The 72,089-nt window shown below is 45.7% G+C and overlaps 1 protein-coding gene across 4 annotated transcripts; it reads left to right on the top strand.

The window, feature by feature from the left end:
* The first annotated feature begins 17,698 nt into the window (after positions 1-17,698).
* Positions 17,699-71,245, top strand: IL4R (interleukin 4 receptor). 4 transcript variants are annotated; one of them, XM_073648109.1, is made up of 11 exons: positions 17,707-17,915; positions 24,999-25,128; positions 29,008-29,120; positions 41,505-41,643; positions 41,725-41,897; positions 53,988-54,133; positions 60,937-61,084; positions 63,484-63,583; positions 66,526-66,589; positions 68,018-68,064; positions 68,150-71,245. In XM_073648109.1, exons 3-11 carry the CDS (start codon positions 29,030-29,032, stop codon positions 69,684-69,686), a joined length of 2,445 nt encoding a protein of 814 aa, XP_073504210.1. In that variant the 5' UTR covers positions 17,707-17,915; positions 24,999-25,128; positions 29,008-29,029; the 3' UTR covers positions 69,687-71,245. The 4 variants fall into 4 exon arrangements, with proteins under 4 accessions (XP_073504212.1, XP_073504211.1, XP_073504210.1 ...); XM_073648111.1 differs by lacking the exon at positions 41,505-41,643 and having other exon boundaries at positions 17,699-17,915; XM_073648108.1 differs by lacking the exon at positions 24,999-25,128.
* The last annotated feature ends 844 nt before the right edge of the window (positions 71,246-72,089 follow it).

Genomic DNA, 72,089 nt, shown 5'->3' with positions numbered 1-72,089 from the left:
GAGAGAGGGGTTGACAGCCTGCATGGGGCATTATAGAGAGAGGGGGTGACATCCTGCATGGGGCATTATAGAGAGAGGGGGGGTGACATCCTGCATGGGGCTTTATAAAGAGGGGGGGTACATCCTGTATGGGGCATTATAAAGAGGAGGGGTGACAGTCTACATGGGGCATTATAAGGGGGGGAACAGCCTGCATGGGGCATTATAAGGGAGGGGGGGGACAGCCTGCATAGTGCTTTATGTGGGGGGAACAGCCTGCATGGAGCATTATTAGGGGGGGGGACAGCCTGTATGGGGCATTATGTGGGGGGTAACAGCCTGCATGGAGCATTATAAGGGGGGGGACAGCCTGTATGGGGCATTATGTGGGGGGTAACAGCCTGCATGGAGCATTATATGGGGGCCAGTATCCTGTATGGAGCGTTATAAGGGGACTAGTATCCTGTATGGAGCGTTATATGGGGGTCAGTATCCTGTATGGAGCTTTATAAGGGGACTAGTATCCTGTATGGAGCGTTATATGGGGGCCAGTATTCCGTATGGAGCCTTATATGGAGGCCAGTATTCCGTATGGAGCGTTATATGGGGGCCAGTATTCCGTATGGAGCCTTATATGGGGGCCAGTATTCCGTATAGAGCCTTATATGGGGGCCAGTATTCCGTATGGAGCCTTATATGGGGGCCAGTATTCCGTATGGAGCCTTATATGGGGGCCAGTATTCTGTGCGGAGCGATTCGCCTGTTTCTGAGCTATTGTGGAATTTACTATAGATATCGCTCATGTAATGTAAGAAGTGAAATCTTTGGCATTGTACTATATATATATATTTCTCTGTGGTATCTGTGCATCATGAATCGTGGTATGTGTTAAAGGGGCCCACTGAGACTCTTTCGCCCGGTGCCCAGAAAAACCTGGAGCCGGCCCTGAAGGTAAGCATTTATTATTTTATTATTTCAAAACATTATCTGAGTTATTTACATTTTTTTAGAAGCTGGACTACCCCTTTAAGTGTATCTACACCAGCTGTTTTTTTCCAGCCTGTGTTTCTGATCAATTAGTGAAGGCATTCTGGGGTTGCGGGAGTGTTTGGATCCAGAGGGAATGTCAGCAAGTCACTATGCATTGATCAGGGTATTTACAGTATACTCTGCGGTATTAAACTGAATATGAAGGTAAGCCTGGTAACAACTGGTGAACATTTATACCAAATAGGAAAGAGGATGGGTGACATACAAGGAGAGGTTTGTTATGTTTCTGGAGAACTTGTGCATGTGTGAGAAGCATGGATATCATCTGCACTAGAGAGCTTACAAACATTTGTTTGGAGAGTCCGGAGGTCATCTATAGAGCTCAACATCAAGTTGCAAAAAACTGTATATTAAAGGCAAACTAAGCCAAAAACCTCCAGATCTACTGTACATTAGAAGGCTGTTATGTATACAATGCCAAGAAAGTCCTGTATCACTATCAGGCAGTCTGATAGACAAATCTGACCAAAATGCTAATTACCAAAATATGCCTACTCTACAATTTAGTAGAGATGGCATATTGGTGTAGGATTGTTTTTAGGTTTTCGTTCCTTATTTCAAGTCTGGGTTAATGGTGATGCTACAGTATACTAAGACATGTGAGGCAGTTATCAACTCCAGCTTTTGTGGCAACCAGTTGTTGAGGGCTCTAATCCACTCCATCATGACAAAATGAAGACGCGGTGTACTGAATTTTGGTCTTGAGGAAATTGTGGCTCTGATCTTAACCCCATCCAATACCTTTGGGATGAATTGAACAAGTCAGGCTTTCTTGACTATTATCATCAGGCTTGTATTTGTCACTAAACACTTAAGATCCGGCACCTATGGCGGCAGAGTTTGAGGGGCGGCACCCAAGGTCAATTTTTTTAAATGTTTTAATAGAGATTCTGTCCCTTCTGTGGAGGTGCTTGGATGGTGAGTGAGGGAGATATGCACACTGGCTGCACACACTGTCTAGGTAGCAGCTGCAGCCGGAAGCTGGAGAGAGCAAAAGAGGAGCATTGCTCTGATTGGTGGACCTGTAGTCCATGTGCTTCGACTCCACCAATCACAGCAAAGAACAGTTACAGCTCAGAAACACAAGCACTTTGCGGTGCTGTCTTCATTATATATCATATGATGAGATGGGAAGGATAGAGGAAATTGACGAGCCCCCTGGGCCGTGGGGTACTCGGTGCCGGACCGGTCGTTGTTAGGGGAGATGTCACAGAGGCGGTGACCCGGTCCGTGACCCAGGGCGGTCAATAATAGGGGAATTTGGGAAAGGGGATTATAGTTTTAATATAATGTTCGTGACACCACCTGTGGTATGCGGCTATATGGAGCCGCCGCTGCGGTGCAGATCCTCTGGATCCGATGATGACGCAGCAAAGTTGGTTCAGCTCTCCACAGGCAGAGCTTAGCTCCAGGGCAGGAAGTGGTGATTTTATAGATGTTGCTGTGCGGTGTAGTGCAGGGGGTGATGGCGCAGCAGTAATAATTCACACAGACAGTGGGGTGCAGTCTTCTGCATTTACTCACAGTTCTCACTTTGCTCCTGGTTACAACTGCAGATCATAACTTCCCATGTCATCCTGTGCTTACTCAGGGAGGGGTTCAGCCAACCCTCAGGTACCTCCGGAGTACGTATCAGGACCCCCTTCTGTGTATTCTTCCTGGCCATCTCCCTGCACCTCACACCCAGTGTCTCAATCCAGTGACCGCGGACCTTGTCGGGCGATGTCGTCTCTGTCCCCTGGGTCCTCTATGGCCACCTTCTCGGTGAAATAGATGTGGCTTGTGGCTGCAGCACCTGAAATGCTGCACCCTCCGGTTACCTAGTTGAATATTGCAATTGCTCACTAGTTAGGGGCCGGTCCCCTCTGCGACCCGATCCCTCCACCGCCTGGTAGATTCGGGCATACGGGTGGCCTCCAGCACTGCCCCTGGGATCCTTGCTTCACTCCTGGAGCCTTGTCTCTGCTCTCATTCCTTCCTTCTCTCCTTCTCCTGGGCCTCCTCACTCAGGCCTCCGCTTCCCTGAGCAGAGCTCCTGCTCCCAACTCTTCCTCTGACTGGAACCCACTAGAATGTTCCACCCTCTCTGTTATATTGCTTCTTACTGAGCTACCCTGAACTTCTTCCTCCACCCACACCCACTACATGGTTCCCCCTACTTTGGTTCCCCCCACTCCAGCCAGGGACAGGGCTCAGCAGAGGAGCAGAGTATCTTGACCCTCCTGCTGGTCTGGAGTAGTGTAGTGTTGGATGCAGGTGTTAGGGTCCCGGGCAGTACTCCTTCCTTACCTGAGAGTGAGATACCACACCTCTGGGTGAGATGCAGTACCTCTGTGGCAACTGAACCCACAGGGGCGCCACAAAAGCACTCCTCCATTCTGGTGCCCCACTGTATGAGCAAGCCCTTGTAGGTTCTCTTCCGGTGCTGCACTCTATGTTATGATTACCAGGTGGGAGGTGGGGTTGAAAGCTCCTCCTGTGCTGCCCGTGTACGTTAGGTTGGGTTTACACAAGCGTATTCACAGTCCATATATGGACCGCAATCCCTGGTCTGGCTACAAGTCTCTGTACCTGAAACCACAGCCTCATGTGTGTCTATGAGGCTGTAAGTTTTAGTCTGGAGATCCGTTACCAAACCAGCCATGGACTGTGAGCATAGGCGGATTATAATGAGGGCAATCCGGGCGACCGCCCGGGGCCCCGAGCCTGCAGGGGGCCCGCGGCTCCAGACGGGGTGTCTAAATCCAGATTGCCCTCATTATATGTGCGGGCCGCCGCGGCACATAGCGGTAGCAGTGGCGGGAGGGGGGGGCCGGACCGCACCCCCAGCAGCGGCCACCGCTACTTCTTCATCGGCCGGGCCAGCACTGCAGCAGTTAACTTCCCTGTGCTGGCCCGGCCGCGTCACTGCTAGGAGACACGGCCCTGTGCTCGGCTGTGTCTCCTAGCTGTGAAGTCACGCAGTGCGCCCCAGCCTGCAGTGCTGCACCGGAGAAGAGAGAGAGCAGGCAGGAGGAATGGAGCTTGGGGATGGTGAGTGTGTGTGTATGTGTGTGTGTGTGGGCAGATGTGTGTGTGGGCAGGTGTGTGTGTGTCTGTGTGGGCAGGTGTGTGTGTGTGTGGGCAGGTGTCTGTGTGGGCAGGTGTGTGTGTGTGTGTATATATGTGTGTGTGTGTATGTGTGTGTGTGTGTATGTGTGCGTGTGTGGGCAGATGTGTGTATGTGTGGGCAGGTGTGTGTGTGTGTGTGTGTGTGTGTGCAGGTGTGTGTGTGTGTCTGTGTGGGCAGGTGTGTGTGTGTCTGTGTGGGCAGGTGTGTGTGTGTCTGTGTGGGCAGGTGTGTGTGTGTGTATGTGTGTGTGTGTGGGCAGGTTAGAAAGTCTTGCCCTGTTGAACACTACACCTGACTTGAGGCCACCACCTCTTGGTTGTCCAATGTTCTTGCTTCTCTAGGGCTCTTCGCAGATATTCATTATACCAGCTCCCCAGAATACCAAAGCTAGGGTGGGTGACCGCGAGCCCTGGTGGTGGTCATAACTGCGGCCACCCAGGGGCAATACTCCATAACAACAATCCCCTGAGGTGGTGTAGGATGTAAGGACCTATTCACACTACATTCAGCGCTGCATTCAGGTCTTTACACAAGGCTTACAACTGAATCCCTGAAATTCAGGATTGTGCTGTCTGAAATGAGACATCTGAAAGCAGAGCAAATGGAGCCTAAAGATTCAGACTTTAGCCTCGGTTTGCCTTTGTTCAAATCAATGGCTATGTCAAGGCCCATCTGAATGCCATTTTTCAGGGATTTAGATAGAAGCCTGGAAAGAGGAGATGAATGCATTGCAAAATTCAGTGTGAATAGGCCCTTATATCTGGAGTCTTGATATTGATGCTACATGCATTTTACTTGTTTTTAACTTAAAAAAAAAATACACACACACAAATTATACACACACACACACTATACATACACACACACTATACATACACACACATTATACACACACACACACTATACATACACACACACACAGATGTGTGTGTGGGCAGGTGTGTGTGTGTGTGGGCAGGTGTGTGTGTGTGGGGGCAGGTGTGTGTGGGCAGGTGTGTGTGTGTGATGTCTGTCTGTTTGTGTGTGTGTGTGTGGGCAGATGTCATTGTGTGATGTCTGTTTGTATGTATTTTTGTGTTTCAAATGTGTTTATGCGTGTCTGTATATGTTTGTGTGTGTGTATGACTGCATGCGGCCTCCTTCTGTGTATAGATGGCTACGTGCGGCCCCCCACTGTGTATAGATGGCTACGTGCGGCCCCCCCGCTGTGTATAGACGGCGCCGTGCGGCCCCCCGCTGTGTATAGATGGCTACGTGCGCCCCCCGCTTTGTATAGATGGCTACGTGCGCCCCCCCGCTGAGCATAGATGTCGCCGTGCGGCCCCCTGCTGTGTATAGATGGCTACGTGCGGCCTCCCGCTGAGTATAGATGGCTACGTGCGGCCTCCCGCTGAGTATAGATGGCGCTGTGCGGCCTCCTGCTGTCTCTGGGGGGAGCGCTGTGCGGCATCTATACTCAGCAGGAGGCCGCACGTAGCCATCAATACACGTATACTCAGCAGGAGGCCGCACGTAGCCATCTATACGGTGCCATCTATACACAGCGGGAGGCCGCACGGCACCATCTATACACAGCGGGAGGCCGCACGGCGCCATCTATACACAGCGGTAGTCTCAGTGCTTTGCAAGAGCAGTCAATAAATTCTGCTTGATTAATTCTGAGCACCATAAAGTCTGGTTCGCTTCTAACCTGCTGTCTTCAGTTTCAGCTTGCTGAATTCTATCTCATTTACTGTCATTCGAGACGATGCCTTTGCTGGTCTCTTTCACCTTGAATACCTGTAAGTGCTCCACTTAATGTCATATTTTTGATTCTGTTCTTCATCTTTGGCATGTGCAATTGTATGAGCAAGTATTCATATGAATTTATGACCTACTTAAACCTTCGAGGACCTTCAATTTTATTCAATCAAATTTTTTTCCAGTTTAAAACTATGGGACATATATGTGCCTTGGTCCTCAAAGGGTTTTTAAAGGGGCTGCAAACATAAATACGAAAAAAATAATTCAATTAGTGCTTTTTGTGTTCATTTAATTTTTATTTGAAGTCCATTTTTTTTATATACCTTGAAATTAAGCCCTACCCCATGGAATGAAGCCCTACCTACATGACATCTGAGAGCTACATGGATCCCGCTTGTGAGGTGCCTGTCCGTCACTACTATTCAGTTTTAGGGTCCACTCACTAAGCCATATATTCTCTCATGCAAGAGAATAGGGCCAATTATGCTAATGACACTCGGCTCAAACTCTGTCAGAGCTTCAACTGAGTGTGATCCGATTCTCTCGCAGCACAGATATGGAGAAGATGGAGAACTTAATTTCTCCATCTTCTCCATAGTCTCTGTGAGTGTTCATCGGACTGCACTTGGATGACATCCGAGTGCAGTCCAATGTTTTACGTGCAGCCATAGACTTGTATGGGTGCACATGGTCTGAATATCGAATGAGAATATTTTCTCATGCCAATAATCGCAGATCTGCACTGTCCCATAGTATAACATAGGGCCGAGTCCTATCCGATAAAACATCACATAGCATTTGGCCGTGTTATACGACAGTGTGAGCGAGCCCTTAGAGTCAAGGAATATTTACATGCAGATGATGATATTACTCTCCAAGTGTATATTTTTTTAGGCGAGTTCATAGTAAATGCTTTGCCTTTTTGACATGTGATCAACTAAAGAACAAGAAAGATTTAGGACCTCCCCTATAGAGAAACGGAAAATAGTTTGGAGGACTTGCATGTCCTTTTTTATTTATTATGAGAAAATCATAAAAGATCCCGTTTTTTAACCATGCTGTGACTTTCTGCTGAGGGAGAGGGAGAGAGCTGCCCTATTCAGAGTCTGTAATAAGACCTTCTGACAAAAGTGTTGAAGATACAGTCTAATGTGAATTAACAATGGAAAAAAGTTAATTTCACAAAAGGCTTGTATTTTTTTTAATACAAACTTTTTTGTCTTTACAGCTCCTTTAAAGGGAATCTGTCATCAGTTTTTTGCCACCTAATCTGAGAGCAGCATAATGTAGGGTTAGAGGCACTGATTCCAGTAATGTGTCACTTACTGGGCTGCTTAGTGTTGTTTTGATAAAATCATTGATTTGTCAGAAGGTAATTATCACTAGATGACTAGTAAGTTCTGTAGGACCCCACCCCCATCACTGATCAGTAGATTTCTGTGTACACTGAGCATGGGCAGAAAGCTGCCAATCAGTGGTGTGGGCGGGGCTATACAGAGCGCAGCATTCAGAGAGCTGCTAGATCTGCAGCAGATAAAACGGTGATTTTCTCAAAATGACAACAAGCAGCTGAAAAAGTGACACATCGCTGGAATCAGGGTATCTGCCCCAATATTGTGCTGCTCTCAGATGAGGCAGCACAATTAATATTGTGCCAAATTAATTTCCCGTGAACTATCACATGATCTATCACAGGGGATCATGTGACATGTCACGTGATAAATCAGGTGTGTGGGGGGGGGGGGGGGCGCGCCTTCTAAACTGCCCGGGGCCCTTGCTACTCTTAATCCACCCCTGACTGTGAGAATCGCTAGTCTGAACTAAGTCTTAAATTGAGACAAGCAGATGAGGAGGAGGGTTGGGTGTGAATCATGTGCATGCCGCCATGATGCTGTGGTGAGATGCAATATGACTGTATATTCCTATGTGACTGACTATATATAGCAATGTAACTGCATATAGCATTATTACTGTATATACCTATGAGACTGTATATAGCAGTGTGACTATATACACCTATGTGACTGACAACGTTGTTTTTGATAAATATTTGCGGTGTGAGTGACAGGTGTGGTGTAACCAGTATATTCAGTGTATAAGTGAAATTTTCACTTTGTGTGTCCGATGTGTTAGTGATGTGCACATCCTGTGTCACATCATTATATGATTGCTTTTTATCCATCCCCACCCCCATCGCCCCAGGCTGGGTAAATACATGTTTGCTGTACAAATTGTGATTTTATACTACTCATTATATATGTTGATGCCTAGGAATGTAAATCATTTCTGGTGTGAATTTTTGCATTGACTGTCCAGCAAGATGTGTGCACTTGGGTGTATTGCATAGCGAATGCTATTTTTCCACATATGCTTAAAACATATATTTAATATTGTGAACTGTGTTATACTTTTACATATATGAAATGTTTAAAGTCCCCCATACACATTACAATTAAGTTGTCTTAAACTGACATTATCTACTAGGTATTTGGGCCTCTCGACTCTTCTCCGACAGAGGAGTCTGGAGGAGGAGGAAAGAGGAGTCTGGAGGAAGGCAACAGAGGAGTCTGTAGGAGGGAGATAGATACATTTGGAGGAGGAGGAGGAGAGAGGCATCCGGAGGAAGACCGATAAGTCTGGAGGAGGAGGGTAATGGAGCCTGGAGAAGGACAGTGGAGTCTGGATGAAGAGGACAGAGGAGTCTGGAGGAGAAGGAAGACAGTTCAGTCTGGAGGGGAAGGACAAAGGAGTCCGAAAGAGGAGGACAGAGGAGTCTGCATGAATAAAGCGGAAGTTTTATTCTGGAGGGAGACAACAGAGGAATCTGGGGGAGGAGGTGGGGGAGAGAGGCATCCGGAGGAGGACAGATAAGTCTGGAGGAGGACAGTGGAGTCTGGATGAAGAGGACAGAGGAGTCTGGAGAAGGAAGACAGTTCAGTCTGGAGGAGAAGGACAAAGGCGTCTGAAAGAGGAACACAGAGGAGTTTGGATGAATAAAACAAGTCTGGAGGGAGACGACAGAAGAGTCTGGAGGAGAAGGACAGATAAGTTTGAAGGAGGAGGAGAGAGGAGTCTGGTGAAGGAAAACAGAGGCATATGAAGGATGACAGATGATACTGGAGGAAGAGCACAGAGGAATCTGGATCAGTAAGACAGAGGAGACTGGGTGATTTAGAGGAGTCTGGAAGAAGAGGACAGAGGAGTCTGGAAGAGGAGGAAGACAGAAGAGTATAGAGGAGGACAGAGGAGTCTAGAAGAGGAAGAGAGAAGAGCTTGGAGCAGGAGGACAGATACGTTTGGAGGAGGTGACAGAGGAGACTGGAGAAGGAGGACAGAGGAGCCTGGAGGAGAAAGACAGAGGAGTCTGGAGGAGGAAAGATAAGTTTGGAGGAGGACAAAGGAGCCTGGAGGAGAAGGAAAGAGGAGTCTGGATGAAGAGGACAGAGGAGTCTGGAGAAGAAGACAGAGGAGTCTGGAGGAGGACTGATAAGTTTGAATGAGGACAGAATAGTCTGGATGAGAAGGAGGACAGAATTGTCTGGAGGAGAAGGAAGATAGAGTAGTCTGGAAGAGACGGAAGACACAGAAGTCTGGAGGAGCAGAAAGACAGAGGATTCTGGATGATTAAGATAGAGGAGTCTGGAGGAGGAGGACAGAGGAGTCTGGAGGAGGACAGAGAAGTCTAGAGGAGGAAGAGAGAGGAGTCTGGAGCAGGAGGACAGATAAGTTTGAAGGACAAAGGAGTCTGGATGAAGAGGACAGAGGCGTCCGGAGAGGAAGACAGAGGAGTCTGGAGGAGGACAGATAAGTTTGGAGGAGGACAGAGTAGTCTGGAGGAGAAGGAAGGCAGAGTAGTCTGGAGAAGGAAAACAGGAGGGTCTGGAGGAGCAGAAAGACAGAGGAGTCTTGAAGAGGAGGAGGACAGATGAGTCTGGATGCGTAAGACAGAGGAGTCTGGAGGAGGAGGAGGACAGCAATCTAGTGTGTATGGGGGTCTTAATAATGAGATACATTTTTACATTTTTCTATAGATTACCGTATTTTTCGGACTATAAGACGCGCCAGAACATAAGATGCACCTAGGTTTTAGAGGAGGAAAATAGGGGAAAAAAATGTGGTCATGATTCACTGTTATGGGGGAGGGGGTCTGCTGCTGACACTGGTATTGGGGTAATGTCCCACAATTCTGTTAATATCCTCCATCCTGGTATGTATGGCCCCTCCTTCCTGGTATACGTGGCCCCCATCCCATCCTGGTATACCTAGCCCTAATCCCCATCCTGGTATGCATGGTACCCCTTGATCCCCCATCCTGGTATGTATGGCACCCCTTGATCCCCCATCCTGGTATTCATGGCACCCCCTGATCCCCATCTTAGTATTCATGGTACCCCTTGATCTCCCATCCTGGTATACATGGCACCCCTTGATCCCCATCCTGGTATTCATGGCACCCCTTGATCTCCCCTATCCTGGTATTCATGGCACCCCTTTATCCCCCATCCTGGTATTCATGGCATCCCTTGATTCCCCCATCCTGGTATGCATGGCACCCCTTGATCCCCATCCTGGTATTCATGGCACCCCTTGATCTCCTCCATCCTGGTATTCATGGTACCCCTTTATCCCCCATCCTGGTATTCATGGCACCCCTTGATTCCCCCATCCTGGTATTCATGGCACCCCTTGATCCCTCATCCTGGTATGCATGGCACCCCTCTGAGCCCCCATCCTGGTATGCATGGCACCCTCTGAGCCCCCATCCTGGTATGCATGGCACCCCTCTGAGCCCCCATCCTGGTATGCATGGCACCCTCTGAGCCCCCATCCTAGTATGTATGGCACCCTCTGAGCCCCCATCCTGGTATGCATGGCACCCCTTGAGCCCCCATCCTGGTATGCATGGCACCCTCTGAGCCCCCATCCTGGTATGTATGGCACCCCTCTGAGCCCCTATCCTGGTATGCATGGCACCCTCTGAGCCCCCATCCTGGTATGCATGGCACCCCTCTGAGCCCCCATCCTGGTATGCATGGCACCCTCTGAGCCCCCATCCTGGTATGTATGGCACCCTCTGAGCCCCCATCCTGGTATGTATGGCACCCCTCTGAGCCCCCATCCTGGTATGTATGACACCCCTTGAGCCCCCATCATGGTATGCATGGCACCCCTTGAGCCCCCATCCTGGTATGCATGGCACCCTTTGAGCCCCCATCCTGGTATGCATGGCACCCATTAAGCGCCCATCCTGGTATGCATGGCACACTCTGAGCTTCCATTCCGCTGCCCACAAAAAAAAACAAAAAAACAATCATACTCACCTCCTCTCTCCTGGGCTGTCCCGCTCTGCTGCTGACACTCTCACTGTGTGATGCGCCCCTGCCATGCGCCCTCACACAGTGTGAGACGCTGTGCTGGAATAGTCACTGCTCCCCACGCCGGGACTCTGCGTGGGGAGCAGTGACCATTCAGTCTGTTCAATAGCCGGCGCACTGTACCGCAGCGTGGCTCCTGCTGCGCTCTGCAGTCAGTGTGCCTCCTATTAAAGACCATGGATATTCACTACAACCCATGGGAACTCCTTCAAGATTGTTGGAAGACCATTTCCGGTGACTACCTCTTAAAGCTCATCAAGAGAATGGCAAGAGTGCGCAAAGCAGTCATCAAAGCAAAAGGTGGCTACTTTGAAGAACCTAGAATATAAGACATATTTTCAGTTGTTTCACACTTTTTTGTTAAGTATATAATTCCACATGTGTTAATTCATAGTTTTGATGCCTTCAATGTGAATGTATCATTTTTATAGTCATGAAAATACAGAAAAATCTTTAAATGAGAAGGTGTGTCCAAACTTTTGGTCTGTACTGTGTATTGTTCTTATCTTTGGTCTTACAGTTGTTTGGATTTTGGGCATGATATAGAGATTTTTTCTGAATATGAATAACTGGTTCATTGATAACAGGCATTTGTTTTTCTTTTCAATGCGGCATGCAGGTTCGTATGGACAGCTGTAATTTGGGTGTGGCATATTTTAGTAGTTAGAAATAACAGCCATTCCTCCCACCAACCCAAGAATAGGCTCCTCACACCAGCTCAGGGGTATGCTATGGGGACACCTTGTGCTCCTACATAGGTTAACCTATTCCTGGTCTGGTGGGAAGAATGGCTGTTATTTGTTGAACTAATGAAAAATGGACATCATGTGTGGACTTGTGGCTTAGATTTATAGATGATGTGTTGTTATTGTGGACAGGGACAACAGAACCGTTTGACAAATTCATCTTGATTTTAAATATGAATGATATCGGCTTAATATTGACCTCTGCAATTGACAGGCATGAAGTCTCATTTTTTGATATACAGTTGAAACCAGAAGTTTACATACACTATACACATACAGTATGCATGTTTTTCTCAATATCTGACATGAAATCATAATAAAACTTTCCCATTTTACAGTGGGTACGGAAAGTATTCAGACCCATTTAAATTTTTCACTCTTTGTTTCATTGCAGCCATTTGGTAAATTCTAAACAGTTCATTTTTTTTCTCACAAAAGTACACTCTGCACCCCATCTTGACTAAAAAAAACAGAAATGTAGAAAATTTTGAGCACTGACCTAAACCCAATTGAGCATCTCTGGAGAGACCTGAAAATGGCTGTCCAACAACGTTCACCATCCAACCTGACGGAACTGGAGAGGATCTGCAAGGAAGAATGTCAGAGGATCCCCAAATCCAGGTGTGAAAAACTTGTTGCATCATTCCCAAGAAGACTCATGGCTGTACTAGCTCAAAAGGGTGCGAATACTCAATACTGAGCAAAGGGTCTGAATACTTATGACCCTGTGATATTTCAGTTTTTCTTTTTTTAATACATTTTCAAAAATTTCTACATTTCTGTTTTTTTCAATCAAGATGGGGTGCAGAATGTACTTTAATGAGGAAAAAAATGAATTTTTTTGAATTTACCAAATGGCTGCAATGAAACAAAGAGTGAAAAATTTAAAGGGGTCTGAATACTTTCCGCACCCACTGTAGGTCAATTAGGATTACCATAATTTTTAATATTTGCCAAATGCCAGAATAATAATTAGTAGCAATAGGTTTCCTAAAGATCATCATAGATAGATAACCAGTTACGCTGATAGAGATACATACAGTTGAGACCCATATGCCTGTTTTTCTCAATATCTGACATGAGATCAGAATAAACCTTTCCCGTTTTAGGTCAATTAGGATTACCATAATTTTTAATATTTGCCAAATGCCAGAATAATGAGAGAGAGAAAGAATGTTATAAGGCATTTTTATTACTTACTGCAAAGTCAAAAGTTTACATACATTTCATTAGTATTTGTTACCATTGCCCTTAAACTGAATGACTTGGGTCAAACGTTTGGGATATCCTTCCACAAAGTTCTCACAATAGTTGGTTGGAGTTTACATACACTAAGATTACTATGCCTTTAAACAATTCTGGACTGCCCATACGATGATGTCATGTGTTTGGAAGCTGTGGATGTATTTTAATGCACACCTGAAACACACTGCTTCTTTGTGTAGCATCATGGGAAAGGTTAAAGAAATCAGCCAAGATATCTGGAAGAGAATTGTGGACTTGCACAAGTCTGATTCATCCTTGAGTCCAATATCAAGATACCTGAAGGTGCCTAGTTCATGTGTATAAACAAATATACGCAAGTACAAACAGGATGGAAATGTCCAGCCATCATACCGCTCAGGAAGGAGACAGGTTCTGTGTCCCAGAGATGAACGTGCTTTGGGCCGACATGTGCATATCAACCCAAGGACAAAAGCAAAAGACCTTGTGAAGATGATGACTCCGGTTGGAAGAAACGCGTCGAGACTATAGGGAAAGCACAGGGCTATAGAGTGCAGTGGCTAGATGTGGACTGTCCTTGTAAGGGCAGGAGCAAGGGGTTGCTAGGGGCAGTATAGATCCTTTAGGAAATAACAGGGGCAGATTTATACGCCTCATCCCTGCAAATGGATCTGCCTCCCCTACTTGGAGAACTCCTCCCGGTACTGTAGATGCTCTACAAACTCTTGGGTGAGAACGTTCCTTTTTTTTAATAGCTATCTAGCACTGTTTGTTTCTGTTTAAATCTGTGAGTATTCTGGCTTTGTGTGTCCACTGACAACATTGATACTGGTTTACGCCTCTTGATTGCTATTTTTCTCTTGTCCATCCTATCTTGGCGGGACACTGTAGCAGGCCATGTCCTGGTAGGGATAGATTATCCCCGACCGACCATGGCTTGTCTTAAGAGATCTAGGTCCCTGACCTGACATGGTTTGTTTCTGTTTGGGGTATATACCGTGGTTATCTCCCTTTTAATTCTTAAAACATTTTAACTAAGTCTATTAAAGGTTAAGTATTAATTGTCTAGTTTACCCTTGCTGTACAGATAGATACCAGTCCTGCAGAACCTATAAAAGATTATGGTAAAGTTATAGATGGTGACTTACAGCTGACGTTCTTTCTGCTGGAGTCATTCACTTTTCCATTCTTTTACATCCGGCCCAGACTGACATGGCAACTTCTTACAGCCATGACTCAACTGCAAAGCTTACAACACAGACATATATGACTTCTTACATTTCAGGCACTGTCTCCATCTATCCCCAACCTACACAAGCTCCTCATCCTGCTGATACACCAATGCTGATCTGAGGCTGCCATATGGGTCCCTATTAGTGCACTTACTGTGTGGTACTGTGTGCCCTCTAATTTTCCTCATACTGGAGCCCTAGATTCCCCATTCATTGCACTTGTAAAGTATGATGTCAACAAAAGTGCCCCACAAACACTAAGATACCCCTACAGTATAATGTGCCTACATAGAATATCATGGCCGCACACTTCTCCACACTGTATAATGGCCCCCACACAGCATGATGGATCCACACAAACCTTCACACTGTATAATTGCTTGCATACAGTTTAAAGGCTTCCCCATAGCTCTCCGTGCAGCATAATGCACCTTCCTAACCCTCTGTACAGAATAATGCACCCCCATAGCCCATACAGCATAATGCACCCCCATAGCTCATACAGCATAATGCACCCCCATAGCCCATACAGCATAATGTACCCCCATAGCCCATACAGCATAATGCACCCCCATATCTCATACAGCATAATGCACCCCCATAGCCCATACAGCATAATGCACCCCCTTAGCCCATACATCATAATGCACCCCCTTAGTTAATACAGTATACTGCACCCCATAGTCCATACAGTATAATGCACCCTGTAACCCATATAGTATAACGCACCCCATAGCCCATACAGCATAATGCACACCCATAACCCATACAGTATAATGCACCCCATAGTCCATACAGTATAATGCACCCTATAACCCCATACAGTATAACGCACCCCATAGCCCATACAGCATAATGCACCCCCATAACCCATACAGTATAATGCACTTCATAGTCCATACAGTATAATGCACCCCATAGCCCATACAGCATAATGCACCCCCATAACCCATACAGTATAATGCACCCCATAGCCCATACAGCATAATGCACCCCCATAACCCATACAGTATAATGCACCCCATAGTCCATACAGTATAATGCACCCCATAGCCCATATAGTATAATGCATCCCATAGCACATACAGTATAATTTACCCCCATAGCCCATACTGCATAATGCACCCCATAGTCGTCAATACAGGTTTATTGCGACCACAATGTTCTAAAAAAAATAATAAAATACAATACTTACCTCTCCTCCTCGTTCCCCGCTGCTCCGATCTCCGCAGCTTGTCTTCTGAAGTGTCGCACATCTCAGCGTAGAGGACGCCATGTAGTGACGTAATCACGTTGATACATCAGACGCCGAGGGAGAATGATGGGGTAGGAAGCTGACACTCCCTCCTCCATCATTGCTTTCAACTGTATCAGCAAATGCCAATACAGTTGAACTTGCAGGAGGGGCTCAGTGCCAGTGCTGGCACTGGGACCACAGCTCACGGGCCCAATAGTGGCAGTGCAGGGAGATTGTGTCTCCCTGCTCTGCCACAGAGTATAACTGTATCAGCGCATGCTGATACAGTTAAAAGCAGCGTAGCTCCGGGTGAGTGCCTCTGCCCCCTGGTATCTATGCTACTGACTGGTGCTATTTGCTGTTATTTAAGTAGTGCTAAGGAATTATTTACAGTAGGGATCATATTGATAATGTCTGTAAAGCGCTGTGGAATTAACAGCACCATATAAGTGAGTATAATAATAATATCTCCGGTGCTTCTCGGCGCTTAGTTACCATGGTCACAGTCGTGCCACCGATGATGTATCAACATGTGATCTAGGAGTGTCGAGGATGACTGGTCCGATGAACCCTGATCTCAACATCATAGAGTCTGTGTGGGATTATATGAAAAGATTTGCCCAAGCAACATCCACAGAAGATCTGTAGTTAGTTCTTCAAGATATTTGGAGCAATCTCCCGCCAAATCCCTTCAAACCTGTATACTAGTGGTGGTCACACCAAATATTGATTCCATGTAGATTTCTCTTTCGTTCATTCACTTTGAATTTTGTTATTGTTAAAAATAAACTATTAGCACTTCTATTTTTCAAAGAATTCTTACTTTGCAACATTTTTTTCTACACCTACCTAAAACTTTTGCAGTACTGTATATTAAAGTAATGATAGTGTTACACATCTGCCTTAGGTCGGTAGGGCATCATCACCTTCTCCTATGGCTGCTGCTCTCTGCCGTGCTCCACACAGGGTTTTGCAAGTGCTCTAGCGTGCTCCCATGTGATTATCTGCCTAGGCTCCAAGACACACACCTGTCTCTTGGAACTAAAACTCTTAGTTTTAGCCTACAGCCTCCAGTAATTCTAGTACTTGCCCCATTCCTGCTTTCCAATGTCCTGTCTGCCTCCGGCCTCTAGTGATTCTAGTACTTGCTCCATTCCTGCTTTCCGATGTCCTGTCTGCCTGCGGCCTCCAGTAATTCTAGTACTTGCTCCATTTCTGCTTTCCGATGTCCTGTCTGCCTGCGGCCTCCAGTGATTCTAGCACTTGCTCCATTCCTGCTTTCTGGTGTCCTGTCTGCCTGCGGCCTCCAGTGATTCTAGTACTTGCTCCATTCCTGCTTTCCGGTGTCCTGTCTGCCTGCGGCCTCCAGTGATTCTAGTACTTGCTCCATTCCTGCTTTCCGATGTCCTGTCTGCCTGCGGCCTCCAGTAATTCTAGTACTTGCTCCATTCCTGCTTTCCGATGTCCTGTCTGCCTGCGGCCTCCAGTGATTCTAGTACTTGCTCCATTCCTGCTTTCCGATGTCCTGTCTGCCTCCGGCCTCCAGTGATTCTAGTCCTTGTTTCCCTCATCCCTTACCTACCTGCTGCATCAATGCCTAGGATCCGTGTACTAACTCGGACCTGGGCTTAGAGGATCCATCTCACAAGGTGAGACCATAACAGATAGCACAATAAGGCAGTCAAAGTCACCTCTTAAGAATCTCTACTAACTAAATATCTCATAGTCTACCAGGATGAATTTCAAATATGGAGTAAAGAAACTCGTAGATTGGGATCTGTTCCAATAATCATGCCATATTTTATCTTCTGAAAATTCACTTTTATAGCTTTCGTCACTCTCTACAATCCTTCAGAATGTATTTTCGGGATACGTGCAGCTTTTCTGTGCACTTAAACTTGAAGCCACAGGAAGGTTTCAAGTGCTAGAGTTTCATGCAGCTTTCCAAGCTGGAGGAGAAGACAGTTTTAATTTGCATTCAGTCCCTGCCCACAAAGCCCATGTCAGAGCTGGGAAACTATGCACTTTCAAAGTACAGGCGTAGAACAAGAAGTGAGTTCAGTAGGCTGGACTATCCTGCCTTTGAGCTGAAGAGGAAATACGTGTGATGTGACGATAAGAACCGCAGAAGAGACATTCTGGGCCATGTAACTATGAGAAGGAAAAATGTACGCTCACCTCAATCTCTTCAGACAGGTGACTCATGGAAAACGTAAGGTAAGTTTCCCGAATCCTATAGCCATTTATCTATAGGGATCTTACAGCTGGTCAGGACTGCGAAGGGATTCTTGATGGACACATTCAACTAGTGCTGGCCATATGCTAAAGATTAGGCTGGGCCAGACTGTAGTCAGTCAATCCTGCATTGGATTGTTAGTACAGACAATTCGACCATCGGCTACACTGGCAGATCGGGGACATTAAGTGGGCAAATGATCACCATAATCATAAAATCTTGCCATACATGTTTAGTTTCAGCTGACAACAGACAAAAAAGTAGCAGATATCAATCGTTGGCTGAAGTAGTCATGGTTCATTTCGGCGACTTTCATCTTATGTGTATGACAAACTTTAGACAATTGATCTCGAGACATCCAATTTAGGCGAAATTAATATAAATCTAACAATTATCATGGTAGAACTTTACAATTATACGTTCCTCCTCGTAGGTGGTAAGATTTTTGGTCTTCTTGGCAAAGTTTAGTATCATATAAACGCGTGTCCACCATTAGAAAAAGTTTCACCTACCTAGCATCGACGAGGCTTTACTGAAGAAGATTTAGGATCGTCTTTCAAGGGTGATGGTGGCTGTCTTTTTTAAGCTTATAAACCTTGAAATATGATTTATATGTCCTACTGTTGGCATTCTAGATAGTTTTATTGATCAGGACGGTAAACTGCAGAGAAAGCTACCGCTAAGACAGGAGTGAGAGGTAACTGATAGAAGAAGGTCTACCTACTTAGCTTCAGCAAAGCTTTGTTGAAGAAGACTTTAGGATCGACTTATCGGGGTAGCTAGCAATAATTATGGGTCATGGTGGCTCTTTTGTAGACTTATAAATATTAGAAATATAGTCGAGCTGTTCAATTGTTGGCATGCTAGATAATTTTAATGCTAGATACCTGTAGCTCAAGACCAATCTGGACAGTAAACCATAGAGAGAGACACCGCACAAACAGGGGTGAGACGTAACCATATAATCTGCCGTGTCATTTAGTTATGTTACAATTACGTCTCATATTTCTTTTGATTTCTTTATAGTTTTACAAGTATAAAGTTGATTTTGCCACCTGTACAATGCATGGTGGTACCACATTTTTCTATACGTGGTGGTACCTAAGGGTACGTTCACATGTAAAAATTTTAAGTCTTCACCGCAGGTTTATTTTTCCGCAGCATTTGGAAAAATCTCACATACTTTACTACTATTGTAATATATTATAGATTCCCTGCTTGCAAATATGGCATTGAAAATCCACAGCATATCCTAAATCACATTATATTAACCTGAAAAAGATAGCAAAAGTTAACCCCCAATCTTACCAGTTGTGGCTGTCTGATGAGGATAACCCATGTCCTTATGCCCTACCAGACCCCAAATTTCCTCCATACTACACTGTATACTGTATATGTGCTATATCTGTATATTGCTGCAGTTGGCTCACACGTGTTCCTCCAGAACCTGGCTTGCTGCATATTTAGCTTCCTATTCTGGTTTACAGAGCAGTGAAATGTAGAAGTGACAGTGACGAAAATCTGATAAGAATCTGTAGATTTCCAACAATAACAAAAAGGAACAAATGAAATCATGTTGATCGTTATCACAATCCTGTGACACTGACATGTCACACAGAGAAGGGGCAGTTTCATCACAGTTTAGCCGCTTATCACACCTTTATCTGCAGCATCAGACTTGCTGCCTGATTTCCCAGGCACGTCTGTACAAACGACAGTATTTGCAATATTATATACTGTGCATTAACATATACAGTCATAGCCGAAAGTGTTGGCACCCTTGAAATTGTTCCAGAAAATGAAGTATTTCTCCCAGAAAACTATTGCCATTACACATTGTTATACACATGTTTATTTCCTTTGTGTGTATTGGAACAACACAAAAAAACAGAGAAAAAAAGGAAAATTGGACATAATTTCACACAAAATCCCCAAAATGGGCCGGACAAAATTGTTGGCCTCAACTTAATATTTAGTTGGACACCTTTTGGAATAAATAACTGCAATCAATCGCTTCCTATAACCATCAACAGCTTCTTACACCTCTCAAGTGGAATTTTGGACCACTCTCCTTTTGAAAACTGCTCCAGATCTCATATTTGTTTCCATCCATTTCTGGATGCTTCTTGAAGTATATTTGGGGTCACTGTCCTGCTGGAAGACCCATGACCTAGGACGCAAACCCAGCTTTCTGACACTGGGAACTACATTGCCACCCAAAATCCTTTGGTAATCTTCAGATTTTATGATGCCTTGCACACAGTCAAGGCACCCAGTTCCAGAGGCAGCAAAACAACCCCAAAACATCTTCGAACTTCCACCATATTTGACTGTAGGTTCTATGTTCTTTTCTTTGTAGGCCTGTGTAATTGCAATAATTTTCTGGGAGAAATACTTTATTTCCTGGAACAATTTCAAGAGTGCCAACACTTTTGACCTTGACTGTATATATATTTATACATAAGTATATATGCTAGATTATGTGCCATTGTGCATGTATCACACCCATCAGAATGCAAAAGTTGCTTTACTGTCATAGAAGCTGATAAGCTCAATTTTGCCATCTTAAATTGTAGAATCTTGGCTGTTCCAATACAAATAGACATGGGAACCAAGGTAGTCATACAACTGTCGCACAACTTTTCCCATGCTCTGCCCTTAAAAAACAGAGTAAAAATGTTGCATTAAGTGTCCTGTTTGCAACCAAAGATATAAATCAGTATGGACACAAGAAATATCTTGTATCAGTGGTCAAGTATCAGAGTCAGCTGTTAGGATCATGTTGTGCTCAAACGCTATTAACTTGGAGATATAGGATTAATCTGCAGGTTAATAGTGTTACAATGCTGTTCAGCCTTATTACAAGCATGGCTATCTTGAGAAAATGAACTGTATTTCTCCCAGTAGCCCCTGGCTTTCAGTCTGAGTCACCATTAACTATGCTATGAGCGGTGGTTGTAAGTACGCCCAGGCACTTTGATTGACAGCTAGCTTTGTACAAATGCACTGCTTATAGCCACCGTTCTCTGTGTACTAACCGGCGACTGTAGCCACTCCATGCAGGGCTCTATGACTGAAAGCCGGTGGCTGCCGGGAGGAGTAAAGTAAATTTTCTCCCCGTGGCTGCACTTTCATTACGGTGGCCGGACAGCATTGTAATGTATATATTAAGTACGTAATGTATAGAGATGTTGAAGAGCTGAATTGGCATAACACAATGAACATATAATATTTCCTCAATAGTTTTCCAAAGGACTGCAGGTGATTTAACGCAACAATGCAACCCTAATTCTGTCAGGGAGACAAGCCACCACCAGAGGCCTCGGCTGAGCGTTAGAGTGTATGGAGGAGTTGGGAAAGATACAGTGCCTACAAGTAGTATTCAACCCCCTGCAGATTTAGCTGGTTTGATAAGATGCAAATAAGTTAGAGCCTTCAAACTGCAAACGAGAGTAGGTTTTATGAACAGAAGCATAAATCTTACAAACCAAAAAGTTATGTTGCTCAGTTGAATTTTATTAAATTTTAAACATAAAAGTGTGGGTCAATTATTATACAACCCCTATGTTTAATATTTTGTGGAATAACCCTTGTTTGCAATTACAGCTAATAATCGTCTTTTCTAAGACCTGATCAGGCCGGCATAGGTCTGTGGAGTTATCTTGGCCCACTCCTCCATGCAGATCTTCTCCAAGTTATCTAGGTTCTTTGGGTGTCTCATGTGGACTTTATTCTTGAGCTCCTTCCACAAGTTTTCAATTGGGTTAAGGTCAGGAGATTGACTAGGCCACTCCAACACCTTGACTTTTTCCCTCTTGAACCAGGCCTTGGTTTTCTTGGCTGTGTGCTTTGGGTCGTTGTCTTGTTGGAAGATGAAATTACGACCCATCTTAAGATCCTTGATGGAGGAGCGGAGGTTATTGGCCAAAATCTCCAGGTAGGCTGTGCTATCCATCTTCCCATGGATGCGGACCAGATGGCCAGGCCCCTTGGCTGAGAAACAGCCCCACAGCATGATGCTGCCACCACCATGCTTGACTGTAGGGATGGTATTCTTGGGGTCGTATGCAGTGCCATCCAGTCTCCAAACGTCACGTGTGTGGTTGGCACCAAAGATCTCAATCTTGGTCTCATCAGACCATAGAACCTTGAACCAGTCTGTCTCAGAGTCCTCCAAGTGATCATGAGCAAACTGTAGACGAGCCTTGACATGACGCTTTGAAAGTAAAGGTACCATACAGGCTCGTCTGGAACGGAGACCATTGCGGTGGAGTACGTTACTTATGGTATTGACTGAAACCAATGTCCCTACTGCCATGAGATCTTCCCGGAGCTCCTTCCTTGTTGTCCTTGGGTTAGCCTTGACTCTTCGGACAAGCCTGGCCTCGGCACGGGAGGACACTTTCAAAGGCTGTCCAGGCCGTGGAAGGCTAACAGTAGTTCCATAAGCCTTCCACTTACGGATGATGCTCCCAACAGTGGAGACAGGTAGGCCCAACTCCTTGGAAAGGGTTTTGTACCCCTTGCCAGCCTTGTGACCCTCCACGATCTTGTCTCTGATGGCCTTGGAATGCTCCTTTGTCTTTCCCATGTTGACCATGTCTGAGTGCTGTTCACAAGTTTGGGGAGGGTCTTAAATAGTCAGAAAAGGCTGGCAAAAGAGATCTTTAACCCACACATGTGAAGCTCATTATTCTTGGTGCCTGAACTACTTCTTAATACTTTAGGGGGACCAAACAGAATTCTTGTGGTTTGAGGGGTTGAATAATAAATGACACTCTGAATTAACTTTTAACGTTTTAAAAAAAAATAAAAAATTTGCTGCAGTGCATTTCCCACTTCCAGGCTGATCTACAGTACAAATGTCACAATGCCAAGTTAATTCCGCATGTGTCAACCAGCTAAATCTGCAGGGGGTTGAATACTACTTGTAGGCACTGTAGCTGCCTAATGTGTATGACCAGCTTTATGTCATCAGACACAGAATCTTACAGGAATCGCGCAGGTAGGAAGCCAGCATATTGAGTATTGGGACAGCCCATGCAGAGCCATGCCTCCAAAACCACACTTACTAGGAAAATCTCCTTGGTTGAAAATACTCCTCATAAATGCTAGGTGGAGTATTTTGATCCTGCTGGAAAATATTTAGTGCAACCTCTGGCGACTTGTAATTTAGTTCTTAAATTAAAATGATTTTTATTTTCCTAAATACTTTTTTTTTAACCCTAAGAGGTTATAAAATATGGATTAAAATATGGATTAAGTACAACTATCAGAATTAGGGTTCATCGTCAAGGCCAGCCAGGTATCAAGTCATTGTCAGAGTCAGGTATCAAGGTTGGGTACCAGAGTCAGGTGTCAGCTATCGGAAAAGGGTACCAATCTCAGTAAAACATAAAAGTCAAGTATCTAGGTCCAGTATTGGTAATGAGTCAGAGTCTGGCAATATAGGTCTTTTGGTTCTGATGTATGACTCTGATATTTGAGGATACCCCAATATGGACAATGGATGTCAAGGAGACGTGTGCTATTAAAAATATTTCATTTTCAGGGTTAGGTAAAAAGGTTGGACCACCGCAGTCAGAATCTAGTTTCAGTGGCAACTATCAGAAACAAGGTCAGTGACAGGCATGTAAGTCAAATATTATTGTCAGGGGTTAGGTAAAAGGTTGGGTACCAAAGTCAGGGTCTGGTTTCAAAGACAAAAATCAGAGCCAGGGTTCATTATCGGGGCAGGTATTAAAGTCAAGTCTCATTGTAAGGGTCATGTATCCAGGTTGGGAACCTAAGTCAGAGTCTGGTTTCAGAAGCAAATATCGGTGTCAGGGTTCATTATCAAGGTCAAGTATTAAGGTTGGGTACCAGAGACAGTGTCTGGTTTCAGAGACAAATATTAGAGTCCAGATTCAGGGTCAGGTAGCCAAGTTAGGTACCAAAGTCAAGGTCTGGTATCAGAGGCAAATATTGGAGTAAGGTTTCATTATCAAGTATCAAAGTCAAGTGTCAGGGTCAGGTATCAAGTCTGGCTACCAGAGTCAATTGTCAGGGTATGGCAACAGAGAAACAGAGAAAGGTACCAGTCTTAGGGTTCAGGTATCAAAGTGAAGTATCAGGGTCCAGTTTTGGAGATGAGTATCAGAGTCTGGCAACACAGGTCTTGTGGTTCTGATGTATGACTCTGATATTTCAGGACTCACCATTACGGACACTGGATATGTGTACTATTATTCTAAGGTTGTTTCTAGCATGATACAAAGAAGTTAAGACTTTTCCTTAGATTTTTATGGATAGAATAGTTTTTATCGTAAGTGTCAATCAAAGAAACAGGATGTAGTACACATAAGATCAGGATGAAACAGCAGGAGCATGTCGGTGCAAGACCTTACAAAAACAATTCTGGGCATTAGTAAAGTGAATGCCACATGTGACACATCACTGCAAAAGCCCATACTTACCAATACATGGTTAAAATGCCATCTGGTCAATCCCTTCTTTAAATATGGACCTGCTGATGATCTGCTGTTTCCAAGGGAAGCTAGACATTTCGCAAGCAAAAAATCCCTTTGTATGACTTCAATATTCCCTGAAATGTGGGTGTTCCATGCTTTTTCTTCCTTTTTTGGCCATAATAAACAGATTTGACTAAAAATGCATCTTGTTATTTGAAGCCTGGAATATTTGTTGACTGTCGCCCTTATGTAATTTATACCAGAACATTTTTTATATCACCAAAAAGTTTCATAAAGTGGACCATCGATGGAGTATGTATACAAAAAGACAGTTTTGGGGGTGTTTCAATGTTGAGAGGTGTATTATTTTATTTTTTTTTCCCCAAAAATGGTAGTGTAAAACTTATAAAAAGACATACAGGTGCCAGAAGTGTAATTTTGAGACTTGGGTGGGGCCATAAACCCTTAGTAGTTACATCCCTGATGTCTAATGTTTTTGCTATAATAGTGAAGGTTTGACTTCGGTAATCCAAAAGAGACTACCCTACTTTCAAAAAAAGTTGTGACACTGTGTAAATTGTAAAGGAAATCACTTATAGCCATATTTTTTCACAGAACAACGTAGAAGAAAGATCAGAATTTGAACGCTAGACAAATTTCTATTTGAAAAAGTTAACTCATTTAGAAATTGAGGGCAGCAACACATCTGAAAAAGTTGGGACAAGGTTAACAAAAGGCCTGAAAAGTAAGTGGTACTAATGAAAAACAGGTGGAGGGTCAATTTTCAGCTAAGTTACACGACTTTGTATAAAAAGAGCATGTTAGGGAGGCAGAGTCTCCCAGAAGCAAAGATGGTCAGAGGTCACCAATCTGTGAATACCTGCGTCTAAATATTGTAGAAAAATTTTAAGAAAAATGTTCTTCAACATAAAATTGCAAAAATTTGACTATCTGACCATTTACCAGACATAATATAATTAAATGATTCTAAGATTCTCAGTGTATAGAGGAGAGGACCATTCAACTTGTTACCAGCGAACAGGTCAAAAGAGATTTCCAAATCATTGCACTCTTGCTTTCTTTACATTTTACAATTTTTGGGAATTTTTTTTGCTGTATATTCAGGGGGCTGAGAATAGAGCAATTCCATAATACACTATTATTGCATTTGATCTTCCTGTGCTTGCCATGAATGATAAACGGCATTGTGTCAAGGGTCGAATGCCCTGATCATTCATCTGTAACATTCTCCCAACTATCATGTGACATTTTTTTTCATTGGTGTTTTTTGGGTCTCCTCAATCATCTAAAACCTGGGTGTTACTGCATCCCCTCCTCCTAATTTAGCTATGTCCCTGCCAGCAGTTTGTTCCATAGAACAATTCTTTTTCTATATGTTTCCAAAATGATTGTACTCGTCTAGGGTTAAAGTCAATACAATAACAAGGAACTAAAAGCAATGAGAAACAGATGGTCCTATGATGTGTACAAGTCAACACAGAAATTAATTCCGCAGAACTCAAAGAGGAATTAGGTGTGTGCAACCAGGAAGGGAAGGAAGTTTCCTATATTTATTATTTTTGCAGGGCTTCAAAAAATATTAAAAAGATTACAATGTAATTCTGGGCATAAAAAAAATATTGTTAATATTGCAGGGCTTAAGTATACTAATAAATCGCAACATTTTTAAGATATAAAAAAAAACACAGAAATTGCTAATGCATTTTGAAAAAAATAAACAAATACAAAATTATCTTAAATATTTTTCTGTTCACACAGCCATCTAACGGTTTATTTTTTTGTTAGATGAGTTTCAGGACAGACTGACATCATTAAAAAATATTTTTTAATTCCAAGTAATATAAAAAAAAAAAATAATTTTTTAAGGTTTTGTTTTACAGCTCTCATTGTGCTGTGAAAATGACCTGGCAGCATGATTCTTCGGGTCAGTACAATTACAGCAATAGCGAGCTTATATAGTTTCCTTAATTATTTTAGTAGCTTAAAAAAATTCAGGACCCATAACAGAATTTTTCTTTTGTTGATAGAGGATTATATGAAGCTTGTTTTTTGCATGTCGAGTTGTAGTTTTTATTTGTTCCAGTTTGGGGTAAATATCACATTTTGATCTGTTTGTACTGTATTTTAAGAGGGAGGTGCTGCAACAAACAAAAACACAATTTGCCTCATGGGTTAACTAGATCTATTTATCTGGGCACTGTATGGAGCAATTTATCTGGGCACTGTGTGGAGCAATTTATCTGGGCACTGTATGGAGCAATTTATCTGGGCACTGTGTGGAGCAATTTATCTGGGCACTGTGTGGAGCTATTTATCTGGGCACTGTGTGGAGCAATTTATCTGGGCACTGTGTGGAGCTATTTATCTGGGCACTGTGTGGAGCTATTTATCTGGGCACTGTATGGAGCTATTTATCTGGGCACTGTGTGGAGATATTTATCTGGGCACTGTGTGGAGCTATTTATCTGGGCACTGTGTGGAGCTATTTATCTGGGCACTGTATGGAGCTATTTATCTGGGCACTGTGTGGAGCTATTTATATGGGCACTGTATGGAGCAATTTATCTGGGCACTGTGTGGAGCTATTTATCTGGGCACTGTGTGGAGCTATTTATCTGGGCACTGTATGGAGCAATTTATCTGGGCACTGTGTGGAGCTATTTATCTGGGCACTGTATGGAGCTATTTATCTGGGCACTTTGTGGAGCTATTTATCTGGGGACTGTATGGAGCAATTTATCTGGGCACTGTATGGAGCTATTTATCTGGGCACTGTGTAGAACTATTTATGTGGGCATTGTATGGAGCTTTTTACCTGACACTGTATGGAGCTATTTATATGGGCACTGTGTGGAACTGTTTATCTGGGCACTGTGTGGAGCTATTTATCTGGGCACTGTGTGGAGCTATTTATCTGGGCACTTTGTGGAGCTATTTATTTGGGCACTGTATGGGGCAATTTATCAGGGCACTGTGTGGAGCTATTTATCAGGGCACTGTGTGGAGCTATTTATCAGAGCACTGTGTGGAGCTATTTATCTGGCCACTTTGTGGAGCTATTTATTTGGGCACTGTATGGAGCAATTTATCAGGGCACTGTGTGGAGCTATTTATCAGGGCACTGTGTGGAGCTATTTATTTGGGCACTGTATGGAGCAATTTATCAGGGCACTGTGTGGAGCTATTTATCAGGGCACTGTGTGGAGCTATTTATCAGGGCACTGTGTGGAGCTATTTATCTGGCCACTTTGTGGAGCTATTTATTTGGGCACTTTATGGAGCAATTTATCAGGGCACTGTGTGGAGCTATTTATCAGGGCACTGTGTGGAGCTATTTATCTGGGCACTTTGTGGAGCTATTTATCAGGGCACTGTGTGGAGCTATTTATCTGGGCACTTTGTGGAGCTATTTATCAGGGCACTGTGTGGAGCTATTTATCTGGGCACTGTGTGGAGCTATTTATCTGGGCACTTTGCGGAGCTATTTATCAGGGCACTGTGTGGAGCTATTTATCTGGGCACTTTGTGGAGCTATTTATCAGGGCACTGTGTGGAGCTATTTATCTGGCCACTTTGTGGAGCTATTTATTTGGGCACTGTATGGAGCAATTTATCAGGGCACTGTGTGGAGCTATTTATCAGGGCACTGTGTGGAGCTATTTATTTGGGCACTGCATGGAGCAATTTATCAGGGCACTGTGTGGAGCTATTTATCAGGGCACTGTGTGGAGCTATTTATCAGGGCACTGTGTGGAGCTATTTATTTGGGCACTGTATGGAGCAATTTATCAGGGCACTGTGTGGAGCTATTTATCAGGGCACTGTGTGGAGCTATTTATCAGGGCACTGTGTGGAGCTATTTATCAGGGCATTGTGTGGAGCTATTTATCAGGGCACTGTGTGGAGCTATTTATCAGGGCACTGTGTGGAGCTATTTATCAGGGCATTGTGTGGAGCTATTTATCAGGGCACTGTGTGGAGCTATTTATCAGGGCATTGTGTGGAGCTATTTATCAGGGCACTGTGTGGAGCTATTTATCAGGGCACTGTGTTGAGCTATTTATCAGGGCACTGTGTGGAGCTATTTATCAGGGCACTGTGTGGAGCTATTTATCAGGGCACTGTGTTGAGCTATTTATCAGGGCACTGTGTGGAGCTATTTATCAGGGCACTGTGTGGAGCTATTTATCAGGGCACTGTGTGGAGCTATTTATCAGGGCACTGTGTGGAGCTATTTATGTGGGCATTGTGTGGAACTGTTTATCTGGGCACAGTGTGGAGCCTATTACACACTGCTGTCCCTTTTTCCTCTTACATGGAAGGTATGCAACTCTGATTCTGCACTAAAGCCTGTATTAGACCATAGAGCTGAGTTCACACTTCTATAGCCTTCCCAGCTAAACTATCCCAGTATTCTTTGATGCCTCTGAGTTTTTCTCATAACTTACATTCTGAAAAGTGTCTATTTTAGATATTGTACAATAATGAAGAGTCCCATTTCCCATTTCATTATCGGGGTGCAGCTAAGTTATTAGGAGAGTTTCTGATAATGAACTTATCTCGATATATCTTTAACATTTGATTATTGTTTCTTAATCTGCAGGCTTTATTAAAATCTCTTTGAAATGAAGACAATGGCAGCCGTGCGGACGGAATCAGAGATTGCACGGATCAGTTTGATATGGACTGCAGCATTAGTAATTGCACCAAGCGCCTGTAAGTTATCTGCTTCATGTGTGTGTGTGATTGTGGACCTTTTTTTATAGTTTTCCCAGTTTTATACAAACTGTATAAAAACTGGGAAAACTATAATAATAATGTAATATTATAATGTATAATAAAACATCTTTCAAATTTTACTGTGTGTTACATGTCATCATTTTCAATATCTCTGCTTGTTGTCAGTGAATAGGGGCATTCTTGTTTACATCCATAGATTAAAAATACATAAAGGGCAACTGTATTTTCAAGTTACTTTTAAGAATAAGCTGTCCTGTGTGCATTAAGAATATCCTACCTCTGGTTATTAAATGACTTGTACTCTGCATTTTCACCTGTTTTCCCCTTTGCATGCTCAATCTCTTAATTTGCAATTGATTCTGAGCTGGTAGGGGGGATTAGCTACTATAATGTATCCCATACACAGCACAGCACACACACAGAGAGTGATTCCTGCTCTTCATACCTTAATTGACACACAGAGTGAAGCAGCAGCAACACGGAGGACAATATACCGCAGCACTGAGCTGTGTAGATGTGAATTCAGCTCTAGGATGGTGTAAAAGACTTGTTAGAAAGCTCAGCATGATCTTTCTGTGTCTACATCTGCTTGTTTCCTTATTTCTCTTCTCTGGAGTCTGAGTTGAGCTGTTTTTCCAGAGTGGATAAATTCAGGGGTGGGGGTAGGTGTTAGAACCCTCCTGTTAGTTTTTTCTATCTTGTGTTTTGCGGTCACGTGACCATCTGCCTATATATTCCAGCTCCGCCCTTCAGGCTTTGCTGGACTTCAGTGTTGTTTGACTGTCTTGCTAGCCTGGTGCTTCGGTGCCTATCTCTGTCAGTTCGCTTGGTCCTCTGGGACCTCTAGTACTGGGAGACATCCGTATTTTGGTTCGTTCTCCAAATTAGGGTCAGCGGTGCCGGAGGAGGAGAATTTTTCCTGTGATTTGGAGAGAGTTTGGACTAATGTACGTTGCAACCTTCAAGAGGCTAACAAGAAATCCAAGAAGTATTTTGACAGGAAACGTAAAGAGGTTTTGTTTACTGTGGGTGACATGGTTTGGTTGTCCTCGAAGAACCTGCGGTTGAGGATTTCCTCTAAAAAACTGGGTCCTAAGTTTGTGGGTCCATTTAAAGTGCTTCAGGTTGTTAACCCGTCTGCTGTTAGGTTGGATGTCCCTACTTCCTGGAAGATTAATCCTGTGTTTCATGTTTCCTTGTTGAAAAAGGCTGACGTTTCTGATAGGGACGCCACTGTCACAGTTCCTCCTGTGGTGGAAGACGGCGAATTTGAGATTTCGCGTATCTTGAATTCTAGATGGCATAGAGGGAGATTACAGTATCTTGTCTCCTGGAAGTGTTTCGGTCCCGAAGACAACTCCTGGGTAAGGATGGATGATGTCTCTGCTCCTAGGCTTGTTAAAGCTTTCCACAGGAGGTTTCCGGATAGGCCTGGGCCTGGAGGATCCGGAGGATCCTCATAAAAGAGGGGGTACTGTTAGAACCCTCCTGTTAGTTTTTTCTATCTTGTGTTTTGCGGTCATGTGACCATCTGCCTATATATTCCAGCTCCGCCCTTCTGACTTTGCTGGACTCCAGTGTTGTTTGACTGTCTTGCTAGCCTGGTGCTTCGGTGCCTATCTCTGTCAGTTCACTTGGTCCTCTGGGACCTCTAGTACTTTTTGTCAGTTTGTCTTTTGTGTTCTATAACAACTTCTGTTTAGGAGGTGTCCCATTTTTATCCCAGTCCTTAGTTCTTTTAGGGACCCCTCCCTTAATTCTATAGGTCTTCGTTCAGACTAGCCGAGGACGAAGGCGGGTCTGTTCACTAGGAACAGGCAGCCCACTACATCGTAGGGATTCAGCTTAGTCTTACTGTAGGGACAGCTTTCCCCTATCTTTCCTTAGTTCTTGTTGCAGATCATAACAGTAGGGACAGAAGAGGCTGATAAGTGGAGAAAGAAGCAGGATTCTCTGAGATGATATAATACAAAATTTCTTACAATATCCTATACTATTGGTTTATGCAAAGTTTGTTGAAACTACACTTTCTTTTTAACAGACCTAAATTAGAAAATAAACAAAATGTGTATGAAACCACAATTCATGATAACTAAACATATATAGTCATTGTTATTTCAACAAACTTTTCATGAATTAATAATGCAAGCGAATATAAGAAATTTTGTAATATATCTGATCAGAAAAATATAATTCTTTCTCTCCTTATAAGCTCCTTCTTCCCTGTCTCCTCAAATCATTCACTGTGAAAATCTGTGAAAAAACTATAAATACGGAGAAAATCTGTCTTGGCCAAAACAAGACAAAGTAATTGAGGGATCAGATTACAGCTGCCTATTGAAGTCTATGAAGCTGTCTATCGAAGTCTATGAAGGGGTAAGGGGATGGAACAGAGTGAGAGAAAGAGAAGGATATAAAAATTCACAGATTTGCTTCTGCTTTCTATTAAAAGTATTTTTTATCTCATCCCAGTGTAGTATTCACAGCTACACTGCACAGTAGTGCTGTCAAATGTCTTCCAAGTTGCTGCTGCTTCTGAACATGTGTTACATATACACAAAAAAGTAGGAATCCTTCATGTCTCAGTGTGTTCTGTATGGGAGATATAGCAGCTAGTTTCCATCTACTAACTCAGAAACAACTGAAAATTAGAGATGGAGACTGCAAAGGGGAAAGCTCGTGAAAAAATGCAGGACAAAAGGCATATAATGACCAGACATACTGTTCTTCCTAATGCATACACAGGGCTGCTCATTTTGAAAAGTCACTGAAATGTCAGATACCCTATACCTGTGTTTGGTAGCACTGATACTCTGATCAATCAAACCAAGGGGCAAAAGCGCTCAGCTTATCCAAGAGCATGAGCACAGTGGTGGACAATCTACGGGTTTATGTACGTAATTACCTACAGTACCTTGGAAAGTATTCATAAACATGAACTTTTCCACATTTTTTCACGTTACACCCACAAACTTAAATGTATTTTAAGGGGATTTTATGTGATATACCAACACAAAATAGCAAGTATTTGTGAAGTATAAGGGAAATGGTACATGGTTTTCTAAATATTTTAAAAATATAAATCTGAAAATTGTGACAAATATTTGTATTCAGCCCCCCTGTAGTCTGATATCCCTAAATAAAATCCTGAATGACTAATTGCCTTCAGAAGTCACATAATTAGTAAATTGAGTCCACCATGTGTAATGTATTCTCAGTATATCTACAGCTGTTCTGTGAAGACCACAGAGGTTTGTTTGAGAACATTAGGGATGAAACAGCATCATGAAAACAAAGGAACACACCAGACAGGTCAGGGATAAAGTTGTGGAGAAGAGTAAAGCTGGGTAAGGTTATAAAAAAATAGCCCCAATCTCTGAATTTCTCATGGAACACTGTTTAATCCATCATCCAAAAATGGAACAACTGCAATCTTACCCAGATATGGCCGTCCACCTAAACTGACATCCCAAAAGGGCTGTATTTTCCACTAAGCACTGGCGGTCTGGTGCCTTAGGCGGTGGGTTACAGGCGGCAGCACTGGCCTGCCATGAGTGTAAAAAACAAAACAAACAACAATTGATTTCTCCCCCTTTTTCCCCTCCACCAGATCGGCATCTTCGCCAAGGGAGGAGGGGAGGGCGCAATGTCACAAGTTCCTGACATTCACTCATATTCATGTCTTCAAAGGTGGGAATACAAATGAATAGGCAAGAATCAGCAATCCTGGGATCAGCGCCCTGCCCAAGAGGGGACAGCATGGGTGTAGTGACCTAATTATGAAATTTGGAGATTATAGCTAGGGTTGGGATGCTCTTTATGAATATGAGGCTGTAATGGGGGGCTGTGTAGATGGACTCTGGAGATGGGGCAGTAAAAGGGGTTCCTATGGAGATGGGCAGTATATGGGAGTACCTATGAAGATAGGGCAGTATAAGAGGCACCCTATGGAGATGGGGCAGTATAAGAGGGTCCCTATGGAAATGCTGCAGTATAATAGGGTCACTATGGAGAATGGGCAGTATAAGAGGGTCACTATGGAGAATGGGCAGAATAAAGGGGCCCCTATGGAGATGGGGCAGTATAAGAGGGTGCCTATGGAGATGGGGCAGTATGAGGGGGTCTCTATGGAAATGGGGCAGTATAAAAGGGTCCCTATGGAGATGGGGTAGCATAAGAGGGTCCCTATGTAGATGAGGCTGTATAAGGGGGTCCCTATGGAGATGGGGCAGCATAAGGGGGTTCCTATGTAGATGGGGCAGTATAGGAGTCTCTGGATGACTATAGGGCAGTATACGGGGGCTCTGTATGGAGATGGAGCAGTATAGGAGGGCTCTGGATGGAGATGGGGCAGTATAGGGGGGCTCTGTATGGCAGTCTTTGGATGGAGATGGGGCAGTATAGTTGGTCCCTTGAGGGAGCTGGAGCATTTAGGAGGGCTCTTTATGGAAATGGGGCAGTCTAGGGGGCTTTGTATGAAAATGGGGCAGTATAGGGGGTCTTTGAATGGAAATGGGGAGGTGTAGGGGGTCTCTGTATATAGATAGAGCAGTTTAGGGGGTCTGTGGATGGAAATGGGCCAGTCTAGTGGGGCTCTGGATGGATATGGGGCAGTATAGGGGGGCTCTGGATGGCAGTCTCTGGATGGAGCTGGGACAGTATAGGGGGTCTGGATGGAGATGAGGCAGTCTACAGGGCTCTGTATGGAGATGGTACAGTCTAGGGGGTTCAATATGGATATGAGGCAGTATAGGTGCACTCTATATAGAGATGGGGCAGTTTTATGGTCTTTGTGTGGAGATGAGACATTAATAAAGGGCTCTCCTGGAGATGGGGCAGTATAGGGGGACTCTGTATGGAGAAGGGCCAGCAAAGGGGCGCTCTACATGGATATGGGGCATTGTTTGTGCCTGTGTGGAGATGGGGTGGACACGGTGTGGTGATGTGGCAGTACAGGGGGACTCTGTGTGGAGAAGGGGCAGTACTAAGGGGGCTCTGTATGATGATGGCGCAGTATGGAGAGGCTATCTATGGAGATGGGGCAGTATGGGAAGTCTGTGAATAGAGAAGGGGCAGCATGGGGGGGCTGTCTATGAAGAAGGGGCAGTATGGGGGGCTGTCTATGAAGAAGGGGCAATATGGAAGGTTAGTATGGAGAGGAGGTTCTGTATGGAGTGGGTGGGGACAGTGTAAAGAGGAGGTCAATATTGAGTGAAGGCATAGTGGGGGGCTCAGCATGGGGGGAAAAATGTGCAGGGCATAGTTAATTAAGGATGAAGATATTGTGGTTATAACTCATAAGGGAGGACAGTGGCGGTTGTAGTTCACCAAGGCATACATTATGGTGGTGGTTATAGTATAAAAGGGGGGGCTGTATGGTGGGAATATTTCATAGAAGACGGCAGTGTGGACACTATGTAATATAAGAGAGCCAATGTGGTGATCATTTTTTTGTGCAGGGAGCACAGTGATGGGCAATTATCTATTCCGTGGCACAGTGTAGGACTTATTTTGGCCAGAGCATGCGCAGATATTTTTGTTCAGGAGCATTATAATGACACTGTAATTTTTAAGGGCACCGTGTGGGGATGTGCTGCAGAAGACCGGAGAAGAGGGAAGTCTGCAGAGGCGAGCTGTGGATGGGAAAAGTCATCCTGACATCAGGACCATTGTTAAGGAGATACTGGGAGTTTCAGGTTCATGCAATACAATTGTATATAAGGGGGACTGTCCTGATATTGTAGTTGATTGCTGGACTATACTTGGTACTGTATTTGTGCACTGATGTTGGTTCTGGTGATGTATTCATGTACTGATGGTGCTTCAGGTGATGTATTCGTGTACAGATGGTGGCTCTGATGTTGTAATCATGCACTTATGGTGGTTCTGTATTCTTGTACTGATGGTGGTGCTGGAATCCTGTACTGATGGTAGTTCAGGTGCTGTATTCATATACTGATGATGGCTCTGGTACTGTATTCTTGTTGTGACGGTGGTTCTGGTGATGTAATCACGTACTGATGGTGGTTCCGGTGATGTAGTAATGAACTGTTTGTGGTTCTGGTGATGTATTCATGTACTGATGGGGTTTTGGTGATGTTGTCATGAACTGACGGTGATTCTGGTGATGTAGTCTTGTAGACGTAGTAATCTTTAATTTATTAGACTAGATACTTGATCATTATAGGGTCAGTGTGTCGGACTGAAGATAGTCATATAAAAGATGCGATATATATCAGCCAATCAAGTGTTTGACTAAAGCCCCATACATTTTAGACAGCTGTCCAATCTCGCCAGGTTCTCCCATATTCAGATGCTGCGCGGTACTATGTTCTCTGTGAGAAAGTTCTGTCAGACATCTCTGGTGGTGGCTTATCAGTTATCTGTATCTCCCCTGACAATCATTAGTCAAAAGTATTCATACACAGAACCCGCTGATTTCGGCTGGCTTGGCCAATTTTAAGGAGTGGTCTGGACCTTTGTTTCAGGGGCTGGCCTAGTCCCTGCTGTGTCACTGTGCAATGTGCACAATGACAGTGTGCTCTCTGGCCGGCTCAGATCAGAATTAATGAGCTGGCAACAAAGCGCACTGTCATTGTGCACACTGCACAATGCACATTGCACAGGGATTAGCCCAGCCCCTGAAACAAGTGTCACTGATGACACTTCTTTTCAGAGAGGAGATAGAGGCTGCAGCAGGGATCATGCACTTGGATCCTCAAACGAAGAATCATCAAAATGGAAGTAATAAAAAGAAAAAAAATATAAAAGTTACATAGTGTAGTTAAGGAAGGATATGGAATTTTTAATGAAAGTATATTAGAAAATATATTAGATTATGGCATACAGTGGGTACGTAAAGTATTCAGACTCCTTTAAATTTTTCACTCTTTGTTTCATTGCAGCCATTTGGTAAATTCTAAAAAGTTCATTTTTTTTCTCATTAAAGTACACTCTGCACCCCATCTTGACTGAAAAAAAAAACAGAAATGTAGAAATTTTTGCAAATGTATTAAAAAAGAAAAACTGAAATATCACATGGTCATAAGTATTCAGATCCTTTGCTCAGACACTAATATTTAAGTCACATGCTGTCCATTTCCTTGTGATCCTACTTGAAATGGTTCTGCTCCTTCATTGGAGACCAGCTGTGTTTAATTAAACTGATAGGACTTGATTTGGAAAGGCAAACACCTGTCTATATAAGACCTCACAGCTCACAGTGCATGTCAGACCAAATGAGAATCATGAGCTCAAAGGAACTGCCCAAGGAGCTCAGAGACAGAATTGTGGCAAGGCACAGATCTGGACAAGGTTACAAAAGAATTTCTGCATTACTCAAGGTTTCTAAGAGCACAGTGGCCTCCATAATCCTTAAATGGAAGAAGTTTGGGACCACCAGAAGTCTTCCTAGACCTGGCCAAACTGAGCAATCGTGGGAGAAGAGCCTTGGGGAGAGAGGTAAAGAAGAACCCCAAGATCACTGTGGCTGAGCTCCAGAGATGCAGTAAGGAGATGGGAGAAAGTTCCACAAAGTCAACTATCACTGCAGCCCTCTACCAGTCGGGCCTTTATGGCAGAGTGGCCTAACGGAAGCCTCTCCTCAGTGCAAGACATATGAAAGCCCGCAGAGTTTGCTCAAAAACACATGAAGGACTTCCAGACTATGAGAAATAAGATTCTCTGGTCTGATGAGGCGAAGATAGAACTTTTTGGTGATAATTCTAAGCGGTATGTGTGGAGAAAACCAGGCACTGCTCATCACCTGCCCAATACAATCCCAACAGTGAAACATGGTGGTGGCAGCATCATGCTATGGGGGTGTTTTTCAGCTGCAGGGACAGGATGACTGGTTGCAATTGAAGTAAACATGAATGCGGCCAAGTACAGAGATATCCTGGATGAAAACCTCTTCCAGAGTGCTCTGGACCTCAGACTTGGCCAAAGGTTCACCTTCCAACAAGACAATGACCCTAAGCACACAGCCAAAATAACAAAGGAGTGGCTTCAGTACAACTCTGTGACCATTCTTGACTGGCCCAGCCAGAGCCCTGACCTAAACCCAATTGAGCATCTCTGGAGAGACCTGAAAATGGCTGTCCACCAACGTTCACCATCCAACCTGACGAAACTGGAGAGGATCTGCAATGAAGAATAGCAGAGGATCCCCAAATCCAGGTGTGAAAAACTTGTTGCATCATTCCCAAGAAGACTCATGGCTGTACTAGCTCAAAAGGGGGCTTCTACTCAATACTGAGCAAAGGGCATGAATACTTATGACCATGTCATATTTCAGTTTTTCTTTTTTAATAAATTTGCAAAAATTTCTACATTTCTGTTTCTTTTTCAGTCAAGATGGGGTGCAGAGTGTACTTGTAAAGGGGTCTGAATACTTTCTGTACCCACTGTAGATAGGCATTTAGGATGACAATTAATTTGCGTTTCGGAACACCCCTTTAACTTAATGTGTACGGTTGCCTTAACTATTATGTAAAGGGGTATGTACACATGATGTCTTTAGACATCTGCAAAGCCAACAAATTATTCAGACTCTTCAGGATACCCATGTGACTTTTGTCCTGAAATGACTTTTCTTCTTCTTTTCTTTAATTTTTTCCATCATCTTTTGGCCACTTTTTATTATTTACCGTATTTTCCGGACCATAAGACGCACCGAACCATAAGATGCACCCCAAATGTTTAGGAGGAAAATAGGGAAAAAAATGTAATGTGTCAAATGAGGTCCCATCTTACAGTCTGAATTCAGCTTACCGGCAGGTGGGGGTCGGCGGTGGTGTTGGAGCGAGGTCACAGGAGGTGCGACGCTACGGAGTGATGCTGCGAGTCCCATCCCAGGCTGGTAGAAGGGCAGGCTGGTAGAAGGGGGTGCTAGGCAGTGCGGGGGCTCTGCTGACATTTTGTGAAAGCCCGGAGCCCCCGCACTTACATGGTTTCAATGCAGCGGTCTCCGGGAAAATGGCCACTGGATGTGGTACATGCACAGATTGAGATCTTGGGAGCCAAGATCTCTGGAGACGAGATCTCAGTGCCGAGATCTCAATCTGCACATGCGCCGCCTGCAGCAGCCATTTTCCTGGAGAACCGCCGCATTGAAACTATGTAAGTGCAGGGGCTTTCAGAAAATGTCGGCAGAGCCACTGCACAGTCGAGCACCACTGAACACCCCCTTCTACCATCCTGGGATTGGACTCGCAGCATCATCCCGCAGAATCGAGCATCAGCCTGGGACTTGCAGCATAGCCCCGCAGCGTCGAACCTCCAAACACGCCATCCTCCGAGCCCAGGGCTCGCAGTATCGCCCGACTCCTGCTGCTGCCACCGCCCGGTCTATTATGCCCACCCCTGTTTTCCCCCCAAATTTGTGGGGGGGGGGGTAGGGGGGTGCGTCTTATAGTCCAAAAAATACGGTAAATTGGATTCAATAAACTTAGTATAGACCATTCATTCTTTTAACAGCTTGTCCTCTCTGGAAACTAAAAAAGGGAAGAAACTTAAAAGACTGAACATATGCACAGCAAGTTGTTTTTATACTGTATGGCATATGTTCAGTCTTTTTAGCACTTATTTGGCATTTTTTCAAACACTTTACAGAGCGAAATCACCTAAAAAAGACGTTGTGTGCGCATACCCTTAGTCTAACTTACCAGGGGACGTAACCACTTAAAGTGCCTAGGGTAGCATGAACGTCAAGTACGGCCCTGCATCCTAAGCAAAGAGAGCACTAATTAGAGTCACTGCGGAGGAACTGCAGAGATCCACAGCTCAGGTGCGAGAATCTGTCCACAAGACAACTATTAGGCGTATACTCCAGAAATCTGACCTTCATGGAAGTAGCAAGAAGAAAACCATTTTTGAAAGCCATAAGAAGTCCCGCTTTCAGTTTGAAAAAAGCAATGTAGGGGACACAGCTAGCATGTAGAAGAAGGTGCTCTGGTCAGATGAGACCAAAGTTCAATATGCTGTGTGTGGCAGAAAACTAACCCTGTACAACACCCTGAAAACACCATCCCCACTGTCACACATGGTGGTGGCACCATCATGCTGTGGGGAGGCTTTTCTTCAGTAAGGACAGGTAAGTTGGTCAGAGTTGATGGGAAGATGGATGGAGCTAAATACAGGACAATCCTGGAGGAAAACCTGTGAGAGGCTGCAAAAGACTTGAGACTGGGGAGTAGGTTCACCTTCCAGCAAGACAACAACCCTAATCACAATTTTCCAATTTATATTTTTAAAATATTTAGAAAACAATGCATCATTTCCTTTACAATTAACCAATACTTGTTACTTTGTGTTGGTATATTACAAAAAATCCCTATAAAATACATTTAAGTTTGTGGGTGTAACATGAAAAAAATGTGGAAAAGGTTCACAGGGTATGAATACTTTTCCAAAGTGCTTGCATATATTCCCTAAATGCTACAAGTTACAGTTTTGCAACAACTGGAGAGTCATAGGTTGGAGATTACATCTATATAATGAATGTATTTAATTCATCTACTATATAATTGTCTTATCCCGTCTGTCTGTCTGTCTGTCCTGGAAATCCCGCGTCGCTCATTGGTCCGGCAGCGGCCAATCAGCACCGCGGGATTTCTGAAAAAAGATGGCGGCCGTTAGCGGCTCATCTGCTGGACAGAGGTCAGCGGCGATGCAGCCGGGAGATGAGCGGCGCTAGCAGCACAACTACCCCTACTGGCGCCGCTGACCTCCATGCGGCTAACGTCGGAAGATCAGCGGCTTAGCCCGCTGATCTCCCGACAGCAAGTGTGAACGGAGGACCGGGGAACGGCGCCGCCGGTTGGGATGCTTCTGCTGCGAGCAGCAGCTCATCTCCCGGCTTCTCGCAGCAGAAGGAGCCGCACAGGCAGCGCCGCTCCCCGGTCCTCACTAATACAGAGCCGCACAAGCAGCACCGCTCCAGGGCCCACACTAATACGACGCTGATTGGTCGCGGTGGCCGGCCGCGACCAATCAGCGAGATGGGCGGCAAATTTAAACGCCGCTGTGCTGATTGGTCGTGGTGGCCGGCCGTGACCAATCAGCGAGATGGGCGGCAAATTTAAACGCCGCTCTGCTGATTGGTCGCGGCCGGCCACCGCGACCAATGAGCGAGATGGGCGGCAAATTTAAACGCCGCTCTGCTGATTGGTCGCGGTGGCCGGCCGCGACCAATGAGCGAGATGGGCGGCAAATTTAAACGCCGCTCTGCTGATTGGTCGCTTTGGCCGGCCGCGACCAATCAGCGAGATGGGCGGCAAATTTAAACGCCGCTCTGCTGATTGGTTGCGGCCGGCTACCGCGACCAATCAGCGAGATGGGTGGCAAATTTAAACGCCGCTGTGCTGATTGGTCGCGGTGGCCGGCCGCGACCAATCAGCGAGATGGGCGGCAAATTTAAACACCGCTCTGCTGATTGGTCGCAGTGGCCGGCCGCGACCAAGCAGCGAGATGGGCGGCAAATTTAAACGCCGCTCTGCTGATTGGTCGCGGCCGGCCACCGCGACCAATCAGCAAGATGTCCGGCAAATTTAAACGCCGCTCTGCTGATTAATCGCGGCCGGCCACCGCGACCAATCAGCGATATCGGCAGCAAATTTAAACGCCGCTCTGCTGATTGGTCGCGGTCGCCGGCCGCGACCAATCAGTGATATAGGCTGCAAATTTAAGCGCCGCTCTGCTAATTGGTCGCGATGGCCGGCCGCGACCAATCAGCGAGATGGCCGGCAAATTTAAACGCTGCTCTGCTCATTGGTCGCGGTGGCTGGCCGCGACCAATCAGCGAGATGGGCGGCACATTTAAACGCCGCTCTGCTGATTGGTCGCGGTGGCCGGCCGCGACCAATCAGCGATATAGGCTGCAAATTTAAACGCCACTCTGCTGATTGGTCGCGGTGGCCGACCGCGACCAATCAGCGAGATTGGCGCCAAACTTAAACAATGCTCTGCTGATTGGTCGCGGCCGCCGGCGACCGCTACCAATCAGCGATTTTGCCGCCAAATTTAAGCACCGCTCTGCTCATTGGTCGATTTTATCGCCAAATTTAAACAAGCTCTCCGGTCCTCACTAACACAGTTCGCTGATTGGTCGCAGCCGCCACCCGTGATCAATCACTGATATTGCCGCCAAATTTAAACACCGTTTTGCTGATTAGTTGCGGTTGCCGGCCGCGACCAATCAGCGATTTTGGCGCCAAATTTAAACAACGTACTGCTGATTGCGCCCGGTCGGCCGCATACCTATTCTAGAATACCCGATGCGTTAGAATCGGGCCACCATCTAGTGGATATATATATATACATATATATATATATATTGATGTTTTTTTTCCTAATTTACAGCTTTAGACCTCCATGTGATTAAAAATTTGGTCTGTGAGAATGATCTTGATTCAAAAATGGTTTGTTTTTGGGAAGTCGTGAGTGAAGGCACTGACTGCAAATCAGATTTCCTACTAAAATGCATCGACATTCTTAATAAGTAAGTAACAAAAATTATAATCCAATATATAATGTGTAGATGTTTAAAGAAAATATATTATTTGTTTTTTTTTCATTTCAGTACTTATTATTGCCAGGATTTAGATAATGAATATCATGAGAACTTCAGAATACCTAATAAATGTATTTGTCACATCAATGGGTTGCCAATTCTAAGATCGGAAGATTATCGCATAGTAGTTGAATCAAAGGGGCAAATCGTGGGCAAAGCAATTGTATATATTTCCACTTCCGGTAAGATACTTTGTTTCTGTAAGATTATGTGTCAAAATGTATGAAAACACCTTCAGCTAAATTTGACCCAGTTTTCTCAGGGTCAAAATGAAATAACTGGTCAGTAGTGTTGAGCGATACCTTCCGATATCGGGAAATATCGGATCGGATTGGATCGGACCGATACCGAAAAAGTATCGGATATCGCCGATTCCGATACCGGAAACCAATGCAAGTCAATGGGACATAAATATCGGAATTAAAATAAACCCTTTCTTTCCTTGTAGGTTATTTCTACATGAAGGAAAACAACTAAGAATAATGTAGAATGTATTGGGGGAGGTGGGGGAGACAATAAAGGCATAGAGGTTTAGCCCAGTCAAATGGAATAGCAGGAATTAATATTTTTTTATTATGTTCTGAGTTACGGAAATATTAACTATGTTAAGTATTTTTATATTTTGTCAGATATTTATGTTTCACTACTTCCATGCTCTTCACCTTCTTTTTTACTTCTCCCACACTTTCTCCTTCATCATCCTCAGCATCTTTTTCATCCACTTCTTCTTCACCTTCTTCTTCTTCACCTTCTTCGTATTATTCTTTTTTTTACATTCTTCATATTCTACTTCTTCATCTTCTTCATATTCTTCTTCTTCATCATATTCTTATTTGTGACAGGCATTCCTGTAGTTGTTATCTATAAAAGGTTGGACATTACACCTTTCGTTCTGCCCGTCACAAAAGATTTACAACAGGATTTGTCCGCGTTCAGTTTGGCCTGCAGCAGCAGGTCTTTTCCAGGGGCACCACGAGGAGGAACGGACTCACCCCCATACACTGCTTAGTCATCTTCTGCTTATAATTTAGATATTATCTTTTGCTCTGATTTTTAGTCTTATGCTTAATGTTCTTCCGCTTTTTGTTCTGCAGCTTCTTGTATTTCTGCTTCTTGGTTTTCTGTCTCTTGTTTTTCTGTATCTTGGTGCTTGTCTTCTCTTCTTTGTCTTCTTGGTCAACTTCTTCAGGGTCATCTTCTTGGTCTTCTTCGGGGTGGTCTTCAGGGTCGTCGTCTTCGGGGGTCCTCGTCTTCGGGGTCCTCGTCTTCTTCGGGTTGGTCTTCTGGGTCCTCGTCTTCGGGGTCCTCGTCTTCTTCGGGGTGGTCTTCAGGGTCCTCGTCTTCTTCGGGGTGGTCTTCAGGGTCCTCGTCTTCTTCGGGGTGGTCTTCAGGGTCCTCGTCTTCAGGGTCATTGTCTTCGGGGTCCTCGTCTTCTTAGGGTTGGTCTTCAGGGTCCTCGTCTTCAGGGTCCTCGTCAGGGAGATCCAGAGTGATTACCAAGAACCATTTCAAAAAGCTTGAACTTGGAAATGTAGCAGAAGGTACAAGAAAGCTGAGGAACTACCGAGGACCAGCTGACGGTACTGGAACCCGGATGGATAGCAGAAGGTACAAGAGCCAATGGAACTACCGAGGACCAGCTGATGTTACTGGAACTCGGTTACTAAGCAGGAGGTACCTGTGCCAGAAAGCACTACCAAGGACCAGCAGACGTTGGTGGAACTTGGATACCGAGAAGGAGGCACCTAATCCAAAGGCACTGCCGAGAACCAGCTGACGGTACTGGAACCCGGATGGGTAGCAGAAGGTACAAGAGCCAATGGAACTACCGAGGACCAGCTGATGTTACTGGAACCCGGATGGGTAGCAGAAGGTACAAGAGCCAATGGAACTACCGAGGACCAGCTGATGTTACTGGAACTCGGTTACTAAGCAGGAGGTACCTGTGCCAGAAAGCACTACCAAGGACCAGCAGACGTTGGTGGAACTTGGATACCGAGAAGGAGGCACCTAATCCAAAGGCACTGCCGAGAACCAGCTGACGGTACTGGAACCCGGATGGGTAGCAGAAGGTACCCATGTAAAAAAAAAGTTCAAGGCCGCGAGCCGGCCGCAGTTACCAAAACCCACAGTCCTACAGAGGGTGCTTGTCCTATTGGCACTATGGAACCAGCCTTCATTGCCAGATCCCGCAGCCCACATAGGAGTCACCTAAACTGCAGGCACCATAGAGTCGGCTAACCCGACCGCAACACGACAGGACAACGCATTGGAGGCAAAGTGACGTTGACACTACCCGGAAACAGCTGGCGTGCTGGAACCAGGCTGGGCAGGAGGGAGTACCCGTGCCAAAGACACTGCCGAGAACCAGCTGACGGTACTGGAACCCGGATGGGTAGCAGAAGATACAAGAGCAAATGGAACTACCGAGGACCAGCTGACGGTACTGGAACCCGGATGGGTAGCAGAAGGTACAAGAGCCAATGGAACTACCGAGGACCAGCTGATGTTACTGGAACTCGGTTACTAAGCAGGAGGTACCTGTGCCAGAAAGCACTACCAAGGACCAGCAGACGTTGGTGGAACTTGGATACCGAGAAGGAGGCACCTAATCCAAAGGCACTGCCGAGAACCAGCTGACGGTACTGGAACCCGGATGGGTAGCAGAAGGTACCCATGTAAAAAAAAAGTTCAAGGCCGCGAGCCGGCCGCAGTTACCAAAACCCACAGTCCTACAGAGGGTGCTTGTCCTATTGGCACTATGGAACCAGCCTTCATTGCCAGATCCCGCAGCCCACATAGGAGTCACCTAAACTGCAGGCACCATAGAGTCGGCTAACCCGACCGCAACACGACAGGACAACGCATTGGAGGCAAAGTGACGTTGACACTACCCGGAAACAGCTGGCGTGCTGGAACCAGGCTGGGCAGGAGGGAGTACCCGTGCCAAAGACACTGCCGAGAACCAGCTGACGGTACTGGAACCCGGATGGGTAGCAGAAGATACAAGAGCAAATGGAACTACCGAGGACCAGCTGACGGTACTGGAACCCGGATGGGTAGCAGAAGGTACAAGAGCCAATGGAACTACCGAGGACCAGCTGATGTTACTGGAACTCGGTTACTAAGCAGGAGGTACCTGTGCCAGAAAGCACTACCAAGGACCAGCAGACGTTGGTGGAACTTGGATACCGAGAAGGAGGCACCTAATCCAAAGGCACTGCCGAGAACCAGCTGACGGTACTGGAACCCGGATGGGTAGCAGAAGGTACCCATGTAAAAAAAAAGTTCAAGGCCGCGAGCCGGCCGCAGTTACCAAAACCCACAGTCCTACAGAGGGTGCTTGTCCTATTGGCACTATGGAACCAGCCTTCATTGCCAGATCCCGCAGCCCACATAGGAGTCACCTAAACTGCAGGCACCATAGAGTCGGCTAACCCGACCGCAACACGACAGGACAACGCATTGGAGGCAAAGTGACGTTGACACTACCCGGAAACAGCTGGCGTGCTGGAACCAGGCTGGGCAGGAGGGAGTACCCGTGCCAAAGACACTGCCGAGAACCAGCTGACGGTACTGGAACCCGGATGGGTAGCAGAAGATACAAGAGCAAATGGAACTACCGAGGACCAGCTGACGGTACTGGAACCCGGATGGGTAGCAGAAGGTACAAGAGCCAATGGAACTACCGAGGACCAGCTGATGTTACTGGAACTCGGTTACTAAGCAGGAGGTACCTGTGCCAGAAAGCACTACCAAGGACCAGCAGACGTTGGTGGAACTTGGATACCGAGAAGGAGGCACCTAATCCAAAGGCACTGCCGAGAACCAGCTGACGGTACTGGAACCCGGATGGGTAGCAGAAGATACAAGAGCAAATGGAACTACCGAGGACCAGCTGACGGTACTGGAACCCGGATGGGTAGCAGAAGATACAAGAGCAAATGGAACTACCGAGGACCAGCTGACGGTACTGGAACCCGGATGGGTAGCAGAAGGTACAAGAGCCAATGGAACTACCGAGGACCAGCTGATGTTACTGGAACTCGGTTACTAAGCAGGAGGTACCTGTGCCAGAAAGCACTACCAAGGACCAGCAGACGTTGGTGGAACTTGGATACCGAGAAGGAGGCACCTAATCCAAAGGCACTGCCGAGAACCAGCTGACGGTACTGGAACCCGGATGGGTAGCAGAAGATACAAGAGCAAATGGAACTACCGAGGACCAGCTGACGGTACTGGAACCCGGATGGGTAGCAGAAGGTACAAGAGCCAATGGAACTACCGAGGACCAGCTGATGTTACTGGAACTCGGTTACTAAGCAGGAGGTACCTGTGCCAGAAAGCACTACCAAGGACCAGCAGACGTTGGTGGAACTTGGATACCGAGAAGGAGGCACCTAATCCAAAGGCACTGCCGAGAACCAGCTGACGGTACTGGAACCCGGATGGGTAGCAGAAGATACAAGAGCAAATGGAACTACCGAGGACCAGCTGACGGTACTGGAACCCGGATGGGTAGCAGAAGATACAAGAGCAAATGGAACTACCGAGGACCAGCTGACGGTACTGGAACCCGGATGGGTAGCAGAAGGTACAAGAGCCAATGGAACTACCGAGGACCAGCTGATGTTACTGGAACTCGGTTACTAAGCAGGAGGTACCTGTGCCAGAAAGCACTACCAAGGACCAGCAGACGTTGGTGGAACTTGGATACCGAGAAGGAGGCACCTAATCCAAAGGCACTGCCGAGAACCAGCTGACGGTACTGGAACCCGGATGGGTAGCAGAAGGTACCCATGTAAAAAAAAAGTTCAAGGCCGCGAGCCGGCCGCAGTTACCAAAACCCACAGTCCTACAGAGGGTGCTTGTCCTATTGGCACTATGGAACCAGCCTTCATTGCCAGATCCCGCAGCCCACATAGGAGTCACCTAAACTGCAGGCACCATAGAGTCGGCTAACCCGACCGCAACACGACAGGACAACGCATTGGAGGCAAAGTGACGTTGACACTACCCGGAAACAGCTGGCGTGCTGGAACCAGGCTGGGCAGGAGGGAGTACCCGTGCCAAAGACACTGCCGAGAACCAGCTGACGGTACTGGAACCCGGATGGGTAGCAGAAGGTACAAGAGCCAATGGAACTGCCGAGAACCAGCTGGCGGTGCTGGAGCCCAGGGTAAATACTAAAAACAGAAGAGCCAGAGGTGTATTTGGAGGAGGTTTTAAATCCGTACTACAGTGGATGTGGACAAAGCAGGAGAATTTGCCGGACACACAGCTGGGGATCAGCTGACGTTACTGAATCCCAATAACACTGGAGCAAGCGTTGACTGTGCAGACGGCACTTCTGAGCAGCAACTAGCGGTATTGGAGCCCAGGGTAAATACTAAAAACGGAGGAGCCAGAGGTGTAATTGGAGCAAGTTTTAAATAAGTAGCACAGTGAATATGGACAGAGCAGGAGAAATTGCCGTGAACACAGCAGGGGAACAGCTGACGTTACTGAACCCCAATAACATGGTAGCAAGTGTTGACTGTGCAGACGGCACTTCCGAGCGCCAACTGGCGGTGCTGGAGCCCAGGGATAAGAATGAAAACAGAGGAGCCAGAGGTGTAATTCGAGCAACTTTAAAATGTGTAGTACAGTGGATGTGGACAAAGCAGGAGAAATTGCCGTCCGCACAGCAGGAGAACAGCTGACGTTACTGAACCCCAATAACACGGCAGCAAGTGTTGACTGTGCAGACAGCACTTCCGAGCGCCAACTGGCGGTGTTGGAGCCCAGGGTAAATACTAAAAACGGAGGAGCCAGAGGTGTAATTGGAGCAAGTTTTAAATAAGTAGCACAGTGAATATGGACAGAGCAGGAGAAATTGCCGTGAACACAGCAGGGGAACAGCTGACGTTACCGAACCCCAATAACACCGCAGCAAGTGTTGACTGTGCAGACGGCACTTCCGAGCGCCAACTGGCGGTGCTGGAGCCCAGGGATAAGAATGAAAACAGAGGAGCCAGAGGTGTAATTGGAGCAACTTTAAAATCTGTAGTAGTGAGAATGTGGACAGAGCAGGAGAAATTGCCGTCCGCACAGCAGGGGAACAGCTGACGTTACTGAACCCCAATAACATGGTAGCAAGTGTTGACTGTGCAGACAGCACTTCCGAGCGCCAACTGGCGGTGCTGGAGCCCAGGGATAAGAATGAAAACAGAGGAGCCAGAGGAGTAATTGGAGCAACTTTAAAATGTGTAGTACAGTGGATGTGGACAAATCAGGAGAAATTGCCGTCCGCACAGCAGGAGAACAGCTGACGTTACTGAACCCCAATAACACGGCAGCAAGTGTTGACTGTGCAGACGGCACTTCCGAGCGCCAACTGGCGGTGTTGGAGCTCAGGGATTACAGTTCAGGTGGTAGAAACATGAACAGAACAGGAGACCTGGATACTGTTGCCAACCAATTATTTATTCTGGAAGAGGACTGGCAAATTCATGAGAGATCCAGGCCTTGTTCATTTTGAGAAAAGTAAGCCGGTCAACGTTATCGGAGGATAGTCGCATGCGACGGTCTGTTAGTACACCACCTGCGGCACTAAAGACGCGTTCCGATAATACACTAGCAGCAGGGCAAGCTAGCACCTCCAGTGCATACTGACTAAGCTCTGGCCATGTATCCAGCTTACAGACCCAAAACTTGAAGGGAGAAGAGCCGTCTGGGAGTACACTAAGAGGGCAAGACATGTAGTCTGTCACCATCTGACGGAAACGTTGCCTCCTGCTGACTGGAGCTGTCTGTGATGGTGTAGACATTTGTGGCGGCGGGGACACAAAACTTTGCCACATTTCGGCCATACTGGTCTTGCCTTGTGCTGAGGCGCTGCTTCTGCTCCCTCTTTGTGCAGAGCTTCCTCCACTGCCTCGACGCACTGAGCTGCTTTGTAAAGCACTAGCAGCACTGCTCTCGGTTGGAATGGAGAACATGATGGAATGCACCAGTGCGTCTTGGTACTCCTGCATTTTACGCTCCCGGTTCAATGGTGTTATGAGGCTTTGTAAGTTGTCCCGGTAGCGAGGATCTAGGAGGGTGGACACCCAATAATCAGCCGTGTTGAGAATGTGGGCGATGCGGCGGTCGTTTCTGAGGCACTGCAGCATGAAATCAACCATGTGCTGCAGACTGCCAACTGGCCAAGAAACGCTGTCCCCTGCTTGAGGCGTGATCTCTGCCTGCTCTGCATCACCCCACCCTCGCTCTAGATACTGACTACTAGAGCATTGTGTACCTCCCTCCTCTGGACAGATGTCTTCCTCATCCATTGACTCCTCCTCATCCTCCTCACAAAGTGTCCCCTGCCTAGGCCTTTGTGAGGAACCACGTTGCGCAGACTGTAGAGAAGCAGATGGCATTTGTGACTCCTCATCCTCCACCTCTTCCAAAACCTCGTCCCTTAGTGCTTGCAGTGTTTTTTCAAGCAGGCAGATAAGGGGGATAGTCATGCTGACTAGTGCATCATCTGCACTCGCCATCCGCGTGGAATAATCGAAGGCACGCAAAACGTGGCAAATGTCCTTCATAGAGGCCCACTCAGTGGTGGTGAAGTGTGAACGGCGCGCACTGCGACTTGTTTGCGCCTGCTGCAGCTGGTACTCCATTACTGCTGCCTGCTGCTCACACAACCTCTCCAACATATGTAACGTTGAATTCCACCTGGTGGGTAGGTCACATATGATGCGATGTTCCGGAAGACATAATCGGCGCTGCAGAGCTGCAATGCGTGATCTTGCATTGCTGGAACGCCGCAAGTGAGCGCACTCTATGCGGACCTTGTGAAGCAGTGCATCAAGATCCGGATAGTCCCTCAAAAAACTCTGCACGACCAAGTTGAGCACATGTGCCAGACATGGGATGTGAGTGAGGTTGCCTAGGCCCAGAGCTGCCACCAGATTTCGGCCATTGTCACACACTACCATGCCTGGCTGGAGATTCGCTGGCACAAACCACACGTCACTCTGCTGCTTGATGGCATTCCAGAGCTCCTGCGCTGTGTGGCTTCGATTCCCCAAAGAAATTAATTTTAATACGGCCTGTTGACGTTTGGCCACGGCTGTGCTCATATCGGTCATCATAACAGGTAACCGTTCACGGGTCGATGTGGAGGTAGACCGTGACGGCTCCTGCAGCGCTGATTCAGAGGAACTGGAGTATGAGGAGGAGTCAATGTGTACAGACTGGATTCCTGCAATCCTTGGAGTTGGCAGAACACGTACAGCGCCACTCTCAAGATCTGTACCCGGCTCCACAACATTTACCCAATGGGCAGTGAGGGAAAGGTATCGTCCCTGTCCATGCTTACTGGTCCACGCATCAGTGGTCAGGTGGACCTTGCTACTGACGGCGTTTTGTAGCGCATGTTTAATTTTTCCCTCCACATGATGTTGCAGGGCAGGGACGGCTTGCCTGCTGAAATAAAAGCGGCTGGGCACGTTGTATTGTGGGACTGCCAATGCCATAAAGTTACGGAATGTGTCAGTCTCCACCAGCCTGAATGATAGCATTTCAAGGGCCAGTAGTTTAGCAATGCCAGCATTCAGAGCCTGTGCTCGGGGGTGGTTTGCCGAGTATGGGCGCCTTTTCTCCCATGCCTGTGCTAACGATGGCTGTAGACTGGCCTGGGAGTGTGAGGATGACTGGGAAAGTGGTGCTGTGGGTGGAATTACACTGTGTCTCTGTACAACAGTGCCAGAGATTCTTCCATGGCGATCCTGTGAGGAAGCCGAACCAGCTGTGTGTGAGCTGGAGGAAGAGGCTACAACACGAGCTGAAGAGGTGGTAGGTGGCGCTGTAGGTTGGCCTAGGTCTTCAGTGTGTTTGTGTAACTCCACCACGTGCTTGGTCCGCACATGTTTCCACATATTTGTGGTATTGAGGTTGCTGACACTTTTCCCTCTTTTCACCTTCTGATTACACAGCTTGCATTTGACAAAGCAAATGTCATCTGCAACTGTGTCAAAAAAGGACCAGGCACTGCAAGTCTTGGGAGCGCCCGCTTTGGATTTTGGAAGAGCCATGCTCCTAATGGGTGCCGAAGTGGAGGCTACAGGCAACCAAGTCTGCCCCCTCCCTCTCCCTCCTTTTTGGGCCGTTCGGGGAATCTCTTCCTCAGAGCTGCTCCCACCACCTTCCTGTCCCTCACGCCATGATGGGTCAAGGACCTCATCATCTACACCACCCTCTTCAAACAACTGCTTCTCCTGGGTAGTCTCGACAGCACAGTACGCACCAGAAAGTGGCACCTGAGTCTCATCATCAGATGCGTACTGAGGTGTGCTGCTGACCATAGGCACTGGCCCACCCGCCTCTTCAGATTCAGAGAGACAAAACGGTTGCGCATCACTGCATACTACCTCTTCTTCAAATTCTCGAATTCTGCTTGGCTGGCCCCCTCTTTCCAAGCCAAGAGATTCAGAGAACAGAAGTAGAGATGGCTCCTGTCCAGGGCTCTCTGACTGCCTGGGCAATTTGGCAGGTGGTGAAGAGACAGATGGGTGCTCTTCAGTGCTCAGGACCTGAGAGGATCTGGAACTAATTGAAGTCGATGCGTTAGCTGCCATCCATCCGACAACGGCTTCAATTTGGTCCTCGCGCAGCAGTGGGGTACGGCTAGCTCCTACAAAGCTGCGCATAAAGGACTGTTCCCTGGTAAAACTGGGGGATGCTGAGTCACTGGTGCCCGCAGCAGGCACAGAATCCCCACGTCCTCTCCCTGCAGGCACAGAATCCTCACGTCCTCTCCCTGCAGAAACTCCACGCCCACGCCCACGACCACGACCACATGCCTTACTCCCTGCCTTCTTCATCTTGGTAGACTGATAAAGATAGGCAGAAAAGTACTAAGGGCTTAGTGTGCTTATTCCTGAACAGCTGCTAACAGGTATAAGAAACACTAATTTTATAAAGTGTGGACTAGACTTTAATATGAGCTAATGTGGCCTACACAACTGTAAAGTGGAGTGTTTGGTGAACTTTATTTAGGTTTTTTTTGTCACAAAAAGACACTGGATGTGCCTAAAGATGTAATAACGATAGTATCACAAACTTTTTGTAGCTATTACAATGTAGGAAGGTAACCTACAATGCAATAGATGAGGCTGCAAAAAATAGGCTAATACTAATCTGGCTGGGGCTGCAGGGCCCAATGCTGCAGAAAGGCTCCTCTATCTACTCCTATATAGTGTGTTTGGAATCAATTTAGCTGAATATGGATGGAACCACCACACTAATAGGAGATATCAGGAAAAATTATGAATTGGCAATAAAGGACAATGTATGAGGCAGTGACACACACTGAGTGCACTACAACCAGACGGGGTTGAAGCACACACTACAGGGTGAGCTGCACTCACACACCAGACCTTGCAGACAGCGGTGAACAGTACAGATGCAGAGCACTGTGCACTAGTGCTGCAAGACGGAAAAAAAATTCTCTATCTACTCCTATATAGTGTGTTTGGAACCAATTTAGCTGAATACAGATGGAACCACCACACTAATAGGAGATATCAGGAAAAATTATGAATTGGCAATAAAGGACAATGTATGAGGCAGTGACACACACTGAGTGCACTACAACCAGACGGGGTTGAAGCACACACTACAGGGTGAGCTGCACTCACACACCAGACCTTGCAGACAGCGGTGAACAGTACAGATGCAGAGCACTGTGCACTAGTGCTGCAAGACGGAAAAAAATTTCTCTATCTACTCCTATATAGTGTGTTTGGAACCAATTTAGCTGAATACAGATGGAACCACCACACTAATAGGAGATATCAGGAAAAATTATGAATTGGCAATAAAGGACAATGTATGAGGCAGTGACACACACTGAGTGCACTACAACCAGACGGGGTTGAAGCACACACTACAGGGTGAGCTGCACTCACACACCAGACCTTGCAGACAGCGGTGAACAGTACAGATGCAGAGCACTGTGCACTAGTGCTGCAAGACGGAAAAAAATTTCTCTATCTACTCCTATATAGTGTGTTTGGAACCAATTTAGCTGAATACAGATGGAACCACCACACTAATAGGAGATATCAGGAAAAATTATGAATTGGCAAAAAAGGACAATGTATGAGGCAGTGACACACACTGAGTGCACTACAACCAGACTTGGCTGAAGCACACACTACAGGGTGAGCTGCACTCACACACACAGACCTTGCAGATAGCGGTGAACAGCACAGGGAACTGTGCACTAGCACTGCAAGGCACAGTGATTTAGAAAGTAGCTTGGGTAAAGCAGTATAGAGCAAATAGGTAGCTAAAACTGTCCCTCAGAACAACAGCGTCCTATCCCTAACTGAATTCACAGCAGAGTGAGCTCAAAATGGCGGCGGTGGCTTTTATAGTGCATCATGACATCATTTCAGCAGCCAATCACAGCCATGCCATTAGTTAAGATGCCTACATGCCTAACAGGATGTGCCCACACTTCTTAGGATCCTCATTGGCTGAATAAAATGAAAATGTCTCATTGCATTATGGGAACTTCCGATTCCGGTATACGATATTGCAATAGTATCGGAATTAAGTATCGGAATTCCGATACCGCGAATATCGGCCGATACCCGATATTTCAGTATCGGAATGCTCAACACTACTGGTCAGGCAGGTTTTTTTTTGCCAGTTTTTTTTTTTTTTTTTTTTTTATCTGCCAGGACATTTCAGGTGTGGTCTGGTTTACAAGATCCATGAATTCATTGTAGGTCTGAGCAGCAACAAAAAAACATTTCTTGTTCTGGAAGAGCAGTATTACAGAAAACAATGTAATACTTCATTTCACCTGTGGGAGTGCTGTAGAGAAATTAAACACTTGCCACTTGCACATGTCTCGCTCGGGTTGGGACTCGAAAGAGCCGCCGGCCAGTCCGTGCACTGCATTCCGATCTCGCTCCAATTTATACAGTTATCTGATTCTACCATAAGGATAATCCATTAATAATAAATAAAAAAATAATAAAAGTCCTGGACAGCCATTTTAATCTTTATTAGGGGTCCCTCCCATTCTTACGCGTTTTAGTATATACGTATAATTAGATCCATCTACATACTTGTAGCTGATTGGCTTATCATGTGATCTCTCATACACTGATGAACTGTAATTGGTCAAAGTCATAACTAAACATATCTATTGGCTCCACCCCATAGACGCGTTGATTGATAGGCACACCCCCTGGACTCATTCACTGCCTTTTTTTTTTTAACAGTTAAACCAAAATCTCCATCAAACTTAAATGTGGACCTGACAAATCCAGAAAATGGGGTTGCTCGCTGGAATACTAATTATGAAGCCACCACTAAAGACGATCTATCCTTTAAGATCCAGTTCATCTCCAAGAAAGACAACAAAATGGTAACAAAGAAGTTGTATTCTAATGAAATTCCTCACAATTAAAGGGAATCTGTCAGCTGGTTTTTGCTATGTTATCTGAAGACAGCATGAAGTAGGGGTTAATACACAGATTTCAGAGATGTCTCTCTTATCAAGCTCTGTGGTTTTGTTTACTTGTAATGATAGTTTTAGCACCAGGAGATTATTGCTGGGACACAGCAACACTTGCCTGATAGTCCAACTCCGCCCCCTCCTGTGATAAGCACTAGTGTTGAGCGAATTTGTTCGGCATTCCTAAATTCGGGTTCGTGTTCGTGTTCGTGCAAAAAAAACCAGCTGCGCCCACGAACATCCCTGATTTGCCATACTGTCACGCAGATAACATCTGCGTGACAAATCAGGGATGTTCATGGACGGAGATGATTTTTTGGTGCAAACAAGCTGGAACCCCAAACACGAACCTGAATTTGAAATGCCGAACAAATTCGCTCAACACTAATAAGCACCTCACTGTCTACAGACATTGTATATGCACAGCCTGGTGTGGGTGTGGTTAGCTGTGGTGTAGGCGTGGTTAGCTGTGACTTGAGCAGGGTTAGCTGTGGTGCAGGCGTGGATAGCTGTGACGTGAGCAGGGTTAGCTGTGGTGTAGGCGTGGATAGCTGTGACGTGAGCAGGGTTAGCTGTGGTGTAGGCGTGGATAGCTGTGACGTGAGCAGGGTTAGCTGTGGTGCAGGCGTGGTTAGCTGTGACTTGAGCAAGGTTAGCTGTGGTGCAGGCGTGGTTAGCTGTGACTTGAGCAGGGTTAGCTGTGGTGCAGGCGTGGTTAGCTGTGACTTGAGCAGGGTTAGCTGTGGTGTAGGCGTGGTTAGCTGTGACTTGAGCAGGGTTAGCTGTGGTGTAGGCGTGGATAGCTGTGACGTGAGCAGGGTTAGCTGTGTTGCAGGCGTGGTTAGCTGTGACTTGAGCAAGGTTAGCTGTGGTGCAGGCGTGGTTAGCTGTGACTTGAGCAGGGTTAGCTGTGGTGCAGGCGTGGTTAGCTGTGACTTGAGCAGGGTTAGCTGTGGTGTAGGCGTGGTTAGCTGTGACTTGAGCAGGGTTAGCTGTGGTGTAGGCGTGGTTAGCTGTGACTTGAGCAGAGTTAGCTGTGGTGCAGGCATGGTTAGCTGTGACTTGAGCAGGGTTAGCTGTGGTGCAGGCATGGTTAGCTGTGACTTGAGCAGGGTTAGCTGTGGTGCAGGCGTGGTTAGCTGTGACTTGAGCAGAGTTAGCTGTGGTGCAGGCATGGTTAGCTGTGACTTGAGCAGGGTTAGCTGTGGTGCAGGCATGGTTAGCTGTGACTTGAGCACGGTTAGCTGTGGTGCAGGCGTGGTTAGCTGTGACTTGAGCAGGGTTAGCTGTGGTGTAGGCGTGGATAGCTGTGACTTGAGCAGGGTTAGCTGTGGTGTAGGTGTGGTTAGCTGTGACGTGAGCAGGGTTAGCTGTGGTGCAGGCGTGGTTAGCTGTGACTTGAGCAGAGTTAGCTGTGGTGTAGGCGTGGTTAGCTGTGACTTGAGCAGGGTTAGCTGTGGTGCAGGTGTGGTTAGCTGTGACTTGAGCAGGGTTAGCTGTGGTGCAGGCGTGGTTAGCTGTGACTTGAGCAGAGTTAGCTGTGGTGTAGGCGTGGTTAGCTGTGACTTGAGCAGGGTTAGCTGTGGTGCAGGCGTGGTTAGCTGTGACTTGAGCAGGGTTAGCTGTGGTGCAGGTGTGGTTAGCTGTGACTTGAGCGTGGTTAGCTGTGACTTGAGCAGGATTAGCTGTGGTGCAGGCGTGGTTAGCTGTCACTTGAGCAGGGTTAGCTGTGGTGCAGGCATGGTTAGCTGTGACTTGAGCAAGGTTAGCTGTGGTGTAGGCATGGTTAGCTGTGACTTGAGCAGAGTTAGCTGTGGTGCAGGCATGGTTAGCTGTGACTTGAGCAAGGTTAGCTGTGGTGCAGGCGTGGTTAGCTGTGACTTGAGCAGGGTTAGCTGTGGTGCAGGCGTGGTTAGCTGTGACTTGAGCAGGGTTAGCTGTGGTGCAGGCGTGGTTAGCTGTGACTTGAGCAGGGTTAGCTGTGGTGCAGGCGTGGTTAGCTGTGACTTGAGCAGGGTTAGCTGTGGTGCAGGTGTGGTTAGCTGTGACTTGAGCAGGGTTAGCTGTGGTGCAGGTGTGGTTAGCTGTGACTTGAGCAGAGTTAGCTGTGGTGTAGGCGTGGTTAGCTGTGACTTGAGCAGGGTTAGCTGTGGTGCAGGCGTGGTTAGCTGTGACTTGAGCAGGGTTAGCTGTGGTGCAGGCGTGGTTAGCTGTGACTTGAGCAGGGTTAGCTGTGATGCAGGTGTGGTTAGCTGTGACTTGAGCGTGGTTAGCTGTGACTTGAGCAGGATTAGCTGTGGTGCAGGCGTGGTTAGCTGTCACTTGAGCAGGGTTAGCTGTGGTACAGGCATGGTTAGCTGTGACTTGAGCAAAGTTAGCTGTGGCGTAGGCATGGTTAGCTGTGACTTGAGCAGAGTTAGCTGTGGTGTAGGAATGGTTAGCTGTGACTTGAGCAGGGTTAGCTGTGGTGCAGGCGTGGTTAGCTGTGACTTGAGCAGGGTTAGCTGTGGTGCAGGCGTGGTTAGCTGTGACTTGAGCAGGGTTAGCTGTGGTGCAGGTGTGGTTAGCTGTGACTTGAGCGTGGTTAGCTGTGACTTGAGCAGGGTTAGCTGTGGTGCAGGCGTGGTTAGCTGTCACTTGAGCAGGGTTAGCTGTGGTGCAGGCATGGTTAGCTGTGACTTGAGCAAGGTTAGCTGTGGTGTAGGCGTGGTTAGTTGTGACTTGAGCAGGGTTAGCTGTGGTGCAGGCGTGGTTAGCTGTGACTTGAGCAGGGTTAGCTGTGGTGTAGGCGTGGTTAGCTGTGACTTGAGCAGGGTTAGCTGTGGTGCAGGAGTGGTTAGCTGTGACTTGAGCAGAGTTAGCTGTGGTGTAGGCGTGGTTAGCTGTGACTTGAGCAAGGTTAGCTGTGGTGCAGGCGTGGTTAGCTGTGACTTGAGCAGGGTTAGCTGTGGTGCAGGCGTGGTTAGCTGTGACTTGAGCAGGGTTAGCTGTGGTGCAGGTGTGGTTAGCTGTGACTTGAGCAGGGTTAGCTGTGGTGCAGGCGTGGTTAGCTGTGACTTGAGCAGGGTTAGCTGTGGTGTAGGCGTGGTTAGCTGTGACTTGAGCAGGGTTAGCTGTGGTGCAGGCGTGGTTAGCTGTGACTTGAGCAGGGTTAGCTGTGGTGCAGGCGTGGTTAGCTGTGACTTGAGCAGGGTTAGCTGTGGTGCAGGCGTGGTTAGCTGTGACTTGAGCAGGGTTAGCTGTGGTGCAGGCGTGGTTAGCTGTGACTTGAGCAAGGTTAGCTGTGGTGCAGGCGTGGTTAGCTGTGACTTGAGCAGGGTTAGCTGTGGTGTAGGCGTGGTTAGCTGTGACTTGAGCAGGGTTAGCTGTGGTGCAGGCGTGGTTAGCTGTGACTTGAGCAGGGTTAGCTGTGGTGCAGGCGTGGTTAGCTGTGACTTGAGCAGGGTTAGCTGTGGTGCAGGCGTGGTTAGCTGTGACTTGAGCTGGGTTAGCTGTGGTGCAGGCGTGGTTAGCTGTGACTTGAGCAGGGTTAGCTGTGGTGCAGGTGTGGTTAGCTGTGACTTGAGCGTGGTTAGCTGTGACTTGAGCAGGATTAGCTGTGGTGCAGGCGTGGTTAGCTGTGACTTGAGCAAGGTTAGCTGTGGTGTAAGCGTGGTTAGCTGTGACTTGAGCAGAGTTAGCTGTGGTGTAGGCATGGTTAGCTGTGACTTGAGCAGGGTTAGCTGTGGTGCAGGCGTGGTTAGCTGTGACTTGAGCAGGGTTAGCTGTGGTGCAGGTGTGGTTAGCTGTGACTTGAGCGTGGTTAGCTGTGACTTGAGCAGTATTAGCTGTGGTGCAGGCGTGGTTAGCTGTCACTTGAGCAGGGTTAGCTGTGGTACAGGCATGGTTAGCTGTGACTTGAGCAAAGTTAGCTGTGGCGTAGGCATGGTTAGCTGTGACTTGAGCAGAGTTAGCTGTGGTGTAGGAATGGTTAGCTGTGACTTGAGCAGGGTTAGCTGTGGTGCAGGCGTGGTTAGCTGTGACTTGAGCAGGGTTAGCTGTGGTGCAGGCGTGGTTAGCTGTGACTTGAGCAGGGTTAGCTGTGGTGCAGGTGTGGTTAGCTGTGACTTGAGCGTGGTTAGCTGTGACTTGAGCAGGGTTAGCTGTGGTGCAGGCGTGGTTAGCTGTCACTTGAGCAGGGTTAGCTGTGGTGCAGGCATGGTTAGCTGTGACTTGAGCAAGGTTAGCTGTGGTGTAGGCGTGGTTAGTTGTGACTTGAGCAGGGTTAGCTGTGGTGCAGGCGTGGTTAGCTGTGACTTGAGCAGGGTTAGCTGTGGTGTAGGCGTGGTTAGCTGTGACTTGAGCAGGGTTAGCTGTGGTGCAGGCGTGGTTAGCTGTGACTTGAGCAGGGTTAGCTGTGGTGCAGGCGTGGTTAGCTGTGACTTGAGCAGGGTTAGCTGTGGTGCAGGTGTGGTTAGCTGTGACTTGAGCAGGGTTAGCTGTGGTGTAGGCGTGGTTAGTTGTGACTTGAGCAGGGTTAGCTGTGGTGCAGGCGTGGTTAGCTGTGACTTGAGCAGGGTTAGCTGTGGTGTAGGCGTGGTTAGCTGTGACTTGAGCAGGGTTAGCTGTGGTGCAGGCGTGGTTAGCTGTGACTTGAGCAGGGTTAGCTGTGGTGCAGGCGTGGTTAGCTGTGACTTGAGCAGGGTTAGCTGTGGTGCAGGCGTGGTTAGCTGTGACTTGAGCAAGGTTAGCTGTGGTGCAGGCGTGGTTAGCTGTGACTTGAGCAGGGTTAGCTGTGGTGTAGGCGTGGTTAGCTGTGACTTGAGCAGGGTTAGCTGTGGTGCAGGCGTGGTTAGCTGTGACTTGAGCAGGGTTAGCTGTGGTGCAGGCGTGGTTAGCTGTGACTTGAGCAGGGTTAGCTGTGGTGCAGGCGTGGTTAGCTGTGACTTGAGCAGGGTTAGCTGTGGTGCAGGCGTGGTTAGCTGTGACTTGAGCAGGGTTAGCTGTGGTGCAGGTGTGGTTAGCTGTGACTTGAGCGTGGTTAGCTGTGACTTGAGCAGGATTAGCTGTGGTGCAGGCGTGGTTAGCTGTCACTTGAGCAGGGTTAGCTGTGGTGCAGGCGTGGTTAGCTGTGACTTGAGCAAGGTTAGCTGTGGTGTAGGCGTGGTTAGCTGTGACTTGAGCAGAGTTAGCTGTGGTGTAGGCATGGTTAGCTGTGACTTGAGCAGGGTTAGCTGTGGTGCAGGCGTGGTTAGCTGTGACTTGAGCAGGGTTAGCTGTGGTGCAGGTGTGGTTAGCTGTGACTTGAGCAGGGTTAGCTGTGGTGCAGGTGTGGTTAGCTGTGACTTGAGCAGGGTTAGCTGTGGTGCAGGCGTGGTTAGCTGTCACTTGAGAAGGGTTAGCTGTGGTGCAGGCATGGTTAGCTGTGACTTGAGCAAGGTTAGCTGTGGTGTAGGCGTGGTTAGTTGTGACTTGAGCAGGGTTAGCTGTGGTGCAGGCGTGGTTAGCTGTGACTTGAGCAGGGTTAGCTGTGGTGTAGGCGTGGTTAGCTGTGACTTGAGCAGGGTTAGCTGTGGTGCAGGTGTGGTTAGCTGTGACTTGAGCAGGGTTAGCTGTGGTGCAGGCGTGGTTAGCTGTCACTTGAGCAGGGTTAGCTGTGGTGCAGGCATGGTTAGCTGTGACTTGAGCAAGGTTAGCTGTGGTGTAGGCGTGGTTAGTTGTGACTTGAGCAGGGTTAGCTGTGGTGCAGGCGTGGTTAGCTGTGACTTGAGCAGGGTTAGCTGTGGTGCAGGCGTGGTTAGCTGTGACTTGAGCAGGGTTAGCTGTGGTGCAGGCGTGGTTAGCTGTGACTTGAGCAGGGTTAGCTGTGGTGTAGGCGTGGTGAGCTGTGACTTGAGCAGGGTTAGCTGTGGTGCAGGCATGGTTAGCTGTGACTTGAGCAAGGTTAGCTGTGGTGTAGGCGTGGTTAGTTGTGACTTGAGCAGGGTTAGCTGTGGTGCAGGCGTGGTTAGCTGTGACTTGAGCAGGGTTAGCTGTGGTGCAGGCGTGGTTAGCTGTGACTTGAGCAGGGTTAGCTGTGGTGCAGGCGTGGTTAGCTGTGACTTGAGCAGGGTTAGCTGTGGTGTAGGCGTGGTGAGCTGTGACTTGAGCAGGGTTAGCTGTGGTGCAGGCGTGGTTATCTTTCTCAGCCCTGCTGCATTGCTAAATCTAAAAAATCTGATAGTGTCAGAACCACTGCACCAAGTAAACTGAGTGATACATCATTGGATTCAGGTTCTCTTTCCCTACATCATGCTGCTCTCAAACAAGGTAGCAAAAATCTACTGACAGATTCACTTTAATGACTCTTTATTAGATGACACCAATTTCCTGCTAGATTAGATTAGATGACACCAATTTCCTGCTACACTGCACCAAACACTCAAAGTGAAGGATACTCACTTCAGGTCACTCTCCGATCTCTTCCCAGATTTCAGCTCCATGAAGGAGGAAGAGATAGATAGACTTGAAAGATAGCTAGCTAGATAGATAAATAGAGATATACAGTAGATAGATAGATAGATAGCAAGCTAGATATATAAATAGATAGCAAGCTAGATAGATAGCTATCTATTATCTATTTAAGTGGTAACTATTTGAAGTCAGGATCTATTTTTGGAAAGACAGCTGTTAAAAGTTTTTACATAACTTTTTGACCACAGCCCCTCTGTAATGTGCTACTTGCATCCTCACAGGAAATAGAACACTTCCTATCACAAGTAGAACCCCGATACACATTCGGTAAGAGGCAGCTGACCCGAGGCGCTGAGTACAGAGTGAGAGTAAGGACAAAATACTCGGAATTCTGGAGTGAATGGAGTCCGGAATTCGTGTTCACAAACAGTAAGGACTTTGAGATCTTTATTTTTTTGAATCTTTGTGATCAGAATAATGGAATCAAGAAAACTTAAGCCCTTAACGACCGCCAATATGCATTAAAACGGCGGCCGTTAAGGGGCCTTATTCCCTCATTGCTGTTTTAAAACATTGCTTCAGTTGTCGTGAAGCACGTGAAGGGTTAATAAACTTCTTGAATGTGGTTTTGAGCACCTTGAGGGGTGCAGTTTTTAGAATGGTGTCACTTTTTGGTATTTTCTGTCATAAAGGCCCCTCAAAGTGACTTCAAATGGTTTTGTAAATTTTGTTAGTCAACTTTTAACCCTTATAACTTCCGAACAAAAAACAATTTTGTTGCAAAAATTGTGCTGATGTAAAGTAGACATGTGGGAAATTTTATTTATGAACTATTTTGTGTGACATATCTCTCTGATTTAAGGGCATAAGAATTCAAAGTTTGAAAATTGCAAAATTTTCACATTTCCGTTTTCTCACAAATAAACGCAAGTCGTATTGAAGAAATTTTACCATAATCATGAAGTACAATATGTCACAAAAAAACAATCTCAGAATCAGGGGGATCAGTTGAAGCGTTCCAGAGTAATTACTTCATAAAGTGACAGTGGTCAGAATGTAAAGCGGCAAAAATGAACTGGCAACAGAATTCTTCAGGTCATTATAGTTACTGTAAATCCCTCTGCCCCCTCCCCAAATATTCAGGACTTTGAAAAAAAATTTGGTTTATGTAGTCATTTTTTAAGATTTTTAATATTTTTGGGGGGCAATGGACCTGTGTGAGGGCTTATTTTTTGTTTGGTGATCTGACTTTTTGCATTGATGCCAATTCGGGGTACATTTGATGTTTTGATCACTTTTTATTTCGGCGCCCAATTAATTTTCTCTTTGCGGGATTTACCATATGGGTAAGACTGCCAACACCTATCATTTGTGGAGGGGGCGCAAATTCTAAGCTCATTTCATAAACCGGTATCAGACCGTCAAAGGGATTAATTTTTTGATATATATTACAATATTTATTTAACAAAGCTCACCTATGTAGTCATGAGTGAATTCTGGTTGCCTTCTGCCATCAGTAGAGAAAGTTTATTGTACACTGTTATATATTGCACTCCTTGATAAAAGAGTATGCAGTAGGCTCTTCTGCTCCCTCTAGTGGTGGCTGCAGACATCTGTGTTTTTGTATGTGTCCACTAATAATTGCCCTTAAAATATACAGTATGTTCATATTTGGACCCCACATTACAGTCTAGAAATATACAGTAGTTTAACTAATAAATTAATATATGTACCAAGAATAATATTGCTTCCCTTAACTTGTAATGATACTGAGTTACAGTCTGTGATTAATCCAGAGCTGCATTCACTAATTCTGCTAGCTCTAAGGGCTCTTAACTGTTATGTAGCCTTGTAGATGAAAGATTAATAGGGCTTCAAAAGATAGGTTTTGTACAAGCTACTATGTTTGTTAGGTTCCAGAGGAACCCTGGCCTTCACCCTTTAAACTTTATAAAGGGATCTGAAGTTACACAGGGCCCTCTGGGTTACAACCACGAAGTAGCTGCTGGCTGGTGGAGCGAGCTGGTAGAGAGGAGGGTCGTCACGCCAGGATGCTACCAGAAGGTCAAAATCAGACAGAATCATGGGGCTGTTAGATAAACAGAAAAGCGAGGCAAAAATCAAGAACTGAACACCAGGAGATACAAGCGCTAGACAAAGCCACAGACCAGGGTAATAACTATAACTGCCAGCTAGAAGTAACTGTGGGGAGTTTAAATAGGGAGTGGTCCTGCCCAAAACTCACAGCAGAGAGCGGATTATAAAGATAATCTGCATCATGTAGTAAGATGTAAACTTCATGTCTGGGCAGGAACAAAAGTCCCAGTGAGACTAATGTAAAACAGGACGGTGGCTGTATCCCCCATCGCTGTCAGCAGTTCGAGCGCGGTGCTGCTAAGTGGCAGAGGTCATGTCGAGGGTTTAGAAAAGGAGGCAACACTAAGACTCTGTGCTGTGAATGTTCTTTGGTGATTTACAACCTGGAAATTGTCCTTTAATCTAAAGTAAAAGTTGGCCCAGACAAGAGTCAGGCGGAGTAGGTCACCTCTACTGCGAAACTGCAAGGAAGGGGGAAGTTCATGGATCAAACCAATTAAAGGTTTTGTCCAAACTGAGGATGATACCATGAGAGGAGGTTTGCGAGTGGATTTCGGTGCATAGTAAACTGTAAAATTGCACTGGTAAACGGGCACTGCTACCCGATATCTGGTCACAGACTGAGTGCGTGAAACGTGAACCCTCAAGGGTGCAGTTTAAATGCAAGCTAACTCTGCTATTTGCAATGGCTGTCCTGAGAAATGACACCATCTAATGTCGTCCACTTACAGATTATGACCTGACCCTAATGGACATAAAGGGGGTCTTCATCTCAGTATCCTGCATCGCTTTAGTGCTGATCACTGTATCCTGCTATGTCGGCATAACCAGGTGAGAGCAAAGGAGAAGTCATTTATGGCTCAATCCTCCAGGCACTGTTAGTAAGTAGTGACTGCAGCTCGTAGACATGTGAACATCTGCTTCATACTGAATGCAAGTCAGTCCGACTCTCAATGACTACACCAGATCTGTACTACCCCATCCACCCTATATAACATACCACTACTACCCCATCCATCCTGTACACCAGACCACTACTACCCCATCCATCCTGTACACCAGACCACTACTACCCCATCCATCCTATATAACATACCACTATTACCCCATCCATCCTGTACACCAGACCACTACTACCCCATCCATCCTATACACGAGACCTCTACTACCCCATCCATTCTGTACACCAGACCACTACTACCCTATCCATCCTGTACACCAGACCACTACTACCCCATCCATCCTATACACGAGACCTCTACTACCCCATCCATCCTGTACACCAGACCACTACTACCCCATCCATCCTGTACACCAGACCACTACTACCCCATCTATCCTGTACACCAGACCTCTACTACCCCATCCATCCTATACACCAGACCTCTACTACCCCATCTCTTCTGTACACCAGACCTCTACTACCCCATCCATCCTATACACCAGACCACTACTACCCTATCTCTCCTGTACACCAGACCACTACTACCCTATCTCTCCTGTACACCAGACCTCTACTACCCCATCCATCCTATACACCAGACCTCTACTACCCCATCCATCCTATACACCAGACCTCTACTACCCCATCCATCCTATACACCCTTACACCAGACCACTACTACCCCATCCACCCTATACACCAGACCACTACTACCCCATCCATCCTGTACACCAGACCTCTACTGCCCCATCCATCCTATACACCAGACCTCTACTGCCCCATCCATCCTATACACCAGACCTCTACTGCCCCATCCATCCTATACACCAGACCTCTACTGCCCCATCCATCCTATACACCAGACCTCTACTACCCCATCCATCCTGTACACCAGACCTCTACTACCCCATCCATCCTGTACACCAGACCTCTACTACCCCATCCATCCTGTACACCAGACCACTACTATCCCATCCATCCTGTACACCAGACCTCTACTACCCCATCCATCCTGTACACCAGACCACTACTACCCCATCCATCCTATACACCAGACCACTACTACCCCATCCATACTATACACCAGACCTCTACTACCCCATCCATCCTGTACACCAGACCTCTACTACCCCATCCATCCATCCTGTACACCAGACCTCTACTACCCCATCCATCCATCCTGTACACCAGACCTCTACTACCCCATCCATCTTATACACCAGACCTCTACTACCCCATCCATCTTATACACCAGACCTCTACTACCCCATCCATCTTATACACCAGACCTCTACTACCCCATCCATCTTATACACCAGACCTCTACTACCCCATCCATCTTATACACCAGACCTCTACTACCCCATCCATCCTATACACCAGACCACTACTATCCCATCTCTCCTTTACACCAGACCACTACTACCCCATCTATCCTGTACACCAAACCACTACTACCCCATCCACCCTATACACCAGACCACTACTACCCCATCCACCCTATACACCAGACCACTACTACCCCATCCATCCTGTACACCAGACCACTACTACCCCATCCATCCTGTACACCAGACCACTACTACCCCATCCATCCTCTACACCAGACCACTACTACCCCATCTCTTCTGTACACCAGACCACTACTACCCCATCCACCCTATACACCAGACCACTACTACCCCATCTCTCCTGTACACCAGACCACTACTACCCCATCCATCCTGTACACCAGACCTCTACTACCCCATCCATCCTATACACTAGACCACTACTATCCCATCTCTCCTTTACACCAGACCACTACTACCCCATTCCATCCTGTACACCAGACCACTACTACCCCATCTATCCTGTACACCAAACCACTACTACCCCATCCACCCTATACACCAGACCACTACTACCCCATCCACCCTATACACCAGACCACTACTACCCCATCCATCCTGTACACCAGACCACTACTACCCCATCCATCCTGTACACCAGACCACTACTACCCCATCCATCCTCTACACCAGACCACTACTACCCCATCTCTCCTGTACACCAGATCACTACTACTCCATCTCCCCTATACACCAGATCACTACTGCCCCATCTCTTCTGTACACCAGACCACTACTACCCCATCCACCCTATACACCAGACCACTACTACCCCATCTCTCCTGTACACCAGACCACTACTACCCCATCCATCCTGTACACCAGACCACTACTACCCCATCCATCCTATACACCAGACCTGTACTGCCCCATCCATCCTATACACCAGACCTCTACTGCCCCATCCATCCTATACACCAGACCACTACTACCCCATCCATCCTGTACACCAGACCACTACTACCCTATCTGGAGTACGATGGACGGCTTACATCCACCAGAAGTTATTTGTTTTTTCTTCAATAAAGTTTCAATTTCCATATTTTCTTTCGCTCTATGGTATTTGCTGCTTAAAGTGGTTGTTCAGGCTTGTGGATAAAGTCTGCAGTAACTCTATGTGACTGCAGAATTTTGAATCCTCACATCGTGTGCAGTGCTTACTGTCAGGGTTCTCCGGCACGATATGTATACTTCTGGCCACATTCGGACTAGACTTGGGTCTAGGCTGAGCACATCTAGTCGGCACATGACCGCATGTATACAAATCACACTGGGGAATCCTGACAGTGCGCACTATGTGAGCTGTGAGGATTCACAAGTCTGCAGTCACATAGAGTGACTGCAGACTTTATCTACAAGCCTGGACAACCCCTTTAATGTAACTGTGTATTATGATTCTGTGTAAATTAAGGCTTTAAATATTTTTATTAAACTTGTAGAATTAAGAAAAATTGGTGGAATAACATCCCAGATCCTGCAAAAAGCAAAGTAGCCAAGGGCAAGGTGAGTGAAGAATAAACAGGAAGTGCACGGCCCGGCGCACAATACTGTTCTTGAGAAGTGAAAGTCTACGTATATCATCATGGCTCTATATATCGTAAATATAATAAAACATGGATGAGACGTACACTGACATATTGGTATCCCTATAGGATTAAACAAGGCCTGCTTAATGAGTTTGCATTATCTAGAGCGTCCACTAATTCTGTGCATTACATTACATGAACCGTCCATTTGTAGTTAATGAGAATTGTAATTCTCTCTTTCTCCTGTGGTGGCGCTGCAGGGAAATTAAACACTTGCTATTGGATTCCACCAGTTGATTGCTGAGAGATGAAGGAAGTAGTGGTCACAGGTCACAAAATGTACATTTTGTGGTAAAAACAACCCTGCTTTATGATTCTGCTCATCAGTACGATTACGGCGGTACCAAATATGTCCAGTATTTTTTATTTTAGCGCTGAAAAAAAAAAAGATGTTTGATAAAAGAAAAATTTGGGGGGGTTGTGTTGCAAGTTTCTGAGAACCGTAAAGTCTTCATTTTTCGGTCGGTGAAGCTGGGTGAGGGCTTATTTTTTGAGGAGGGGATACAGCGTTTTTATTGATACCATTTTGGGATAGATATGACGTTTTGATCGCTTGTTTCAGCATTTTTTTGGTATTGCAGCGACCAAAAAAGAAGTAATTTTGGTGTTCTTGAATTTTTTTGGTTTACGGTCTTTACCGATCGTCTAATTATTTATATATTTTGATAGATCACACTTTTTTGTATGCGACAATTAATACCAGTTGTGTATTTTTTTTATCATCTTTATTTTTTAATGGGGGAAAAGGTGGGTGATTTGAACTTTTTTTTCATATTTTTTATAACTTTTTTTTTAACTTTTCATTGAACTTGTTAGTCCCCTTAGGTAACTGATCAATTATGCTATATACAGCGATGTCACAGTATTGCTGTACATAGTAAAAATCATGGACTACTTTGAAGCCCGGCTACAGTCAGAGTTTCAAGGGAGCTCCGTAATGAAAAGCATGGAGGTCTTCAATAGACCCCCTGCTCTCATAGCAGCAACCCATCGGCAACCCGCTAACAGTGGCATTTAACAATCGCGGAAGGCACTTCACGCCACCCGTGATTGTTGGAGGCAGGCCCTGGCTATAACACACAGCTATCACCAGCCGGGTATGAGACGGGCTCACCCCATGAGCCTGCACCATACACCCGCTTCCAGCTTACACCGTACATGTACAGCGGATATAGTGATGTGATTAAAGAAAGGAGGATCTAGTGGACTAGTATCTAAAATTCGAGACGCTTTGGTAGGTAAGAAGTGGCTTTTTTCACAATACAGGACTAACTTGCCAAAAGAATGTTTTGTTTTGTACTTAGCATTTATTAAATAACATTTTTTTAAAAATTCTATTTTTTAGGAAAATAATTTGAAACCAGTTGGAAAGCCAAGTACCGGAAAATCATGGTAAGTTCTTGGTTTACATCTGGAAATGATATGTAATTGGTGGCTCCTTGTTACCATGTTCCTTACTGTTCTTTCTTTTTACCAGTGGCAATTATTTGAGTCAACTGATGAAGGCACACAAGATGTCCATGCAGGAACCACTCATCAAGGAATATCTGGTCAAAGACTATCCAAACCTCATGGGAAATAGCATGAAAATTATTATTTTTGAACCCGAGAAAGTTGATATTGAATGCTGCCTTCACCTTTTTCCTCGAGAAGATGACAACTTATATCAGGGGGACTCACCTGAAGATAAGGCAGACGTTCCTCTGATGGTCACCGACTTTTCTATCGATAAGATGTTTAGTGATATTCTATGCGACTCATCCATGAAGGTGGACAACTCATTTGGGAGCTTTGGGTGTTCAGTTCTGCGAGACAATTTTCAGAAAACTGAAAGACACCTGCAACTTTCCATGGTCTCCCAAGAATCTGGATATCAAAGTTATGATTCTGATGATTCTCCAGGGGATTTAAAATCAGATAGGCCAAGCTCCCTATACTTTGACCAATCTTCTCTCAAACAAGGAGATTTTTTGCCTTATGCTCCAGTATCCAGCATCGAAGGTGGCTCTCAAGTAGTTAAAGAAGACGTGTTCTTCAATTCTGGCTATAACAGCTTTTCCAGTGCTCTAGCTGAGGTTGGATGCGATATTATGGAAGTAGACAACGTATCACTCTTCTCTCTGGGTACAACATTTCGCCAACCCTATTACTACCATTCCACGCAGAATCCAAAAAGTATTCTCTATTCCAACACAAAATCTCTTCTCACATATGAGGATGGATTTCGACCAACTATGACTCCAACGTCTGAATACAGCGATGGAGCTTCTACTGCTTCTGTGTCTGAAGTTCCAGGATATCAAAGCTTTAACCAAGCCATTCAACAAGGTGATACGCCTAACAGTACCACTTGTCTTGTTTTTGACTCGGGGTACAAGCCATTTGAAAGCCTTACAAGGATGTCTACCTGCAGTTTAGACCTTATCAGTGGCTCGTCTGATAATCTGTACAAAGACTCAGTTCAAAGTAATGAAGATCTTCTACAGGCTGGAACAGTCATTGGTGGGACAGATCCTTGGGACGAGACTCAACATTCTGACTATCACTTAATGGAGTTAAACTTTTATAATAGGAAATATCCATCCTATTCTGAGACTTCAGAAGATGAATACAAGGATTCGGTAAAGAAGACTTCAGGCATTCAATATGGCATGGACAAGACCGTAAATGAAAGTCTTGCCCAAGAAGCTGGTAAACCTTTAGCTTTGACCTTCGACATAAGGAATTTGGCAAACATGCAAGGACTTAAGATGTCACCGGACTTAGAATTTGCTGGTTTTCCTACCAATAATCCTTTTCCTCTGGATAAGGCGCCAATCATTGAGGATCTCTTGGATAAGAAAACTCTTAATATCGACAAAGGTTTGCCAGTGAAATTCGACAACATGTGTTACTTTGTCCCTCTGTATTATTTAAGGGGAGGAGGAAGCAGCCAAAGAAATAGCCATTTGCTAGTACAGCAAAACAGCATGGATGGAGAAGACAATTCATATATGAAGATAGCACTGTGGTAGAAATATGAGAAGCATAAAATATAAAACTAGTTCTGTTATTTACCAGATTTTGTACATATATTTTATATGAGAATTTTAATTGTCAGAGCAGAAGTCAATGGCTTTTAAATTTTGCTTACAGGAGATTAAAAAGGAGTTATCCACTACTTTGTATTATTTTTATAATACGCCCCCGGTGGTCATGAATTTAAAAAAATAATCAATCATACTCAATTACTAGATACACGCCACTTGTATATACTGCTGCCATTGTCCCAAGCCGGTCTCTCGACTTCATTTTTTCTGGCAAGAGGAAACATGTGACCGCTGCAGCTAATCACCCAGAAGAGGGAGGAGAGTATCTCTTCTGATTGGATTGGCTGCAGCAGTCACATTCTATCAGTGGTTGCTGATTGGCTGCAGAGGTCACCTGCTGGCCCCAACTATAGGAGAACGTTAGGAGACCCACAGCAGTGTTGAGTGGTGATGGTCTAGATAATGTGATTTGCGGTAGCAAGTTTTTATTGCTTACTCAGCAGATCAACATGGGCTAGCGGTGAAGGGATGTGGCTCAAAATGCAATATCATTTTGGCACAAGTTATTGCCCCCAAATAAGCCAACTATTGATGCTGTATAAGTGTCTAACAAGATGCATATCATACACCATGAGCTACTGTGATAAATCTGTCACGTCGTCACATGGCCTGCTCTACACTTATGGATATATTAGACCAGATTAGGGCATTTGCCGAAAAAAAAGCAAAAGCAAAGTTCAATTTGTACAGTTTACTACAGTCACTATTAAAACACTATATTATGTATACAGCCCATGTCCTTACACAAAGTATATATGTATACATCTGCTGTATAGTTGTATTGCTAACCTCCAATGTGCTTATAGTCTGCCATCTGGTTGTTCTTCCCTAATTTTAGGAGCATACTAATCCTACCAGGCAGAGCATATATAAGGGCATGGCTACGTCTACGTTCATACGGGTGGTTTATCGGCGCAGGAGAGCAAGGGACCACACACCACTGCTAGCCCACGGGCTAATGTGCACGGGATTATTTTCTACTAGGACCTCAAATCTACGTGTATGTAAATCGCACCCATCAGTCATGCAAAGGATCACACGGAACTGCACATGTAAATCTGCAATTTGCTGACGTGTCCGGTCCATTGACTCGGCTGAACGTTACGTAAAGGGATAAGATACCCGATAATGGCAGATATGGAGAGATGAAGGAGTTGGAGAGGAAGGACTGTTGATGTATACTCACGTACTTGAGCTGCAACTTCCAGGTACGTTAGGAAGAACAGCTCTGGAGCACAAATGGCTGCTCTAACAAGTGACACTGAGCAGAATCACAAAAGATAATCACCGATGAGCAGAAATGTAAAGTTAGTTTTACTGATGTCCATAAAGGCACCATAAAATAATATCTCAATTTAATATTGATACGCAATACATATTTCTGTACAACTTCAAAGTCTAATTTGTCACATGTTGCTTTTTCTGGTACATCTGGAAATATATACTCATGTGTCCTTCAGCAATAAAGTGAAACTTGACAGTCAGTAGTCTCTCCTCTATATACTAATTATAACAATGTGGTAGTGTGTAAATGGGCTCTATGACTTCCTTATATTAACAGCTTGATTATAATTATTAATAAATATTTATTTAAAGGAAAGCAATCATCAGAAAATGACCTAATGAGCATCAGTCTGGAGTAATCGGGCGCCAATGTTTCTAGTCCACGACTGATAGCAGGTGTCTTAAATATCTGGAACTACAATAAACGAAAGAAAATAAAGTAAAAACAATGGCAACACAAACTATTACCACTAGGTGGCAATACAGGTATGTTGACATCACCGAGCAGCAGGCTTTCAGCACATACAGTATAGGGGACTGGTGTAAAGTATTTAATAGGCCCCATACACCCAAGGCGACATATGCTGCTACTGAAATATGGAGAATCTCCGTACTCTACCGTCATGTCCACTGTATTTTTCCTAATTTTTTATTCCTTGTTGTCACTTTAAGCATGCGGAGAATTCGTTTTGTGAATGTAGCCTTACATTTTGAACCTTGTCCACCATTTTTTGTTATTAAGTGTGTATATATATATATATATATATATATATATATATATATATATATATATATATATATATATATATATATTATTTATTTATAAATATATTTATAAATATATATATATATATATTTATAAATATATTTATAAATAGATATATATATATATATATATATATATGTATATTTATATATATTTATATATTATATATATATATATATATCTATATATATCTATATATATATTTATATTTATACTAGATGGTGGCCCGATTCAAACGCATCGGGTATTCTAGAATAGGTATGCGGCCGACGGGGCGC

Source organism: Phyllobates terribilis, unplaced genomic scaffold (assembly GCF_046119375.1).
Source record: "Phyllobates terribilis strain yellow unplaced genomic scaffold, ASM4611937v1 Scaffold_9__5_contigs__length_417890890, whole genome shotgun sequence".
In the NCBI taxonomy this organism is placed as follows: Eukaryota; Metazoa; Chordata; class Amphibia; order Anura; family Dendrobatidae; genus Phyllobates; species Phyllobates terribilis.
The sequence above is the reverse complement of the archived record's forward strand: the minus strand, read 5'-3'. Positions and strand labels throughout refer to the sequence as shown.

What these genes read in the sequence shown, in the direction of transcription:
- IL4R (XM_073648108.1), top strand. Translation starts at nt 29,030, where the DNA reads ATGAAGACAATGGCAGCCGTGCGGACGGAATCAGAGATTGCACGGATC. An exon ending in TGTATATATTTCCACTTCCG is followed by an intron (nt 41,898 to 53,987) that starts GTAAGATACTTT and finishes TTTTTTTAACAG; the next exon opens with TTAAACCAAAATCTCCATCA. An exon ending in GCAAAGTAGCCAAGGGCAAG is followed by an intron (nt 66,590 to 68,017) that starts GTGAGTGAAGAA and finishes TCTATTTTTTAG; the next exon opens with GAAAATAATTTGAAACCAGT.